Source organism: Myxocyprinus asiaticus, chromosome 9 (genome assembly GCF_019703515.2).
Source record: "Myxocyprinus asiaticus isolate MX2 ecotype Aquarium Trade chromosome 9, UBuf_Myxa_2, whole genome shotgun sequence".
Classification (NCBI taxonomy): Eukaryota; Metazoa; Chordata; class Actinopteri; order Cypriniformes; family Catostomidae; genus Myxocyprinus; species Myxocyprinus asiaticus.
In genome coordinates, this window is record NC_059352.1 from 16052167 (window position 1) to 16124255 (window position 72089).

General features: G+C 40.6%; 1 long non-coding RNA gene and 1 other non-coding gene across 2 annotated transcripts; both read left to right on the plus strand.

The window, feature by feature from the left end:
* The first annotated feature begins 7421 nt into the window (after positions 1-7421).
* trnaf-gaa (transfer RNA phenylalanine (anticodon GAA)) lies at positions 7422-7494 on the plus strand. Its single transcript has one exon. It is a non-coding gene; the product is annotated as a tRNA-Phe (tRNA).
* Positions 7495-7783: 289 nt separating this feature from the next.
* LOC127446157 (uncharacterized) lies at positions 7784-34261 on the plus strand. Its single transcript, XR_007898155.1, has 3 exons — positions 7784-7892; positions 8766-8798; positions 33401-34261. It is a non-coding gene; the product is annotated as an uncharacterized LOC127446157 (long non-coding RNA).
* The last annotated feature ends 37828 nt before the right edge of the window (positions 34262-72089 follow it).

Sequence of the window (72089 nt, forward strand, 5' to 3'; positions counted from 1 at the left end):
GATTGAGCCTCGTCACATTTGGCGGGTACTATGGTATATCACACCCTGGGTGCACATAAAAAATGTTCGTAAAATTGCCCATAGAAAATGCTCTTAACCGCTAAGATCAATAGTTATTGGCAAACGAGGCCCAGAACTCTATGCATGTGCGTGTCAAGCAGAAGCACTTTCATTGCACTCGTGAACAGAGGCCGGTTGCACCAGCTATAGTATGATACAACTTAGCCTAGTTGTGGCGTAAATGGGCACTAAGTCACAATTTACTACTAATTCCTTTTGACATGTATATGATTAGGTTGGCATTTACACTTGCTTACATTTATGAGACAGAAAAAATTATAAAAAAAACTTCTTCAGCATGAAACCGATCTAATGGTGCACTTTCCTGTGTACAGTGTCAAGTTTCAACATATAAGATATTAAAATGAATAAATGTCTATTTTTCCAGCCTGTCGTATAAGTAATTATTTATTTATTGTCCCTTATTCGTTTTAGATACAGTTATTGAATATTATTATTTACATAGGCTAAATATAGGCTACCATTAATGAAATCTTGTTTTATTATGTATCGTATTTTAATGGGGATATAATTTATGACAGCTGACAATTACGTGAGCAAACAAGGTTTCAACATCAACCGTAATGAGATAAAACTGAAATGCATGGTTTTTTAATGCTTCTGTGTACAAATTTGAAGGCTGCTTATTGGATCAATACAGGTAAACATCATATTATGCATTACGGAGAGCTTACGACCTACAGTGCATCCGGAAAGTATTCACAGCGCTTCACTTTTTCCACATTTTGTTATGTTACAGCCTTATTCCAAAATGGATTACATTCATTATTTTCCTCAAAATTCTACAAACAATACCCCATAATGACAATGTGAAAGAAGTTTGTTTGAAATCTTTGCAAATTTATTAAAAATAAAAAATGAAAAAAATCACATGTACATAAGTATTCACAGCCTTTGCCATGACACTCAAAATTGAGCTCAGGTGCATCCTGTTTCCACTGATCATCTTTGAGATGTTTCTACAACTTGATTGGAGTCCACCTGTGGTAAATTCAGTTGATTGGACATGATTTGGAAAGGCACACACCTGTCTATATAAGGTCCCACAGTTAACAGTGCATGTCAGAGTACAAACCAAGCCATGAAGTCCAAGGAATTGTCTGTAGACCTCCGAGACAGGATTGTATCGAGGCACAGATCTGGGGAAGGGTACAGAAAAATGTCTGTAGCATTGAAGGTCCCAATGAGCACAGTGGCCTCCATCATCCATAAATGGAAGAAGTTTGGAACCACCAGGACTCTTCCTAGAGCTGGCTGCCTGGCCAAACTGAGCGATCGGGGGAGAAGGGCCTTAGTCAGGGAGGTGACCAAGAACCTGATGGTCACTCTGACAGAGCTCCAGCATTTCTCTGTGGAGAGAGGAGAACCTTCCAGAAGAACAACCATCTCTGCAGCACTCCACCAATCAGGCCTGTATGGTAGAGTGGCCAGACGGAAGCCACTCCTCAGTAAAAGGCAGATGACATCCTGCCTGGAGTTTGCCAAAAGGCACCTGAAGGACTCTCAGACCATGAGAAACAAAGATTGAACTCTTTGGCCTGAATGGCAAGCATCATGTCTGGAGGAAACCAGGCAGCGCTCATCACCTGGCCAATACCATCCCTACAGTGAAGCATGGTGGTGGCAGCATCATGCTGTGGGGATGTTTTTCAGCGGCAGGAACTGGGAGACTAGTGAGGATCGAGAGAAAGATGAATGCAGCAATGTACAGAGACATCCTTGATGAAAACCTGCTCCAGAGTGCTCTGAACCTCAGACTGGGGCGAAGGTTCATCTTCCAACAGGACAACGACCCTAAGCACACAGCCAAGATAAAAAAAAAAAATAAATTTAAACAAAATCACATGTACATAATTATTCACAGCCTTTGCTCAATACTTTGTTGAAGCATCTTTGGCACCAATTACAGCCTCAAGTCTTTTTGAGTATGATGCTACAAGCTTGGCACACCTATTTTTGGACAGTTTTTCTCATTCTTCTTTGCAGGACCTCTCAAGCTCCATCAGGTTGGATGGGGAGCATCAGTGCACAGCCATTTTCAGATCTCTCCAGAGATGTTCAATCGGGTTCAAGTCTGGGCTCTGGCTGGGCCACTCAAGGACATTCACAGAGTTGTTCAGAGCCACTCCTTTGTTATCTTGGCTGTGTGCTTAGTGTCATTGTCCTGTTGGAAGATGAACCTTCGCCCCAGTCTGAGGTCCAGAGCGCTCTGGAGCAGGTTTTCATCAAGGATGTCTCTGTACATTGCTGCTTTCATCTTTCTCTCGATCCTCACTAGTCTCCCAGTTCCTGCCGCTGAAAAACATCCCCACAGCATGATGCTGCCACCACCATGCTTCACTGTAGGGATGGTATTGGCCAGGTGATGAGCGGTGCCTGGTTTCCTCCAGACATGACACTTGCCATTCAGGCCAAAGAGTTCAATCTTTGTTTCTCATGGTTTGAGAGTTCTTCAGGTGCCTTTTGGCAAACTCCGGGTTGGCTGTCATATGCCTTTTACTGAGGAGTGGCTTCCGTCTGGCCACTCTACCATACAGGCCTTATTGGTGGAGTGCTGCAGAGATGGTTGTTCTTCTGGAAGTTTCTCCTCTCTCCATAGAGAAATGCTGGAGCTCTGTCAGAGTGACCATCGGGTTCTTGGTCACCTCCCTGACTAAGGCCCTTCTCCCCTGATCGCTCAGTTTGGCCAGGCAGCCAGCTCTAGGAAGAGTCCTGGTGGTTCCAAACTTCTTCCAATTACGGATGATGGAGGCCACTGTGCTCACTGGGACCTTCAATGCTGCAGAAATTTTTCTGTACCCTTCCCCAGATCTGTGCCTCGATACAATCCTGTCTCGAAGGTCTACAGACAATTCCTTGGACTTCATGGCTTGGTTTGTGCTCTGACATGCACTGTTAACTGTGGGACCTTATATAGACAGGTGTGTGCCTTTCCAAATCATGTCCAATCAACTGAATTTACCACAGGTGGACTCCAATCAAGTTGTAGAAACATCTCAAGGATGATCAGTGGAAACAGGATGCACCTGAGCTCAATTTTGAGTGTCATGGCAAAGGCTGTGAATACTTATGTACATGTGATTTTTTTCATTTTTTATTTTTAATAAATTTGCAAAGATTTCAAACAAACTTCTTTCACATTGTCATTATGGGGTATTGTTTGTAGAATTTTGAGGAAAATAATGAATTTAATCCATTTTGGAATAAGGCTGTAACATAACAAAATGTGGAAAAAGTGAAGTGCTGTGAATACTTTCCGGATGAACTGTAATTTCAAATCTTGTTCACCTGGGTAGGGTTGTACCAGCTGTGCGTAAGGTCTCACGTAATTTGGGACGTAAAGTTTACACTGAGGGCTTAGTAACTACTAGCTACTAGTTAGTTGTAACTTACCAGCTATACGTATGTTACAACGTAGCCTAGTTGTAGTGTAAATGGGCACTAAGTCACAACTTACGCACTACTAAATATTTGAGCGTTGCACCATTAAACTTAGGTAGGACGTAACCCTACGTATAAATTAAATATTTAAGGAAGCCTCCGACCAGGAGTAACGGTTGGAATAAAAAAGCAGACTGATATTTTATGAAATCAATGAGCTCATGTTTTGCGTGACAGGCATCAATCATTTCGACATACATTATGATGTTGACATTTACACTCGTTTACATTTACGAGACAGAAAAAAAACGTACTTTTAAGCGGCTCTTCAGCATGAAAACCATTCTAACGGTGCATTTTTCAGGGTGTGTCGTCCGGTGCTTCAACACATTCAAAATATATAGGAGATTAAAATGAATAAATGTCTATTTTTCCAGCCTGTTGTATTAGTATTGATTTATCACCCCTTATTTATTTTAGATACCAGTTCCTATATATTGTTATTTACACAGGACAAATATACTATTTATCAAATCTACTTTTATTATGTATCGTATTTTAATGGGGATATAATTTATTACAGCTGACAGTTACGAGCAAATAAGATTTGAACATCAACCGTAACAAGATCAAACTTAAATTCACAGGTTTTTAATACTTCTGTGTACAAATTTGAAGGCTGTTAATTGGATCAGTAGGGGTAAATGTCATATTATGCAACTACGCATTACTTTACGGAGAGCTTACGAACTACTAGTTAAGTCTTGCATTAAGAACAGGTGGTGCAACCAAATTAAGCACTGATTTAGTTACAAACTAACTAGTAGTTACTAAGCCCTTAGTGTGAACTTTCCGTCCCAACTTAAGTGAGACCTTATGCACAGCTGGTGCAACCCTACCCAGGAGTAGGCTGTACCACACATTCGAGAGAAAGGAAATCAAAACAGTGTCTATGACTTTTAAGCTTTGCAATCGTACCCACACTTTCTGCAGGAAAATTATCTCTAGAAAGTTTTAAACGATCATGAGTTAGTGAATGGTGAGACACCTGGCGAGCCACTTGATTTTTAACAAAGAGCCACTTGTGGCTTGCGAGCCATAGGTTCCCGACCCCTGTCTTAATGGATGTGTAATGGTACTTTCTAGTATTAGGACCAGACAGGTCAATGCAGGTCAATAGTCATCTGTCTTCTACCTTTTCATTAATTTCCTTATCAAATTATAACTAATACACTAATACACGCTCTGTTTCTATTTGGTCAATCACAGCATTTTATGGTCAAATATGTTTGTATAATCACTGCTAAACTGGGACTGCGCAATGTGGTGATAGCTTCATGTCTCTTGTATCACTCCATGGTCTCTACCCACATAATAAAATTATTTCTCCTAAAATCAATATTTCGTGTACATTTATTTCGTTATCTGATAAGTAGCCATGTAATAAGTGGGATACTGTATAGCCATCCACACAACACTTAAAATATGGACATGTTTATTTGGTGAACATATGGTCTGATTTGCTTTGATATATAGATAAAAAAAATAAATACCAATTGAGTACTTTTTTTTACTCAGAATAGGGTCTCAACAAATACCCTTTCTAAATAAATCAAAATGGTATAATCTTATAAATTTACTAACTGAACTACAGGTGCATCTCAATAAATTAGAATGTCATGGAAAAGTTCATTTATTTCAGTAATTCAACTCAAATTGTGAAACTCGTGTATTAAATAAATTCAGTGCACACAGACTGAAGTAGTTTAAGTCTTTGGTTCTTTTAATTGTGATGATTTTGGCTCACATTTAACAAAAACCCACCAATTCACTATCTCAAAAAATTAGAATATGGTGACATGCCAATCAGCTAATCAACTCAAAACACCTGCAAAGGTTTCCTGAGCCTTCAAAATGGTCTCTCAGTTTGGTTCACTAGGCTACACAATCATGGGGAAGACTGCTGATCTGACAGTTGTCCAGAAGACAATCATTGACACCCTTCACAAGGAGGGTAAGCCACAAACATTCATTGCCAAAGAAGCTGGCTGTTCACAGAGTGCTGTATCCAAGCATGTTAACAGAAAGTTGAGTGGAAGGAAAAAGTGTGGAAGAAAAAGATGCACAACCAACCGAGAGAAACGCAGCCTTATGATTGTCAAGCAAAATCGATTCAAGAATTTGGTGAACTTCACAAGGAATGGACTGAGGCTTGGGTCAAGGCATCAAGAGCCACCACACACAGACATGTCAAGGAATTTGGCTACAGTTGTCGTATTCCTCTTGTTAAGTCACTCCTGAACCACAGACAACATCAGAGGCGTCTTACCTGGGCTAAGGAGAAGAAGAACTGGACTGTTGCCCAGTGGTCCAAAGTCCTCTTTTCAGATGAGAGCAAGTTTTGTATTTCATTTGGAAACCAAGGTCCTAGAGTCTGGAGGAAGGGTGGAGAAGCTCATAGCCCAAGTTGCTTGAAGTCCAGTGTTAAGTTTCCACAGTCTGTGATGATTTGGGGTGCAATGTCATCTGCTGGTGTTGGTCCATTGTGTTTTTTGAAAACCAAAGTCACTGCACCCGTTTACCAAGAAATTTTGGAGCACATCATGCTTCCTGCTGCTGACCAGCTTTTTAAAGATGCTGATTTCATTTTCCAGCAGGATTTGGCACCTGCCCACACTGCCAAAAGCACCAAAAGTTGGTTAAATGACCATGGTGTTGGTGTGCTTGACTGGCCAGCAAACTCACCAGACCTGAACCCCATAGAGAATCTATGGGGTATTGTCAAGAGGAAAATGAGAAACAAGAGACCAAAAAATGCAGATGAGCTGAAGGCCACTGTCAAAGAAACCTGGGCTTCCATACCACCTCAGCAGTGCCACAAACTGATCACCTCCATGCCACGCCGAATTGAGGCAGTAATTAAAGCAAAAGGAGCCCCTACCAAGTATTGAGTACATATACAGTAAATGAACATACTTTCCAGAAGGCCAACAATTCACTAAAAATGTTTTTTTTTATTGGTCTTATGATGTATTCTAATTTTTTGAGATAGTGAATTGGTGGGTTTTTGTTAAATGTGAGCCAAAATCATCACAATTAAAAGAACCAAAGACTTAAACTACTTCAGTCTGTGTGCATTGAATTTATTTAATACACGAGTTTCACAATTTGAGTTGAATTACTGAAATAAATGAACTTTTCCACGACATTCTAATTTATTGAGATGCACCTGTATATCTGAGTGATTCTATATCCTTTTGCTGACAAACAAATGTGAATGAGTAAATACATGCATACATTCGATAATGAATGGAAGCCATTATTATGGAAGCATTCAAATTATCAATGTAGAATTATTATTGAGTAAAAGTAATCTACTTTATTAATTAAATTAACATTTTACATATTAAGTAGTTTAATCTACATATTTCCTCATTTCCACCTCTACCTTTTCCTGTCTGACACTCTTGTATTTTAACTCAAGAATAATGATTAGTACAGAAGCTTTGTGTTTGTGTTTTTTTATGAGCAAGGTCACACATCTTTTTTTAAATCTAATCTGTTCCACTCACTGTCATAATTTTCCCTTGTTATCACAGTGCCTTTTTCTCCCTTTATTTTGTTCTCTCCTAGAGCTTCTCCAGAGCTTCTCCAGACTTGCATAAGAACAAAGAACAGCCTGTGCATTGGGAAAGTCACCTTGGAGGACAAGAAAAGAGAGAGAGAGAGAGAGAGAGAGAGAGAGAGAGAGAGAGAGAGAGAGAGAGAGAGAGAGAGAGAGCAAAGAGCAAAGAAGAGATTCGTGTAGGTGGAATACTTTGTTCTATGAAACAAAATTGTGTACATTACTTAATCTGAATATTGTTTTATTTAATATATAATTTCTGCATTCAAAATATAACCTAATAATTTTATATATTGTAAAAGTAGATTTGATACCCATACATTGAAAAAACCATGCCGAAATAGCTCAGTTGGGAGAGCGTTAGACTGAAGATCTAAAGGTCCCTGGTTCGATCCCGGGTTTCGGCAAGTGTTTTTGCGTAATTAAAGTGCCGAGAGCCTTGACATCAACTGCTAGCTTCTACAATAGTGTTACGCTAAGCACGAAAATAATAATAATAAAAAAAGATGTGCAATGTAGAATGCAGTGTGGCTCGTACCAAAATATGAAAACTGAGAGAATAAGTCCTGTGATGTCCCCTGCTTTTATTGTGTGCTATATATTTTGTAGCCGGACGATGTCGCTGTTGTTTCAATCCAACATCATGGCAAAGCCGCAGCTGCAATTTCACCCAATTCCGCCAGAGGGCGACATTGCCCAAAAAGTTGGTAGTCCAGTCCAACCGTCCAACACCACGTGGAAAAAGCGAGTCTGCCGACCAGAGCAGCATGGAACACACTGGAGTGCAGAATAACATTACTCTAAAGTACGTATATCGGCTTTCACCCAGTATACCATTTTTGATATATACAAATCTGCTGAACTATATGAGGCAACTGCTACAGTATTTCCTAAATATGTGATCTGTTACGTCATAGGCTACCCTAAAAGTTACACAATTTGGCCTTTTAAAAGAAAAAATTTCAACTGAAAGTGGTTAGGTGAGAAAATAAGAGAGGAGAACTACCAGCCTGGTCAAACGGACCTATTTTTGCGTGTTTTAGAGGGGTTTAGTGGTACTTGTTAGTTAGTCAGGCTGGGAAACCAACTGGCTGACCAGCTAAACCACCTAAACTAGATAGGCCAGCTAAATCTCCAGAGTACACAAACTACCTTTTAGGCCACGGGGTTTCAACCTTTGGGGACAGTGTTCATGTTGATGGGGATTTTGAATTCGTTCACCAAAAATATTCACTCACTCCTCCTCAAGTCACATTGTTTTTGTAGATTACATGTCCGCCTGCAGGTGGCAACAAATTGGAGTCTTGTATGTTTTATGAGTTAGTAAATGAATATTTTGAGTCAACTGAAGCAAAATTGAATAAAATATTAGACTTGTTTTCTTAGAATGTACTGTATCAGGAATATAAGTGTATTTTGTCTTGTTATTGGAAAATGTATTTATTTATTTTTTCGTAATTAATTTTTGTAACTACTTAAAGTGAGTCTGTCCCTCACAAAAATATATTATATGGCTTCAGAACACTTTCATATAATGCACAAGTCATGTGAACTACTTGTATGATACTTTTATGGTGCTTTTCCTTTATGTTGCTTGAAAACTAAAATTTTCCTTTACAATTGCATGGAATTTTTATTTTTATTTTTTTCTCACAAATTCTTATTTTTTGTTCCACAGAAGAAAGTGAGATGGGTTTAGAACGACACGAGGGTGAGTAAATGAAAGAATTTAAATTTTTGGTTGATCTAGTCCTTTAAAACGAATACCCTTTGATATTTTGTTATTTAATGTAATGAAATGTATACATTAAGTGTAGCTTAGTATCAAAATGCTGTTTGTGGCCACTGTATAAGGCTGGTCTTAACATTAGCAGATGTCAATTCTCTGCTCAACAATCTGCTCATCATTCTAGCGCACAAGTTTATTGGAAGTAAATAAACTTTGTAAACATGAAAGGAAGAGTTCTGATTCAGGATTTATAGTAGGCTAAGTAGTCTCAGTGTTCTTACTTTTTTATTAATTTGACCCACCTGTGCAACATGTGCTAGTATGGTGAGTCTATGAGCTCACATATAGCACACACACATGCACACAATAACATGTATTGCATAACTAAAAACTGGCATGCAGCCTAGTCCCCGAGCTACTGCTATATTTCTAGTAATTCACACACATACAGAACACACAGAAAAATTTGATCTTCTGTTGTTCATGTTAACGCAATCACATTCTTATCAGTCGACCTTTCATATTTGTGATTCCTGACTATATGCTTGTGCAGCTGCTTATTGTAGCCACTCCTTAAGTTATTTATACTGATTATCCCCGGAGGAGTCTGAACCCCACGAACTGTAAATTTTACACGTGAGATTGGTGTAGATGTTTTCTCCTCTCTAATGTCTCGTGCTGTAGAGGAAGTATTGGGTATCTGCATAAAACACAATGATTATACTGTATATAGGTTGACAAAAGAGTGTGGGATCAGAACGATTTTAGCTTATCAACTCTTGGACAGTGTGTTCTAGTTTATAAAATATCTCCTGTTTAATTGTCCAGGCCCCAACAAGTTTCTGATTAATAATTATTTTTTTTAGGTTCTTTATAACCATATGTGACATATGGACAGGTCAAAGTGGTATAAACAGTGTTAAAGTAGTGCATTCAAGCTATACACACATTGAGCACTTTATTAGGAACACCATGGTCCTAATAAAGTGCCCGACGTGGTCTTCTGCTGTTGTAGCTCATCTGCCTCAAGGTTCGACTTGTTGTGCATTCTGAGATGCTATTCTGCTCACTACAATTTTACAGAGTGGTTATCTGAGTTACCGTAGCATTTCAGTCAGCTCGAACCAGTCTGGCCATTCTCCGTTGACCTCTCTCATTAACAAGGCATTTCCGTCCGCAGAACTGCCGCTCACTGGGTGTTTTTTGTTTTTGGAACCATTCCGAGTAAACTCTAGAGACTGTTGTGCATGAAAATCCCAGGAGATCAGCAGTTACAGAAATACTCAAACCAGCCTGTCTGGCACCAACAATCATGCCACAGTCAAAATCACTGAGATTAATTTTTTTCCCATTCTGATGGTTGATATGAACATTAACTGAAGCTCCTGACCAGTATCTGCATGATTTTATGCATTGCACTGCTGCCACACGATTGGCTGATTAGATAATCACATGAATAAGTAGATGTACAGGTTTTCTTAATAAAGTGTTTAAGTTAGTGTACATTTGACAGTTTTTGCATTTCCTGGCAATCAAACTCATAACCTTAAAGTTGTTGCCATGCTCTACCTGCTGAGCTACAGGAACTAGTAGTTTTTACACACATGGAGCTGTGTTAGAGGCAGAAAACCATAATTTTTGTTGTATGTCAATGATCACGTTTACATGTACACCATGACGATGATTATGCTACTCCCAAAAATCAGCTTATTTAACAAAGCAAGAAAACCGTGTTTACCTGAGATTTGAAATGATCGCTTTATTCTCTGCTTTTGACGTCAAACCATGAAGAGACAACCGCTCAACATGTGTGCACATTGGATAAGCCGGTGACAACACCGGTAAAGGTGTTTACATGCCACGCGAAATCGCCGTATTGGGATGTAACCCGATCCTTCCGACGGGTGAATATCCGCAAAGCCGCGGGCCCAGACGGCATTCCGGGCCGCGTCATCAGAGCGTGCGCGAACCAGCTGGCTGGTGTTTTTACGGACATTTTCAACCTTTCCCTCTCTTTGTCTGTAGTCCCCACATGCTTTAAAACATCCACCATTGTGCCTGTTCCAAAACAATCAAAAATAACTTGTTTAAATGACTGACGTCCTGTTGCTCTGACCCCCATCATCAGCAAATGCTTTGAGAGACTAATCAGAGATTATATCTGCTCTGTGCTGCCTCTCTCTTGAGACCCACTGCAGTTTGCTTACCGCAACAACCGCTCCTCTGATGATGCCATTGCATCTACAATACACACTGCTCTCTCCCACCTGGAAAAAAAGAACACTTATGTGAGAATGCTGTTTGTAGACTACAGCTCAGCATTCAACACCATAGTGCCCTCCAAGCTAGATGAGAAACTCCGGGCTCTGGGCTTAAACAGCTCGCTGTGCAGCTGGATCCTGGACTTCCTGTCAAGCAGACGCCAGGTGGTTAGAATAGGCAGCAACATCTCCTCATCACTGACCCTCAACACTGGAGCCCCGCAGGGCTGTGTTCTCAGCCCACTCTTGTATTCCCTTACACACATGACTGTGTGGCAACACATAGCACAATTGCAGCCAAAAAATGCTTGTGCTGGTCCGGTTATGGACTGCGGTGTGTTTTGTGGAGTGATTTCGATCTGACCACCGTTTGCCATCATGAAGTTTGCTGATGACATGACGGTGGTAGGTCTGATCACTGACAATGATGAAACAGCCCACAGAAAGGAGGTGCACACTCTGACACACTGGTGTCAGGAGCACAACCTCTCCCTCAACGTCAGTAAGACAAAGGAGCTTGTGGTGGACTTCAGGAGAAAAGACAGAGAACACAGTCCCATCACCATCAATGGAGCACCAGTGGAGAGAGTCAGCAGCTTCAAGTTCCTGGGTGTCCACATCACTGAGGAACTCACATGGTCCATCCACACTGAAGTCGTTGTGAAGAAGGCTCATCAGCGCCTCTTCTTCCTGAGACGGCTGAGGAAGTTTGGAAAGAACCGCCACATCCTCACACGGTTCTACACCTGCACTGTAGAGAGCATCCTGACCGGCTGCATCTCCGCCTGGTACGGCAATAGCACCGCCCACAACCGCAAAGCACTGCAAAGGGTGGTGCGAACTGCCAGACACATCATCAGAGGTGAGCTTCCCTCCCTCCAGGAAATATATACAAGGCGGTGTGTGAAAAAAGCTCGGAGGATCATCAGAGACTCCAGCCACCCGAGCCATGGGCTGTTCTCACTGCTACCATCAGGTAGGCGGTATCGCAGCATCAGGACCCGCACCAGCCGACTTCATGATAGCTTCTTCCCCCAAGCAGTCAGACTTCTGAACTCTTGATCTCCCATGATCAAATACATCAGCACTGCACTTTATTACCCTTACTCTTATATCTCACACCGGACTGTCATAAATTATATTATTATTATATTATATTCTCTCTTAACAACTGACTATCAACCGACAGCTGAATGTCAATACAGTACAATACTGTACATTCTATATATACTATATATACTTTTTTATATATTTTTATTTTTTATTTTTATTGAATAATGTGTATCTATATAGTGCGTATTGTATACTGTACAGTGTATGTTATTATTTGTATATTGTTGAGTGTAATTATGTGTATAACATATGTTTAAATTGTGTTGTGTTAATTTGATGTTATTGTAAATTGGTACTGTCTCATCACTGTCACGACTGCTATGTTGATCGGAACTGCACCCAAGAATTTCACACACCATTGCACTTGTGTATATGGCTGTGTGACAATAAAGTGATTTGATTTGATTTGAGAAATCTACCTGTGTTGAGCGGTTTATTCTTATGCCGTTTATGATCTTACACCGATAAAGGAACACCGTTTATTGAGTTTAAATGACCACATGCATTGTCGGCTTATTAAACAATCGGTGTAAGAACGTGCATGTAAACACGCTCATTGTTAGAATTCAGATGCAAGAATAGAGGCTCATTGGTCCATTATTTTGAAACCATTAACTCTGATCCTGATGATAAAGTTTTGAAACTTATGCCATGTCAGTTGGATAAACTTTTATTATAACCTGTTGACTCAGCAGTCTGTGTGTGGTACTTGTTATTTGGCTGATGCTAAATAACCAGTACAGGGACAGCCTCATTGGAGAGACCTGGATTTAAGTGTCTTGCTCGCTTGTAGAGCGATTAAGGGATGTAGCTTTAAAGTACAAAGTTTATTTTTGCCACTTTATGACAGTATTACATTAGTATCAGGCATGCGTCATTGACTACTTATAAATGGTATTATTTCCGTGTTTTATCTGCTATGATTATCTGCTACTTGACTGTAGGTACAATTTAAATATCATATCAAACTCAATAAGGAAAACTTTCTTCTTCCTTTAACAGAAATTCTGGCATTTCTTCCTGCTTTATTGCATTGAGGCATTCCACTAATCTGTATGTAAGTGTGTTTGTGTGTGTGTTTTCTGTTACTCTTAACAACGCACACACTTGGGGGCTATAAAGAGTGGAGATTAAAATCACACAGCATCTTAAATTGATTAATTGCTGAAACTGTACCACACCTATATGGTGTGCTGGCCTTCCTTGATCTTATTGTATTCCTGCTTCAGGGAAATATTTGTCAGTTTTCATTGTTTATTTTTGTTCAAAAACACTCATGTCTCAATGAGTCAGAGAGAAGAGAGTGGGGGGAGTTGGTAATAGGTTCAAGGCCAAGATGTGTATTGTATTTGTTGCCTTGCCAGTAGAGTTAGGGTCTTGAGACTTCGCTAGACCACAAAATATGGCCTTGATCTGAGACTGGGTCTCATTACTTGGTGTCTTGGTCTCAAATTATGGTCTCAGACAAGAACGTGGTCTGTTTCTAATGTATTATAGGTGATACTACAGTATGGTGTTATATCTTCAACATTATAGAGAATTCACAAGAATTCCAGGGCTCTGAATGGCTACTGAGCAGCTAGATCCAACTGGATCTAGCTCGAGGAGTATAATCTTAGTCTGAGTTTGAGATTGGTCTTGGACGGTCTGGTCTTGACTACAGTTCTGGTTTCCAGTAGCATTGAAGCACCTCTTAAAAGTGATGTTTTCATGTTGTCTCAGCGGGGTGGGGAAATTGCTGTTGCTCCACTCCATTCTCAGTATCTGCTGTGTTTACAGTATTTAATCTTTAAAGGTCTAAGTTGACTGGCTTGGATCTAATTTGCTTTTTTATAGTCAGAGAAAGTCCTTACAAACCGAAATTGTGTTGACAAGTCTGACATGTTTTCAAGGATGGATAGCATGCCACTGAGACACTCAGACAGGGCATGCATAATGACACGTGAGAAAGATGCTGACAAGACTCCATGAGTCTGTGAAAGTATCTTCTAAATCACAGTCCTGTCCAGCAGCAAAATCATCCATTAATCTCTCATGTACAGTACAGTATATATTTATATAATGTCAACAAACTATAGTTAGTAGCTTAACCTTCTGTTTATCAGCATAATTATATTAAGATCACCTGTCACACCCTTATTTTTGTATTTTATTTGAGTGTGTGTGTCCTCTCTTATTTGATATCCTGTCTGAAGTATAATGGCTTCACAGGCAGTGATCCAGACTGGCTTCAGGGCCATCGGTTTTTGCATGTTCTACACACATTATGGAGGCTGTTAGAGAATGATGCCAAGATCTTGCGTGTCTGTGACTAATGGCTGTAGGTAAGAGTGCTAAAAAGTGTGTAGGAAACAGGGGCGTAGCAACCATTATAACTGGAAGGGACATGTTCCCACCCACACACTTTTAAAACTTTTTACGTTTGTCTACTCAATTTTAAAAAAATAATTAAAACATTATAAAAGTTTTAGTTTTCCTGGCTGTGAGCAAAGAAAAAAATTGTTGGCGGCCACACAAAACGACGTCTTTATAACCAAACAGAAGCCGTCAAAATGTTAATCGGCAGTAAACGTACATGCAACTGCTGGGTTACGTCATAAACGTTACTTCACCTGATTTATATTCATGAGCCAAGCTGATAAGATTTATAATGAGCTTGTTTAAATGCACAATCATACACTGATTTATGCTTAATCTGCCGACCATGAGTTTGGTCATGTAAACACCTGAAACGATTATCCTTTATTGGGGTAAGGTCATAAATGTTTTAAAAAAAAAATGACACAGGTAGATTTTTGCCCATATCTCTGATTTTGCATTGTCACGTTTTTAAATAAGCTGATTTTTGACAGTAATCAGTATATTGGTGTGTACCAATGTAACTCAGTGTAACCCCTCAAATTTTATTTTAGTGTGTGTGTCCTCTCTTATTTGATGTCCTGTCTGAAGTATAATGGCTTCACAGGCAGTGATCCAGACTAACTTCAGGGCAATCAGTTTTTGCATGTTCTACACATATCCAAACAAATGCATTCAGCACTCTGATGGCTGACCTCTGAAAAAGCAGGATTTGGGAAATTGCTGTAACAACTGCCATCAGGAACACAGCTTTATCTCGGAGCAGAGTTCATATTTAAGTTATAGTTCCCCCAAAATAAAAATTCTATAATTATTTACTAATTTTCATGTTGTTTCAAACCCATATGACTTTGTTTCTTTTGTGTTCCGTGGGTCTGTTGAATGGTTGATTCTGATTGGTTCATGGACGTTCTAAGGTGTGCAATTATTTTTCAAGGAAACACACTGCTGTAAAGTAGTTCCAGGTCTTGACCGCATAACGGTTCTATATCACTTTGCCAAATTATTTCATTGTTTTCAAAGAGCCCTACAGGCTACCACAACAAAATAAAAAAATTATAACAAAGCCATTGGTTAAAGTAAATCGGTTAAAAATGTCAAAACAACCAAAAAAAAACCCTCGCGCTCCCCCTCTCACGCACACACTCCCACAGTCGTGGACACACATTATACGCGTAACGCATACACTTAAGATCCAAACATACTCGTGAGAGAAAAACAGAGTCGTCATGTCAGCGCACTCCTGCATCTCAGTGTGGATGAAAAAAAAAGTTATTAAGGTTTACAACAGGAATACGTCGACACGCATCTTGGCGATTTTGAAGCGATGGTACTTCTGACGAGAGCTGCAACAAAAAAAGGTAATCCCAGAAGCGAGATATCTCATTTTCTTTCGATCCCTCAAATACAAACTCGCACACAAACTCACACACACACGCACTAACTTGCTACTCCAGTAAGTGCTCCAGTAAAGCAGCACGAGCCTCGCAATCCTCCATTGCTAGTTCTGAAGTGACGTTTTCAAATTAGCAACTAAGGCTCGGACTGTATTAAAGTAAATTTGTGGCGAAAGAAAGTAGTTCTCTCATAAAAGCGTTTTAGGAATGAAAACCAGAAAATGTCTTGAGAGAAAACCCGAACGATGTCTTAAGTTCTGGTAACCGTGGTATAAGCGGAATAATTGATTTACCTTGCATTATCACCTTGGGTGTGCATTATTTTTTAAACAATTCAACAGTCCGTCATCAATTATTCCTTACATGAAGATGAGGAAATGATAACAGTATTGTAATTTTTGGATGAACTGTCCCTTTTAAACTGTTAGTCTTTTAACTTTGGCTCAAGAAATGAAGGTTACAGAAGGCATAGTGTTTGTTTTCATCACTCTCCTTCCCTTCCAGCTCTCTCTCTCTCTCTGTCTGTTTGCATTTCAAGGAATCCTGAAAAACAGCTCACACGTGTTTGGCTTCTAGAGCCAGAGGTGCACTCTGAGATTTAGAAGAAAAACTCTTTCAGCCATGTGCACACAAGAACACTTTAAAGGGTCATGAAACCCCAAAACAAATTTTTCTTTGAGATGTGAACAGATATGCACAGGATGCACATCACTGAATACAATGATAGCACTCATTATGTTTATTGTTAAGGGGAAGTGGTTATTTTTTGTTTTATTGAGCAATTTCATTCTTCCGGATACAAAACGAAAGTTGAAGCAAAGTCACAAAAATTAGGTATATGCATAAACTCCCGAGTTATGATTGGTAGGACAGCACACATGTACGTCACTAGATGCTAGACCAGCAAACTGAGTTTAACTGAGTTTATCCACTAAAGAGTCAAAGAACGCGGGACTTTTACGAGCCATCCACCGCATCTCTGAGCGATAAACTAACAGCTGCTTTCTCTCCCACGGCTTTAGGGCCGTCACTTAATTCTCTCTCTCTCTCTCTCTCTCTCTCTCTCTCTCTCTCTCTCTCTCTCTCTCTCTCGTACTAACCACACACACACGCTCTCTCTCACACACACACACACACACACACACACACACACACACACACACACCCTCATGTGTTATAGGATTATTTTGATTAACATATCTAATCATATCAACGTTTAGTTTGTAGTTGTAAGTCGGAAGTTTATTGACTGCATTGTATTAATTATTAATTGATATTACTGCATAAATAAACTTTGTTTATATTACAAAGAGAAGTGTTTTGGTTTGTTTTGCATACGCCTGTGTCATGCTGACGGGATGTCAGTGCTCAGATTCAAGCCTTCATTCATTGTTTTTTTTTTTTCCCGAAAATCGATATTCTTCGGATGTCGATTTTCCTAAGAAAACAATCTAATTTTGAGACTGTTATACTATCTGGTTATTAGTCCCTGATTCCAGGGTGGTGCCTCGTCAATGTTAATCCTTATTAATATTCTGTTGATTTTTGATAATTGATAATTATCTTTGATGATTGTTGAATTTGAATGATCAATAAGCTAGTGTTAATTTTAATTAATGTTTCATCGATGTTAACAATTAACGAATATCTTTGATAATTGTTGATTTAAAGGATTAAAAAAAAAAAGCTAACATTGATTCTCATCAATGTTCTATTGATTTTAATAATTAATAATTATCTTTGATAATTATTAATTATTGCTAGTAACCAAACCCGCTCCTAAACATAGCGCACTAATGTTTTAAAGAGTTAGATTCAATTAATTAATTTAAATATTAATTAATAACTAATTAATTATTTCTGATAGTAACACTGATCTAAACAACCAGTAAAGCCCTACACTTAACATCAAGTTTCCGGGATGTATGCCTATTGTTTACCGCTGTTACGTCGTCATGACAATGGAGTTGAAATACTGGATAATTTTACACAAATCAGGTTAGTAAACTATTTTATCATGCTAGAGTCATGTGAAAATGTATTATGCTAAAAGGAATGTTCCAGGTTCAGTACAAGTTTAGTTCAATCGACAGCATTTGTGGCATAATGCTGACTACCACAAAAATGTATTTCGACTCGTTCCTCTTTACCTTTAAAGGTGCAATATGTAACATTTTTCATATAATATTCGCTTTTTTTTGCCAATGTGTGAACGGCTTGTAACGCAGCTTAAAAAATGAGCCCTTCCTGGACTTCCTAGGTTGCCTTTTAAAGCTTGTAGACTGATTTTCATGCGAAGGAAGCGGGTCGCTTTTGCTGGGAAATTCCAAAGGATGTGACGTTTATGCGTGCTTCCGAGAGCCTTGCCTCAGTGCCTCTCTTCCGCTATTCAACAGCGACAACAGACAGTCTGCAACACTAGGTAACGTTATCTTAGAAATGGAATCCAGCAAACGTCCGGCTCCCAGCACAAAGCAAAAATCGAGGTTACAGTGAGGCACTTACAATGAAAGAGAGTGGGGACAATGTCAGTGAATGTGGCCAATTTTTTGAGGGGTTAAACAAAGAAATGTGAAGCTTATAATTTTATAAAAGGACTTACATTAAATCTTCTGTTAAAAGTCATGTATCATTTGAGCTGTAAAGTTGTTTAAATTGTCATTTTTACAGTCGTTTTATGGTTTGTTGACATTACATAGTCATGGTAACAAACTTGCAAAATTGCCTATAACTTTACACAGAAAAGGTTTGTGAGTGATTTTATCACACTAAAATCATGTTTATACACATATCCTTTGTGTTGTGGCTATACTTTTTAAACAGTGAGTATTTCAACGTTCAAAAATTGGCCCCATTCACTTCCATTGTTAGTGCCTCATTGTATCCCAGATTCCCTATCTGTCACTCACTCGACGTTGTGTCGATGTAGTGACACTAAGGGTCACTTTTGGGAGCCTGAGACACCTCTGGTCTTTGATAAAAGGCCAATGTAAATTGGCGAGTGGTATTTGCATGCCACTCCCCCGGACATACGGGTATAAAAGGAGCTGGTATGCAACCACTCATTCATATTTTCTCTTCGGAGCCGAATGGTCATGCTCACTGAGCTGAATTCCCACGACCGTTCATTCACCTCTGCTGGATCTGACGGCGCATATCAGCGGCTTCTGCCCCCCTCTGCACTGGTGCAATGCAGAGAATGCCCCTGGGTGCTTCGGCAGAAATAAAAGAGTATATTTTTTAAAGACGCGTCTTTCTAAAGACACGTCTTTCTAAAGATACTTTTCCGATTGTGTGTTATTCCTGGTTGCACTCGTTATCTCTCGCCTTCTGACGGTCACGATCACTGTCTTTCATGTCTGGGCACTGCTCACGCGGAGACAACATTTGTGGATGGTCATGTTCTCATTGCAAGGACATGTCCATGGCAACGATAGTCGCGGCTCGCCTTCGTAAGAAAGCAAGCCACCCCAGAGGCTCCCCGCCTCGGTCCTTTTACCCACGGGTATGAGGACAGTGCAGCTAACACTGGGGGCGATTTGGGGACCCCAATGGGACCGCCTCCGCCGGGTATCCCCCGCGGACCTCCCATTCCCCAGCACGCTCGTCTGCCCCGATCGGGCTTCCCGTCGGGAAGACCCCCAGAGATGCGCAGTCGGATCAGTGCTTTCCTTCCTGCAGGAGAGGTTGGACCCTTCCACCTTGAAGGTGTACGTTGCCGCCATAGCAGCACACCATGACGCAGTCGACGGTAAGTCCTTAGGGAAGCACGACCTGATCATCAGGTTCCTAAGAGGTGCCAGGAGGCTGAATCCCTCCAGACTGTGCCTCGTTCCCTCATCGGACCTCTCTGTAGTTCTTCAGGGTCTACAGAGAGCCCCCTTTGAGCCTTTGCAGTCAGCCGAGCTTAAGGCACTCTCCTTGAAGACTGCCCTCCTGACTGCGCTCACTTCCATCTAGAGGGTAGGTGACCTGCAAGCGTTCTCTGTCAGCGAAACGTGCCTGGAGTTCGGTCCGGGTTACTCTCACGTGATCCTGAGACCCCCGACTGGGCTATGTGCCCAAGGTTCCCACCACCCCTTTTAGGGACCAGGTGGTGAACCTACAAGCGCTGTCCCAGGAGGAGGCAGACACAGCCCTGTCGTCGCTGTGTCCGGTGTGCGCTTTACGCATATATTTGGATCGCACGCAGAGCTTTAGAATCTCTGAGCAGCTCTTTGTCTGCTTTGGTGTACAGCGGAAAGGAAGCGCTGTCTCCAAGCAGAGGATCGCCCACTGGCTCATTGATGCCATAACTATGGCATATGTCGCCAAGGACATGCCACCCCCGGTAGGGCTACGAGCCCATTCTACCAGGGGTGTACAGCTCCCTGGGCCCTGGCCAGGGGTGCCTCTCTAACAGACATTTGCAGAGCAGCGGGCTGGGCAACACCCAACACCTGTGCAAGGTTCTACAATCTCCGGGTGGAACTGGTTTCGTCCCAGGTAGTGGCACGCAACGCAAGTGGATAAGCCCGGGATAGCCGGCCGGATGTATCGCTTGCGCATAGCGCCTTCCACCTCCTTTTGAGCTGAAGACGTGCGCCATTAATTCCCAGTAGTGTTCACAAGTTTGTTCCCTGGTTGACTTCCTCCGAGCCCTGTGGCAGTCGAGTTTTCGGAGAGATTCGCTGCCGGCCCAGTACATGCGCTAAGAGCCCTGTTCTGGGGTAGGTGCTCTGCATGTGGCGGTTCCTTGTAAGGCTAACCCCATGCGATACATATCTTCCGCTAATTCGTTTCCCTGTTGGCAAACTGCGTCTTCCTTGGGCAGAGCCCCTCTGCCACAGTCTCCATGTTTGTAGTAACTACTCCCCCATTGGGCAGGATCTACATTGAAGACTCTCCACATGGCTGGAAAGACCATGTGATGTATTTTTCCACTTAAATATCCCCCCCTCTCTTTGGGCGAGATGTGGTCTCCGCTGTGTCTTCCCCTTGGGAGGGACACCCCCCGACTAGACCTGGCGGCCCAGTCGGATAATCTCCCTTCTTTTTTAGAAAGTGGAAAAAAGAAGGGGAAAAGAGGCCACGACTGGGTTAAGCCTGTCTCTATCTTTTGGGTAGTCAACTTGTCCCCAAAATGGGCCGTTCGACACTCATAACTATGTTTGGGGAGGTTACGTGTCGACCTGGTGTGCTGGCTATGAGGCACACAGTAGTCTGCCCACCACACACCGCCAGTTCACGTAACGCAGTTCAGCCAATTGTGGCGTTTCGTATAGGGACCCCTAGTGTCACTACATCGACACAACGTCGAGTGAGTGACAGATAGGGAACGTCATGGTTACTTGTGTAACCTCAGTTCCCTGATGGAGGGAACGAGATGTTGTGTCCCTCCTGCCACAACGCTGAACTACCCGCTGAAATGGCCGGACCTTATATCGGCTCCGCAGCATAAAACCTGAATGAGTGGTTGCATACCAGCTCCTTTTATACCCTTATGTCCGGGGAGTGGCATGCAAATACCACTCGCCAGTTTTCATTGGCCTTTTATCAAAGACCAGAGGTGTCTCGGGCTCCCAAGAGTGACCCCTAGTGTCACTACATCGACACAACATCTCGTTCCCTCCATCAGGGAACGGAGGTTACACAAGTAACCATGACGTTTTTTTAATGAAAAGGAGGAATGTGTCAACATAAATTTTTGTGGTAATCAACATTATACCACAAATCTGTCGATTGAATTTAACTTGTACTGAACCCGGAACATTCCTTTAAGTATTGTGGCTATACGTTTAAAAACAGTGTATATGTTTTGTGTATCGGACACGCTTTCATTGTATGTGCCTTACTGCACGTGATTTTTTCTTTAGAAAAAGGGATAAGTTGAAATTATTTTCTGTGGTAATTAACATGACACAAATACTGTCAATAGAGTTTAACTTGTATTAAACAAGTAAGTCATTAGTTTTATTCCTAAAATATTCATATTTAATTAATTCATTTAAAAAAAACAGACTACATGTCAGCTGTCAATTCTACTTGAAAATAGTCTAAATAGACAACAAATGATGATAAAAATCTGATGTTGCATAAATAACACATCTTTCCACAGCATAGTCTACTTGGTATAGAATCTGGCACGGTTGCTGTTTTTAATATAATTCAAACACATTTTAGGCATTGAGAAAAATCCTGCTTTAAATTGAGCCTTCATTTAAAATTCAAAATATTCCCTGAAGGCAGCCAAACTCAGTTTACTGTAACTGTTTTTTGAGCAGCATTCATAAAACCACTGAGAGGTGGCAAAAGCTGAGAATCACTCTTTTTAATGGCACTCTCAGGCAATAATGAGTAAACCATAAAATGCCAAGCAGAGTTGTTGACTCACCAAGAACCGGCATAAATATTTTAACGGCCTGTAAAAAAGGGAACTTCCGCTCGTTCTGGAAGTGCCTCAAATAGAGGCCTTTTTAGTCCCTTTTCCTGAAAGTGTTGCTAAATGAGTCAGCTATTTCGGCACAGCATCTAACAAAACAACAGCCCTCTTATCCGGTTGCATCTGTCCTTCTGAGTTCAAAATGAATAAAGCCAGAGTGCAGCCCTCACCAAGTGTATATCACACACCATAACAATATCACACCAACCAGAGTTTCCATGCTGTCTTTCATATACTGCCACTACTATTAATAATATAGTAGGAATAGCAAAAATAATACAGCTAATAATAATACTATCTTTCACACTCTCCATCTATCAATCTGTGTATATGTGTTTGTACTCAGTGACTTTTGTGTCATTGTGCTGTTCTTTTCTATCTTGTCAGTTATATGCCAGTAATGTGATGCTGTAGGCTGGATTTACTGTGTGTGCGAGGGAGATCTACTGCATATGATATAAAGCACTGCCAGCAGCCTGACCTGAACCCATATGTGTTTTTGCCAGAAGTATTTGAGCATCTGACTCTGCACGTGTCATACAGACAAAGTCAGTCTTGTTTGTGCATAACTCTGGGCTCTGGTGTGAGTCTGTTTATTGGGTGAGTGTAAGTGTTTGATACTGTTCTGAGTAAGTTGACACTATTCTGTGTCTGTTAAAGGGATAGTTACCCAAAAAGGAAAATTTTGTGATCATTTACACACCCTCATGTTGTTCCAAACCTGTATGACTTTCTCTCCTCCGTGGAAGACATGAGATGTTAGGCACAATGTTAGCCTGAGTCACCATTCACTTTCATTGGATCTTTAGTTTTTTTCCATTCAATGAAAGTGAGTTTTGTTATTATTACTCTGTATATGACATTATCATAATCAGAATAAGCTTTGTTGTCAAGTGTTCTTACGTACACAAGGAATGTTTTTGGCGATAGGTGAAACAAGTGCACACAGAATGTTACAGTGAGACACAGAATATAAAACAAGGTAAGAGTATAAATAGATATACAAATAATAGGACATATAACATAGAATGGCGTATGTACATGTGCAAGTGGTAATCTGTGCAAGGTAGGGGTATGTACAGTTATTGAATTAAATATGAGTGAATTTACATACAGTTGTGCTCAAAAGTTTGCATACCCTTGGAGAATTGGTAATATATGTACCATTTTTAAAGAAAACATGAGTGAGCAGGCAAAACACATTTCTTTTATTTCTTATAATTCATATTCAACTGTAGGTTATAACAGAATGGCACAATCATAAAACAAAACATGGCAACAATGAAAGAAATGAAATGACCCCTGTTCAAAAGTCTGCATACCCTTAGTTCTTAATACTGTGTATTACCCCCTTTAGCATCAATGACAGCGTGCAGTCTTTTGTAATAGTTGTCTCCTGGTCATGCAAAGTCTTTGGTTGTCTTGCATGAACCACACGTTTGAAATCTCCCCAGAGTGGCTCGATGATATTAAGGTCAGGAGACTGTGATGGCCACTCTGTAACCTTCACCTTTTTCTGCTGTAACCACTGGAGGGTCAACTTGTCCTTGTGCTTAGGGTCATTGTCGTGCTGGAAAGTCCAAGAGCGTCCCATGCGCAGCTTTCATGCAGAACAATGCAAATTGTCTGCCAGTATTTTCTGATAACATGCTGCATTCATCTTGCCATCCATTTTCACAAGATTCCCCGTGCCTTTAGAGCTCACACACCCCCAAAACATCAGTGAGCCACCACCATGCTTCACAGTGGGGATGGTATTCTTTTCACTATAGGCCTTGTTGTCCCCTCTCCAAACATAGCGCTTATGGTTGTGATCATAAAGCTCTATTTTGGTCTCGTCACTCCAAATTACAGTGTGCCAGAAGCTGTGAGGCGTGTCAAGGTGTTGTCGGGCATATTGTAACCGGGCTTTTTTGTGGCATTGGCAGCTCGACCATGCAGCTCATTTTTGTTCAAGTATCGTCGTATTGTGCTCCTTGAAACAACAACACCGTCTTTTCCCAGAGCAGCCTGTATTTCTCCTGAGGTTACCTGTGGGTTTTTCTTTGTATCCCGTTTTTCTTTGTTATTCTTCTGGCAGTTGTGGCTGAAATCTTTCTTGGTCTACCTGACCGTGGCTTGGTATCAAGAGATCCCCAAATTTTCCCAATTGGAAAACTGATGGCTTGGTCCATAATAATTATGAAAATTTACAATAGTCCTTCCATAATATCCATAGTTTTAACAATGATATTTGAAATAAATTCATGGTAACCATAGGTAAAACCATGCATGGCTCCTCACTACCATAATTAGTAACTATGGTTTCTATATAAATAACTATGGCATTTTTGTTATTTTGTCTAAAATACATTTAGAAAAATGTTCTGCAATAAATACCTTGGTTAATCCATTGTACATTTTTGTAAGTGTTGTGATTTGAGGTTTGAAAAGCCTTCTAATTTACGTTTTCTCCTGTTTTCTTTGTCAGTGCTGTTTAGAATGTGTGGGCTGTTTATTTTAAACTAGTTTAATCACAGAGACATAAGAGTTTTGCAACAGACAATACTGTGCAGCGCTCAAACGGGTTTTGCGATCCCCGCCGCGCATCTCACTGGTTCACAAGTGCATTTAAAATAGTGTGTGCGGTTGAGACCAGTCCACAAATTACCGTACCTGCTCTGCGCTTGTGCTGCTTCATCCATGATTGAGCCATGTTAATAATTTATCCATGTAGCGCTGTTTCATTACGATTTTGAAGTGAGCAAAACGCGTTCCAAAACATACAGATGACAGGAGAAGGCTCATTAATATTCACGAGGACAGCGCTAACTGATTGTTCAGTGAAACCACTATCCCCTGCCATCCTTCGTTTCAGAAATGAGCTTGCGGGCCATTTGAAATTAAGGAAGTTTGATGCTTATGCGGTGACGTCACTGTGAGTGTGTGCGTGTGTGTGTGTGTGTGTGTGTGTGTGTGTGGTGGGGTCTCTTTCGCAGTGTACAAAATGCAGAGCTGACTGGGGCTGGCAAATGTTATGTTGCGTCAAAAATATTAAATGAACCATGTGAAATCCCAGCCCCGCTGCAAAATGCATATAGGGGAAACACTGGTGCACCTTTCTGTGTAATACTTCATACATTTAGTGCAATTCACAAATTATGTTTCAAACCAAGGGTAATTTAAGCATGTGTAACAGGTAAAGGATGGGCAAGGAGGCGGCTGGAACCGGCTGAACAGTCAACATAAAGTTTAATGTAAAACTCAACTTAAAACAACATAAAACACACATAGACACATGCAGCACGGCCGCATGCGTCTCTTTCTCTCTCGAACTGGTGTCTCCAGTCTGCCTTTATCTCGCTTTCCCACTGATCGTCTGATTCAGCGCCGACCGTGCACCCTCACGGCTGGGCCACGCCCTCTTCCTCGTCACACTCCTGACCTGCCCGATTCTGTCAGGGGCTCCCCCGGACTGACCTACACAATCTCTGGAGGGGAGATGCTGCCCTTAAGGCCGTTCCGTCGGCCGGTGGCTCCTGGGAACCTGGGGGAGAGATGAGGCATGGGGAGAGGGAAAGGGCGAGCGGGAGACACACAGAGCGAGAGAGAGTAGAGAGAGAGAAAAACTTGCTCATCGGTTCCCGGACACGCTGTCACCCATTCCTCAACCGCTCCTCTGGCCTCTGGCGGACGACAGCTCGCTCCACCCCCAGCGGACGGCAGGGAGCCCTCCGACCCCTGGCGGACGGAACTGCTCCACCCCTTCTTGGCGGACGGCAGCAGTTCCTCTGGCTCTCGGTGGCCGGCAGCGACCCCTCCGTCCCCAGGCAGACGGCCGCGGCTGCTCCTCTGGTGGACGTCAAGGACTCCGCGACAGCGCATCCCTCCTCCCTCCTCCCTCCCGGGTTTCGGCACCACTGTAACAGGTAAAGGATGGGCAAGGAGGCGGCCGGAACAGACTGAACAGTCAACATAAAGTTTAATGTAAAACTCAACTTAAAACAACATAAAACAAACATAGACACATGCAGCGCGCTGCGTGCGTCTCTTCTCTCTCTCTTGATCTGGCGTCTCCGGCCCCCCTTTATCTTGCTCTCCCACTGATCATCTGATTCACACCGGCCGTGCACCCTCCCGACTACGCCCTCCTCCTCGTCACAGCATGTAATTATGACGAATCTTAAGTGTGCGATTAAAAATCACACAGGTTCTGCACTGACTGTTCACACTGAAGTCATTTTTTCATCCAGTTTATGTCCACATATGAAAGTGGACCAGATTGGAATTAAAAATGGCAGATTAATTGTGATTTTTGCCTTTTACAGTATAATAAAAAAAATGATCTCTGTCATGTGATGGGTAAAAAATCAGATTTGGGCCACATTCAACTGCGGTGTGAACTTACCTTTAGTCTGTGGTAATAGTAATAATAGCTTATGTGTTTCAGAACATGACTTATTTTTCAAAGATTATGTTACTGGACTGCAACTGTTGTCATGGAGACGGTGCATTCACTAAAGCAAATTAAGTATCAGGTGGTTCCCTTATAGCTTAGCCTAATGTCTGAAGAATGTTTGTGCATCTGTTAGTCTGTGGACTTTCCAAGGCACTTCTGCATGCCAGGCTCTGCTTGGTTAATTTTAGGTCAACTTGTGGTCTCCCACCACCCATGATAGCTGTCCACTTAAGTGTCATTGCTCTTCTTACTGATCTTCTTAAATGGAGCCTCATAATCTTTCATTAAAGCTAAATTAAATTGTCTTTTACAGATGTCAGCATTAGAATTGGGGTTGCTTTTAAACACGACATAAGAGCCCTTAAGTTTATTATTTGTTTTGAAAATGTGCTGCTTAAATATTTTAAAGGAGAATTTTAATTTTTGGATGAGAAGTACATTATAACCATAGATGGATCCAGACACAGAGCACATTTATAGAGTGTGTCATCTGATCTGTCTGCACTATGAGCCTATTATGTAGGGAAAAGAGACCAATTAGATTAGAGTTACCCCTGACCCGTGTGTACTTTTGAGTGTGTGTTTGCATGCTTTGTATTATATAAGTGAGTTACTCTGTCTCTTGGCAGCAGGAACCGTGGCAGCACAACTCTATTGTCATGACAAAAATGCTGATGAGGATTAGTAGCCTCATCACTCTCTCACACACACACACACACACACACACACCTCAGTCCCACTAATAATGTAAAGATGTCAATATGTCTATCTCCATAGATCTTACTTAATTGCAATTGTGTGTGTGTGTGTGTGTGTGTGTGTGTGTGTGTGTGTGTTGGAAAGTCTTGGCAGAGGGCTAATGTATAATTTGATTCCAATTCTGTGAAACGTCATCCTTTTTCAGTCACCATTCCCAGCACCTACGCACACATACATTCATACACAAACACTCAGTACACACAGTCAGTCTATTGGGATTCTTAAATGATGTCATACAGAATAGTGATGTCTATTAAACCCCTGATCTTGCATGGCAACACACACTCACCTCTGCTAATTATACAGTCTGCATTCAGATGGGCGAGAGACCTATAATAGCAAGCATAATCATTATTTTTCTATCTGATATTTTTAGAAGCACATTGATTTGCATGGTGTCCAGAGACTTGATCTACTTATATTTGAAGGTTTCTGTGCCCTGCATTAAATTTTGTGTGAGTTTGAGAGAGAGAGAGAGAGAGAGAGAGAGAGAGAGAGAGAGAGAGAGAGGAGAATTTCTGGGCCGCTGGCTATATACTAATGAGGTACAGTGCAAACTAATAGGGTTTGCAACCGCACCATATGTTAATGGATTCACTTTTAGGTTAAGGTTGTTACTGAGTCATAAACTTAACCCCAATAGTGGGAATTTTACTGGCCCAGACTAAAGTGATTTCCTTATGTAAGTGCCAGTACCAAACCTGGTCTCATAGGTTCACGTTACTGTACCTAAATTTTTGCAGAATTATTTTGCCGCAAGTTGTTGTACATATCGTGCCAGTTTCCTGGTGAAATGAAGGCTATGGCAATGACTTTTATTTACTTTCACACAAATTAAGAGTAAAATGGCTGATTATCAATCCTTAAACGCGTACTTTTCACCCTCACATAATGCTATTTTATGACATCTACAAACTTTTACTATAGTGCAGGTCTTGTAAGGCGATTCATTTTAAAGTTTGCATTTCATTACCAACTACATTTACAAATTTGTTAGAGTGTGATCAAATTGCGCAGTAGCTCAACCAGGGGGTCAGGAATTGGCTGGTTAGCAGGTCCCTGTTAGCCCCTGCTGGTAGATGCTGGAACAACACCACCAAATGGCAAAAAGCATGTTTCTCCATAGACAGCCATTCAAATGCACCCGGTTTTATGACGAAATATGTTTTTCCAAGAAACATTTCAATCTAATTTTTTTTATTACATTATAGTCCATCTTCATCTGGTGACGGATTGTTTTTGAAGGTCTCTTAACAGTGTGAAAATGATTTATATTTTCCCCTAACTATTCACATTGATGAGTGATCAGTCACGTGACACCCAATCCCGGAACTGAGCGCCCATGAGCAAAGATGGCAGCCTCCATTTCGCAAGTTTGCTGGGAACCCTGCGCTAGCTGAGCGCAGCCATAGAGATGAATGGGGATGCTAACAGATGGCTCTCTCCAGGTATTTTAGAGCTCCATGAGCTCAACTGATAGAGCATTTCCATGTTACATTTGCTTTTAATGACACTATCGGCTAGGTGAAGGTTTGGGTTACGGAGGTCAGATTTGTTTATTTAAAACTTGAGAAAGCGTTAACCCTAGAAACCTGTCTGTTTGGGAGAAAATGCAACTCTCTTTTAACGCCACACTGTGGACATTTCACCTTTGAACTGTTGTGATACATGTAAGGAAACATGTAATATAATTTTGCAAAAATGTCACATAAATTTCATATTCCTTTGCTTGTCGTGGTTGTGGCTAGTTAGGACAAAAACTTTTTTTATCAACACTATTATCGCATGTCTCTTTATAGTGACGTGTCAGTGCTGGGTGGATTACTTGTGAATTGTAATCAGGTACTGAGTACAAATTACATGACAAAAAAACACAATCAGTAACAATCTCATAGATTACATTTTTGGAGTAATCCAATCCGATTACTTTTGGATTACTTTCAACCTAATTCTATTTTATTTCATGTCACATGCATTTAAGTAGGATAATCATTTTAACATGAAAGTACAAAGAGGAAGAAAATAAATTCCATTCTTTATTACTAACAAACAGAGCCTCAAAAAATGAGTTCTTTATGACATTTTTAAAAAGTGCATTAAACATTACATGAACGAAATAAACATAAAATCTAATGACAGTGCTTGGCCAAACTTTATAGCTCAAAACACTGAGAAATCAAGTTCATTTTAAGTGCATAAAACAATAGCAGCATTACGAACATTAATGACCATAAAATCAACATAAAATGAACGTAAATTAATAACCATAAAATCAGCAGCAACAGTGTTGCCTAGGTCAAAGCTTTCATCTAAAATCACTGAAACTCTGATAGTCCATTGCCTATTCTGAAGCTGAGGTGCAAGATATTATCTTTTGAACAGAAAGAATATTCTAAAAGGGCAGAGATCCACTGAGTCACACAAGGAACAGTTGTGTCAAGTTTCATGCAGTGGACTCCACTGCATCAGTAGCAACAGTAGAGTGACTTTGTTCCATTTTGCTGCACATTTTGCAGTTGAACTTGTGTACCCTGCAGGCAGGACCCTTGGAGATAGCATCCACTAGATCCTTTGAAGCAATTAAGTTCAGTGTGTGAGCTGCACACCATTGGTGAGGAATTAAGAAAAGTAAGTGTTACTAAAAAGAAACAGCTGGAGGAACATGTTGCAACTAAATTGGTTAATTGGCAACAGGTCAGTAACATGATTGGGTATAAATAGAGTATCTTAGAGAGGCAGAGTCTCTCAGAAGTAAAGATGGGCAGAGGTTCACTAATCTGTGAAAAACTGTGTCTACAAATTGTGGAACAATTTCAGAATAATGTTCCTCAACGTAAAATTGCGAAGACTTTGAATATCTCATCATCTACAGTACATAATATCATCAAAAGATTCCTAGAATCTGGAGAAATCTCTGTGCGCAAGGGACAAGGGCGAAAATCAATATTGGATGCCCGTGATCTTCAGGCCCTCAGGCGGCACTGCATTAAAAACTGTAATGGAAATCACTGCATGGGCTCAGAAACACCACCAGAACTCATTGTCTGTGAACACAATTCGCCGTGCCATCCACAAATGCAGGTTAAAGATCTATCATGCAAAGAAGAAGCCATATGTGAACATGATCCAGAAACGCCGCCATCTTCTCAGGGCTAAAGCTCATTTAAAATGGACTGAGGCAAAGTGGAAAACTGTTCTGTGGTCAGACGAATCGAAATTTGAAATTCTTTTTGGAAACCATGGACGCCGCGTCCTCCGGATTAAAGAGGAGAGGGACCATCCGGCTTGTTATCAGCGCTCAGTTCAAAAGCAAGCATCTCTGATGGTATGGGGGTGCATTAGTGCCTATGGAATGGGCAGCTTGCACATCTGGAAAGGCACCATCAATGTTGAAAGGTATATACAGGTTTTAGAGCAACATATGCTTCCATCCAGACAACGTCTTTTTCAGGGAAGGCCTTGCATATTTCAGCAAGACAATGCTAAACTGCATACTGCATCTATTACAACAGCATGGCTTCGTAGTAGAAGAGTCCAGGTGCTGAACTGGCCTGCCTGCAGTCCAGATCTTTCACCAATTGAAAACATTTGGCGCATCATGAAACGAAAAATACGACAAAGAAGATCCAGGACCGTTGAGCAGCTAGAATCCTGTATGAGACACGAATGGGACAACATTCCTCTCCCAAAACTCCAGCAACTGGTCTCCTCAGTTCCCAGACGTATACGGACTGTTGTTAAAAGGAGAGGGGATGCTATACAGTGGTAAACATGTCCCTGTCCCAACTTTTTTGAGACGTGTTGCTGCCATCATATTCTAAATTAACTTATTTTTTCCTTAAAATGGTACATTTCCTCAGTTTAAACATTTGATATATTTTCTATGTTCTATTGTGAATAAAATATGGATTTTTAAAAAACATATCTAGTTCATTTTAAGTGCATAAAACAATAGAAACTTTACATGAACAAACAATAATGGATCAACAGCAGTGACATTGCTAGGTCAAAGCTAACAGCTCAAAACTCTGACACACTTTTAACCCATACTACTTAGTAATAGTCCATCACCTATTCCTTAGCTGAGGTGCATATCTTACTGTTGTAACGTAAAAGGAGCACATGCTCAGACTATTGAGACTATTGCACTTGAGGGTAAGAATATGATATTGATATGAAAATGAGCAATAAATTATTAACAATTTACTGCCCTTGCCTTGTTAATATATAATCTTGTAATCTATAAAACAAATAACAGTAGTTGGATTACAAGTATTTTAAAATGTAATTTAATCCAATTACAAGTACTTTTTGTAATCTGATTATGTAATCCATATTACTGACTACTGTTTATTGACACGCTGTAACACACTGTTTTTGCTATGGAAAAGAATGATACCTAAAATCGTGCTGCTTGTTGACAAGAGGTGTGCTAATACTTCTTTAAGCAATCTGGCATGATTTTCAACTGCTGGACCATAAAACAGATGAAAAATCCCAAATCCATATCTTTGGATCACATTATAGCAATTTGAGGGTAGGCTTTTTTGACTTAGGTGAATAAGTAGCTACCTAGCAACCACCCAGATCACCATAGCAACAGCATAGCAATGCTCTGGCAATCACCCACAACACCCTAGCACAGGGGTGTCAAACTCGGTTCCTGGAGGGCCACAGTCCAGCAGAGTTTTAACCCTACCCTAACCCAACCCTAATTAAACACACCTGAAGCAGCTAATCAAGGTCTCTTCAGGAGTGCTTGAAGATTACAAGGAGGCATTTTGGAGCAGGGCTGGAACTAAACTCTGCAGGGCTGCGGCCCTCCAGGAACTGAGTTTGACACCCCTGCGCATCATGACGGCAAGTTATGCACATGCAAACACCTGTCACATTTTCTGCAGAATCACAAATTTTTAGTGATCTAATGGCAAATATAAATTTTATTTCTAGTATTCATGCAGATCATCAGCTAGTGTCCATCTTTTCTCCCTGCCTTTCATTCCCTATCTTGTGCATTTTTTGCCCTCTGTCCTTCTTTTGTTGTTGCTCTGTCTCTTAGGTGGTTTTCATACTGGGCACGTTTGCATCATCAACTTGCATCATCACAAACGTGCACATGATGGAGAACACAACGCGGGTTGCTATATTTGTGTGTTTTTTTTTTATTATTTTTAATTTGGTTTCATTATGCACACCAGACTGAGCAACACTTGCACCTCTGTGCGTCGCATGCCATAATTCAGCAGATATGCATGTTCAGGAAAAGGCGACTATATCTGATGCTTGCAAACAGTCTTTTTTGAGGAGATAGCTGGCTACGAACAGTATTTTCTTTGCTGTTTATGCTCCCCTGTCACTCACGGTGCATGTGTGTATGCAACTGATAATGTCATCATGCTTAAATCGGCAAAAAAAAAGCATGTGCAAGTTATTTACTTCCTGAACAAGCGTGGACCCGAGTACAGGTTGCTTTCTCACTCATGCCTACCGTGCCACAGTTCCATTGCAACCGAGCTCAGACCACATGCTACAGAGAGTTTCGGGTTCTGTACCGCAGTCCGCAAAACTGCTTTCATATTACCAATTTTTCATGTGAACCGTGCTCTGTTTCGGACTAAAGTGCCAGTGTGCCCTTAATCTGTGCCCTTAGTGAGTCACTGCTGAGTGTAATGCAGCACTGACTGTGATCATACAAACGCACACACAATAACATACACTCTCTTAACCCTAAAACCTGGACACACCACCTGAGGGTTATATAGTACAGCTTTTGTGTGTTTTGTATGCATGAAGTGTGTAATTGTGTCCTGAAAAATTATTATGTCCTTGTTTTACAGGACTGGGCAAACATAAGACGTGAAAGAATAATGCAGAGGATGAATGATGTGCAGATGGAGAAATGGAATAAAGAAAGGATTTAGGGAAGAATGAAAAAGCTTTGGCAACATAGCTTAATAATATCATCACCCTGCTCACTCAGCTGTCCAGTTTATAACAATACACACACACTAGAAAAGAGACATAGACCATTAACCCTTAAATGCATAGGTGTTTCACTAAGCATTATTACATACTCTGGTCTTTAGAGATACGGCACGTATATCTATCACAAATTGATCTACAATATGCCCAAATAGTGTCAAATTTTCAATAAATTTTCAAGTTAAAAAATAAAACAATATAATGCATTCTGATATATTTTGATGTTTTATTTCTCATATATCAAAGAGATGATTTAACAAATGTAGAAAAGGATTCATTACTTTCATATTGAAATTTCATGAGATGCAGCTGGCTGTCATACACACTGAGCTACACATAACACATAAGCTACACATAAGTTACACATGTATTTTCTCAGGCACTTTTTGAGTCTGAATAGATTATTTAACTTACATAATTTCAGTATTACACCCAAATGAGAATAGCCAAATCATATTGTTCACGTGTTTTACACTTGCTATAGTTTACTTTCATGTTGCTTCTTCATCAAAGAGCAATGTCAAATGTAAATCAAGTCAATCACTGACATATCAGCACCACCTTGAGTAAGAAATAGCATGTATTATATGTATGTGTACACTCATATTGAATACTGATAATTCACCATTGTCTCACAGAAAATCAATGTGATATACTGTAGTAGTCATTTGTATAAATATTGAACTCATTTGTTTTTTAATAAACAAAGAAATATATATCCTTGTAACACAACTCACAAACAGAAGGGAAGGAGAACACAGGCAAGCAGGTTTTTCCAGGCTCAGGTAGGACTTTTAATTGGCCACTTCAATGCTTTACAACTTCACAAACTCATCAGCTTCACAGGCATGTAGTAACTTAAACACATCAGCTTCACAAACATAACAGATTAACCGTAGCAGCTTCAGGAGCACCGTGGCCTTTCTTGTGCCAGACTCTCTCTCTCTCTCTCTCTGCTGGTGGCATGGCTGCTTATATGCCGCTCTCCCCATGCTCACTGGAATTAGAAACAGGTGTGAAACATAATCTAGCTCAGGTGCAAGTGCCCTTCCCACTTTTTCTCCAGACGGACGCTTGACCACGCCCCCGCTGCCACATATCCCCACCGCTCGACTCAGGACGGGGAGACATCCAGCCTGTCTACCCCCCCCCCCCCCCCACCCCCATTTCTGGAAAGGAAGTCGGCGACAGCCATCTGCGTTTCCGGTCTGTGGACCACCTTGAACTTAAATGGCTGAAGAGCCAGATACCAACGGGTGATCCACGCGTTGGTATCCTTCATGCGGTGGAGCCATTGGAGTGGGGCGTGATCCGAGCAGAGGGTGAAGGCCAGCCCCTACAGGTAGTACTGGAGAGTAAGGACCGCCCACTTGATGGCAAGACACTCCTTTTCTACGGTGCTGTACTTAGTCTCCCTCAGCGAGAGTTTGCGGCTAATGTACAGCACCGGGCGCTCCTCCCCCTCCACTGCCTGTGAGAGCATGGCTCCTAGCTCTCTGTCTGAAGCATCCATCTGCAAGACAAAAGGGAGAGAGAAATCGGGTGAATGTAAAAGCGGCCCCCCACAAAGTGCGGCTTTAACCTGCATGAACGCCTGTTGACACGCTCCATCCACTGGACCGGGTCTGGAGCTCCCTTTTTAGTGAGATCAGTCAGCGGGCTGGTGACATCCGAATAATTAGGCACGAATCTCCTATAATAGCCAGCCAGCCCCAGGAACTGTCTCGCCCCCTTTTTGGTCTTGGGCCTCGAGCAGGTCACAATCGCTGCAGTCTTGTCAATTTGGGGACGCACCTGCCCATGGCCCAAGTGGAACCCCAGATACCGTACCTCCACCCGCCCAATCGTGCACTTCTTGGGGTTTGCTGTGAGTCCCGCTCTTCTCAGCGATCTCAGATGCTGCATGTGCCGCTGCCAATCATTGCCATAAATGATGATGTCATCTAAGTAGGCAGTGGCATAAGCCGAATGCGGTCTGAGGATTCGGTCCATGAGACGCTGAAACGTAGCCGGGGCTCCAAACAAACCGATCGGAAGCGTCATGAATTGGTGTAATCCAAACGGTGTGGAGAAGGCTGTTTTTCATGGGAAATTGGTGTCTAGGGGATCTGCCAATAACCCTTTGACAAATCCAGTGTTGAATAAAATCGAGCAGTGCCCAACCGATCGAGCAACTCATCAACGTGAGGCATTGGGTATGCGTCAAATTTAGACACCGTGTTGACTTCTGTAATCCACACAGAACCATACAGACCCGTCGCTCTTAGGAACTAGAACAACTGGGCTGGACCAATCGCTGTGGGATTCCTCTATTACCCCCATATCGAGCATTGCATCCAATTCTTCCCGGACAATTTTCTTTTTGTGCTCGGGCAGTCAGTAGGGACAGCTACGTACCATCACCCCTGGCTCGGTCTCGATGTGGTGCTGGATGTGGTTCATACGACCCGGTAGAGGGGAAAACATGTCTGCAAACTCCTTTTGCAACTTGGCAACCTCTGCGAATTGATACGGTGAGAGGTGGTCTCCGCAAGTGACTGGGGTGAAATTATTGTGTTTTGTATTCACCTCCGACCCAAGCTCCACCTTGTCCGGGACTACCATAGCCAACACTCACAGGGACTGCCTCCCTCCACAATTTTAGGAGGTTGAGGTGATATATTTGATGTGCACCCCCTCTATTGGTTTGCTTTATCTCATAATTGAGATCCCCCACTCGTCATGTGACCTCAAAGGGTCCTTGCCACTTGCCGAGTAATTTGGAGCTCGATGTGGGAAGTATTATGAGTACCTTATCTCCCGGTGGAAATTCCCGCAGCCGAGTTACCCTGTCATACTGTCGGCTCTGTCGTTCTTGAGCTTGGAGCAAATTCTCCTGTTAGTTGCCCCAAAGTGTGGAGTTTTGCTCTAAGATCAAGGACGTATTGAATTTCATTCTTACTGTTTGAAGGTCCTTCCTCCCAAGCTTCGCGTATAACATCAAGCACACCTTGCGGGTGCCACCCATTCAGCAGCTCGAATGGGGAAAACCCAGTGGAGGCTTGCGGTACCTCTCATACTGAAAATAATGGGATCGAGTCATTTGTCCCAGTTTCTAGCATCCTCGTGCACGAATTTACGAATCATATTTTTAAGGGTTTTATTAAATCGCTCCACCAGGCCATCTGTTTGCGGATGGTAAACACTAGTGCGGATTGATTTAATGCTCAATAATTCATAAAGCTCGCGTAGTGTCCGTGACATAAAAGTTGTGCCCTGATCGGTGAGGATTTCTTTCGGAATCCCCACTCGGGAGATTATTTTGAAGAGTGCCTCCACAACACTGCATGCCGAGATGTTGTGCAGACGCACTGCTTCCAGATATTGTGTTGCATAGTCCACTAGGACCAATACAAAGCGATGTCCGCATGCTGACCGCTCTAATGGCCCGACAAGGTCCATTCAAATTCTCTTAAGGGGACCTCGATCAGCGGAAGAGGGCGCAATGGCGCTTTTGGGTGGCTTGTGGATTCACCAGCTGGCATTCGTGGCATGCCGCACACCACCTGCAGACATCGCCGCCAATGCCAGGCCAATAAAAACGGGCTATTAGGCGGTTCAGTGTTTTTCTTTCCCCTAGATGACCCGCCATGGGATTATAATGAACTGCCTGGAACACCATTTCCCAATGGCTCCACGGTATTAAGAGCTGGGTTGTATCTTCCTTCGTTTGAGCATCCTGTGTCACTCTATATAACCGCTCATTTATAATTGTGAAATAAGGATATGAAAAGGCGACACCCGGCTGGAGTTGTTGACCATCGATCACTCTCACTTGGTCAAAGGCATGCTTGAGGGTTTCGTCTTGCGACTGCTCCAAAGGGAAATCCCCTTCAGGAAATCCCCTGAGGATGGGAGGGGCTGCAGCCTCTCCCCCCATCATGTCATCCTGATGTGGATCAGACGAAGATGGCCCTGGCTCCACCTCCCCTGCCACATTTCACATCTCATCGCTTTAGTGCAGGACCCATCCGCGCATATTCCCTTTAATACATTTCTAAATTCAGGCCAATTAGTCCCCAAAATCAGCGGATGGGTGAGGCGGGATCTAACCGCGGTAGTTGTGAATATCCCCATGCACACACTTCACCCTTACCATTTTAGCTGTGCCCAAAGCCTCGTGTTGAACCAAGCATTGGTGGATAGTGGTTTGATTACAATCTGTGTCCACCAATGCTTGGTGAGTACCCCCCTTGACTCTTACCAGTATCCGGTACGCTCCGGCCCAATCGGGGGCAGCCTGCGGAGTGTCAGGGATCCGGACCACCATTACCAGCTCCATCACAGGGCATTGATCCTGGAAGTGTCCCGGATCCCCGCAACTCCAGCAGACCGGCTCAGGCGGACACTTCCACCTGAGGGGGAGAGAGGCGGGGCACTGTCGCTGCTGTGCGCGATGCAAAACCCCGCGCACGGGGAACTGGCTTCGGTGGCAGAACTCCTCACCTCCGCTGGGCAGGAACGGGCTCTGGGGAGAGAGAAGAGGGGAGGTGGAAGAGAACGGGGAAAACGGGGAGGGGAGAGAGAGTGGGAGGGCTCTTTCACCCTCGGGTTCGCCGCCATATGGTCCTCCGCCAATCGAACAGCCTCCTCCAGCGATGCTGGGTGGTGGCACTGGACCCATTCCGCCTTTCCTCGTGGTAGCCAATGGACGAGCTGCTCCAGTACCACTTGATCGATTACTCCCTCGACGTTGCGATCCCCCGACAGCAGCCGTCTCCGGCAGGCGTCTCGGAGCCGTTGGGTGAAAGCAAACGGGCGGCCAGTCGTCTCCAACTTCACTGACCGGAAGAGCTGGCGATGCTGCTCCGTACTGCGGCCAACCCACTTCAGGATGGTCTTTTTCAGGTCCTCATAAGCCAGGAGGTTCGCCGCCAGCAGTTGTTGTGCTGCGAGCTGGGCCTCCCCGGGCAGCAACGGGAGGAGCCTGGCCACCCACTGATCACGCGGCCAACTCCATATCTCAGCAGTCCGCTCAAATAAGTTGAGGAAAGCTTCCGAGTTGTCCTCGGCCCCATCTTCAGAAGTGTGGGCAGGGGCATGGCAATGTGGTTGTCCGGGGAGGCGGCCGAGGCTCTCTCCTGGCTGAGAAGGCTCTGGATCGCATGCCGGTCCTCTGCTTGAGCCCAAAGGATCTCAAAGAACCGGCGATCTTGATCTTGCCGGAGCTCAAGCAGGGATTGTTGGTGGGACTGGTGTAAGCCAGCGAGGGATTTGAGGATCTCTGCCAACTGGGAGGATTCCATGGGGCATACTTCAAGAGCCCAGGTTTTGGCACCAGTGTAACACAACTCACAAACAGTAGGGAAGGAGAACACAGGGAAGCAGATTTTTCCAGGCTCAGGTAGGAGTTTTAATCGGCCACTTCAATGCTTTACAACTTCACAAGCTCGTCAGCTTCACAGGCACATAGTAACTTAAACACATCAGCTTCACAAATATAACAGATTAACTGTAGCAGCTTCAGGAGCACTGTGGCCTTTCTTGTGCCAGAGTCTCTCTCTCTCTCTCTCTCTCTCTCTCTCTGCTGGTGGCGTGGCTGCTTATATGCTGCTCTCCCCATGCTCACTGGAATTAGAAACAGGTGTTAAACATAATCTAGCTCAGGTGCATGCGTACTTACCACTTTCTCTCTCTCTCCGGATGGACGCTTGACCATGCCCCCGCTGCCACAATCCTGTGATAGTAAACTTATATAGCTATGAAACAATACTAAAAATATGATTTATGGAAGTGCAAAAAAAAAACTAAACAAAACGACACTATTACATATCTAGGGTCTTTAATGACCCTATACACTTTTGGTAATCAAGCAGTTAGACATTTTTGTTTATTTTTTTGCAATTTTGCCTTTTTTTTTTGTTTTGTTTTTTTGTTACACAATTCAGAAGAGAAAGGTTGAGGAATACTAAAGAGGTGTGGGCATAACTCCAAAAAAAGGATGAGGTACAGAGGGTGGAATGAGGTCCCGGGTCAATTTAGACCCAATGTATACATACCTCATCCATTTTTTGGAGTTATGCCCACACCTCTTTAGTATTCCTCAACCTTTCTCTTCTGAATAGTGTAACAAAAAAACAAACAAAAAAAGTGATGCTGAGGTGTCTGAAATACTTTTAGGGGCCACTGTAAACACCTCAGCATCACTTAAAATGTCTGAATGTCATTGTATGTGTATGCTTCTGCTATCTTTCTCTAAAATAAATGTCACTTAGTTTGATATTATGTTAAACAATACAATGACATTCATACATTTTTAAGTATGGTGAAAGTGTCCAAATACTTCTGCAGTCACTGTAAGAGCAGACATGCTGTGACTCAGGTGTGTGTGTTTGTGTGTGTGGGAGCTCAGGTCAGATGTGTTAGACTGCAGCTCAGTGTTGTCGCATTGCTGTCCGTGCACACTACATTCTCTTCTTATTTGTCCTCATTCTTTTCCAGAAAGCCTGCTGAGGCTGAATCATCCCTACACACTCTTAGCTGAAACTGCGTCAGTTCACACAGACGTCACAAACCCCAGTTGTCCATCAGGTGCAATGTCATCCCAATCACAGACACGCCCGCACAATTACACTGCCTAATCTGAGCAATAAGCTGTTAAATCTGCAACGTCAGCACTGCCTGACACACTACACTGGCACATATAATTTGTGATCTCAGAATGGATTTCAGAAAATGACCGGCCCTTTTGTGTGAAGCCAGTGAGAAAATGCTGACTTGAAATGGTGTGATGCTTAAAGCAATTCTGTTTTAGGCACTTTTATAAAGTCATACAGTACAATGGATTAGTCAAAGGTGTAAAGTAAGTAACAATGTAGAAATACTTTTTTACTGAAGTAGATTTTTTAAATATTACTACTTTAAATGTTTCACTTATTACATATTATCTTCAACAAATGTCTTCATTTCCAGGGCTATAGTCAGCTTGTTCTATTATTTATGGCATTTGTACTTTTGATACTTAAAGCTGCACTACGTAATTTTGTGTTCTCAAGCAACATCTTGGTAGGACCATGACATCACCGGAGGGCGCACGCTAGCAACTCTGCAATAACCCACCGCCAGACATGTGCACCCACTCAAATCATGAACACGAAACACAAGACAGACAGGGGACAATGATGTCATGGTCCTCATCATACAAAGCCCAACCTGACCAGTTGACAGGACCATGACATCACCAGAGAGTGCACGGCAGTAATGCGCATGGCAATAACCCACCACCGGATATATGTGCCCACACAAAGCATGAACACGAAACACAAGACAGACAGGAGACGATGATGTCATGATCCTCGTCATACAAAGCCCAACCTGACCAGTTGACAGGACCATGACATCACTGGAGAGTGCATGGCAGTCCCAGACAACCAGACCTGTGTGCTCACACAAAAGGGGTGACACAAACCACTAAGGCAGGCCGATACTGCCACGGTCCCATCAGGCAGAACCCCAACCTGTCACGGTGACCGGACCGTGACCGTGAAATGTCAGAATAATAGTAGAGAGAATTATTTATTTAAACTTTTATTTATTTCATCACATTCCCAGTGGGTCAGAAGTTTACATACACTTTGTTTGTATTTGGTAACATTGCCTTTAAATTGTATAACTTGGGTCAAACATTTTGGGTAGTCTTCCACAAGCTTCTCACAATAAGTTTCTGGAATTTTGGCCCATTCCTCCAGACAGAACTGGTGTAACCGAATTAGGTTTGTAGACCTCCTTGCTCACACACGTTTTTCAGTTCTGCCCACAAATTTACTATCGGATTGCGGTCTGGGCTTTGTGATGGCCACTCTAATAGCTTGACTTTGTTGTCCTTAAGCCATTTTGCCACAACTTTGGAGGTATGCTTGGTGTCGTTGTCCATTTGGAAGACCCATTTGCGACCGAGCTTTAACTTCCTGGCTGATGTCTTGAGATGTTGCTTCAATATATCCACTTAATATTCCTTCCTATGATGCCATCTATTTTGTGAAGTGCACCAGTCCCTCCTGCAGCAAAGCACCCCCACAACATGATGCTGCCACCCCCATGCTTCACGGTTGGGATACTGTTCTTTGGCTTGCAAGCCTCACCCTTTTTCCTCCAAATATAATGTCATTATGGCCAAACAATTCAATTTAGTCTGGCTTTTTTATGGCAGTTTTGGAGCAGTGGCTTTCAGGTTATATTGATATAGCACTTGTTTTACTGTGGATATAGATACTTGTCTGCCTGTTTCCTCCAGCATCTTCACAAGGTCCTTTGCTGTTGTTCTGGGATTTATTTGCACTTTTCGCACCAAACTATGTTCATCTCTTGGAGACAGAATGCGTCTCCTTCCTGAGTGGTATGATGGCTATGTACTATTGCGTACTATTGTTTGTACAGATGAACGTGGTACCTTCAAGCGTTTGGAAATTGCTCCCAAGGATGAACCACACTTATGGAGGTCCATAATTTCTTGGCTGATTTCTTTTGATTTTCCCATGATGTCAAGCAAAGAGACACTGAGTTTGAAGGTAGGCCTTAAAATACATCCACAGGTACACCTCCAATTAACATCATTTTCTGGAATTTTCCATGCTGCTTAAAGGCACAGTTAACTTAGTGTATGTAAACTTCTGACCCGCTGGAATTGTGATATAGTCAATTAAAATTGAAAAAATCTGTCTAAAAAATTGTTGGAAAAATTACTCATGACTTGCTAATATGAAATCTGGAGTGGTTAAAAAATTAGTTTTAATGACTTCAACCTAAGTGTATGTAAACTTCTGACTTCAACTATACATATTAAACATGTCACAGTAACTTCACTGGACAACATAGATACATCGCGATTGGTTAACACACAAGTAATGTTTGATTCATAAAAGCATGACAAGCAATATAAGCTTCAACAACCCTACCAGAAAAACATATCCAAGCATTATAGCAGGTAAACGACTTCACCAAATGGATAACAGTTAAACATCCATCTAGACTGCAACGATGCTGTCCTAAACTGTGTGTTACTGGACTGAACAGCGTAGTTAGTTTCTCCAGCCAGAACATGAGACAGCCGGTACTACTTTCCTGTGTGTGGACATGCAGTAGTGATGCAAGGATGAACATCATAAGACAGTGATTTCGCACCAAATCAAATGCGACATCTCAAAATACAAATCATTTTATAGGCTAACCGTAGTAAATCAGGGTAAGGTAAGGACTTTGTTTTGAACACTGATTGTTTATGTACTCAATCAGTAATGGCAATTTGTTCATTTTTAACCAAAAAAATCTTACATTGTGCAGCTTATTTATAAGCTTTAAGTACATGCAATATCAGTCTTTAGCTATAGATGAAGTCACTTTCTATAAAGGTACCATTGCTTATTCTCAGTAGTTCCTGACTCTTGGGTACTTTATACAAAACTGGTATTTAGACTTGCTGGCATTCCTGCCTTCCTTCTCAGACTCATTTAAAGTTAGTGAAAACACTATTATACATCACAGTATAGTGAGATTGTGCCTTAGGCACTTCTATAAAAATATTTTCCTCATTCTCTCATACACCTACACTGACCTCTAAACAATCTCACTCTCTCTGACTGATGCAGATAGGTTTATAGCTCTTATCACTACACCAAAAATAACCACCAGAAAGCATACAGAACGTTAGGAGAATATGCTTATCTGGGAAACTTTAATGCACTTAAACACCAATATTTTTATGTGTGTCGGGGTTTGCCATCCATCTGTAACTGTCCCTAATTTTCCAATTTGTGATGAAAACTAAACTGCGTATTTTATCATTGTCCTTTTTGGCCCTGTAATTTTTGGGCATGTCCACCTATAACATTTTAAACATAATAGTTGTCTCGTTTTGAAGGCTGTGTGTTTCGTAGGTCACATTTGTTGGCCGCATGTGTTACAGAGGTGTGATGAAATGTGTCTCATTTCAGAAAAGCAAGTAGGACACTCCGAAATCAGACTTCGAACACGACCTTCTTTCATAGGAATTCGGAGGATGCAGGAGGTGTATCCTTCGTTGACCCTTATAACCCACAATTCTTTGCATCAACAGAAATTTACATGATTTCCCCAGAAAAATGACACAGATTTACCGGAAACTATGATGTTCAAATGCAAGTAATTCCCAAGTTGAAGTATCTCGGTAGACGGGCGTGAAATACACTCACTGAGCACTTTATTAGAAACAATATGGTCTTAATAAAGTACCCAACGTGGTCTTCTGCTGTTGTAGCCCATCCGCCTCAAGGTTTGACATATTGTGCATTCTGAGATGCTATTCTGCTCACTGCAATTATACAGAATGGTTAGATGAGTTACCGTAACCTTTCTGTCAGCTCGAAGCAGTCTGGCCATTCTCCGTTGACCTCTCTCATCAACAAGGTGTTTTCATCCACAGAACTGCCACTTTCTGGATGTTTTTGGCACCATTCTTAGTATACTCTAGAGACTGTTGTGCGTGAAAATCCCAGGAGTTATGCTTGCAACAATAATCCCTGTTACGTGTGCAATTTAGGGAATTTAAAGGTGGAGTCCATAATTTCTGTGCCTCTATTGCCCTGCCCCCTGTCTAACTTCAGACAAATTGGTAGCCCTCAGTCTCATGTCTTTGGTTAAGACAGAAGTTGACACATCAGATTGCTCAAACAAACAATGTTTTGAAAAGGCGTCACTGAGCCGCAATAGTTGTTCTCTTTTGGACATCAACATACGAATGGCTTACTTAGTTATCTTTGCACATTAAACTGGGATAGGAGAAAGTTATTAACAACAAAATTCACATTTAAGACACTACATACAGTAGAACGTTTCCTTCATCTTAACAAAACTCCTCTTTTCAAGAATCAATTTTTACATTAAGGTGAGATGGGGTCAGATTTTAATGTGATACATATAAATGCTGTGGTTCTATTTTAGACAAACATGTAAAGAGGCCTGACTTTGAAGAGAAACGTTGTGGTTGGCCGTAAATGTGAGTGAACTTGTTGTGCGTATGTACTGTGTGAAATGTGCTATCTGTACCTCCTGTTCTATTGTGGTGTTGTGTTGACATTTGAGTATTTATGTGTTTGTGTGTGTCTCAGTATTAGCTCAGTTTATTTTTCCACTCCTGTGTCCTTTTTGTTCCCGACTGGGCTCTTTTATCAGGTAACTGGTCACACATATACTGCTTCTTTCTGCTTGGAGAATTCCATGCTGCATCTGAGAAGAGGAGAGTGAGTGGGCAGGAGGGAGTGAAGATGAGAGAAGTGATGGAGAGAGTGTTCGAGAAAATTAGATGGAGAGGAGTATGATGAGATGAGATCAGGCCTTTGTGTGAAGTGAAAGATATCGACGCTTTAAACAGCTAATCCACGCAATGTGGATGGAAATGTCTAGACACAAGAATAGGGCTGCAAAGACAATCAGAATGAATGTCACAATAGGGAAAATATCTCCTTAAAATGTTCATTAGAGTTTTCAGACTTAAAAGCATGTTGTTTTCTTTAGCAAAATTATTAAAAAAAAATAAAAAATCTTAATGATTGCTTCCAGGAAAAAGACAGTATTACTGATGAAAATTTCTTCTACTAATGAAACTTAATATTTTTCACACCATCCTGTATTTTTTTGACCTTACTTACATGCCATGATGGCTTTTAAATTTGGTCTATTATGGTTTCCCATGGAATCTTAAAAAATGATGTTGGGTTTACTAAACAGATAAATGTTGGCTTCTCTAAAAAATTATTTGTTTTTCCTTATTATTATGAGTGCAGCATAAATGCAGTATCTTATGTCACAAATATAGTCAAATAAAGTTTAAAACATAACTTAAAATAAAATCTGTTTTTTTCACTAGGCAGATATATATATTTTTTTCAGTACATGTAAAGGAGGTAAGTTTATCTTTACAAAGACATTGGTAAATTATTATGAATGTTTATATTGCCTGTTTTTGTACTTTTCACATTGGTTAACATCTTTGTAAGTAATTTTCAGTCTGCCACTTTGACAGGGCAGTCCAAGATTAACTGTTAAATATCCAGGAGGCAAGAACCAAATATTCACTGAATAAAGTGAAGAGAGCTGTTTCAATATTTATAAATTTTTTAATTACAATGTGTGATTTAATGAATCATCTGTTACCATTGTTCCCTCATAATTGAAACATTCCCAATAAATATCTGTTTAAACGTTCTGCCACATTTGTAACAATTTTGTTTGTAGTCAGGGTGATCTACATTTGTGCAACCAACAACACATTTCAGTGACCAACAGCAGATTTGCTCTTTGATTTGAGAATACTGCTCTTTTTAATAATAGCTTGGAATAATACTATTTGTTTTCCCCCTTATAAAATCAACCATGCAGGTCTGATTTTAAAACTAATGGTTAAATAACAAGAAAAGTGGTAGTTCTTGAACAAATTTGAAACAGGGTTAGGTCTGTTATGTGAAAGAGTGATTATTGCACTCAACAGGCTCTTGTTCTTTTTTAATTGTTTGTTGATATTTTGTAAGTTGAATTTGTTGTTGATGTATTTGGTGTGACTAATCATGATAGATCGATATATTAGCAAGGCTCAATGATAATATAATGATAAAAATAATTTTGCCAATCATGCCTGCCTATCCGATAAAAGTGTCAGCTCCCCTTGTGTTAGTTCCAATAACTACCAACAGCCTTGTCAATGGATAGAGCAAATGTGCTGTTTTGTTGAAGTTAAAATAAATATTGTTGTAAAATAAGTTTTTATTCAAATTCAGCAATTTATAAGTCTCTTTTGTTATCATAAAATTGTATAATCAAAATATAGCGACCATTTTTCACCTTGCGCTCTAGATATTAGCATCAGTACACTGACAAAATGGGAAAATGCAGGTTGTGCGAATTACTAAATCGTATTATTTGTTATCTACACAACAAAATTATGTTTCTTTGATTTGATTTCGATTCATGTAATTCTCTAAAATGTGCACTCTACTGGATTACATTATGTAGGGTGAATGTGAACCAATCAAGTATCTTCAACAACAGTACAAATATTATTTTTGCTGCTTGTTAAATTTACTCAATTAAAATGAACTAATGCTCATGCAATTCTTGAATATTTTGTCACAAATTGCATTCAATCTAAATAGAATTCATTTGTTAGGACATTTATTTTATTTTTTGAAAAACGGTCAACTACTGTTTAGGATTTTCAAAGTTTGGTCATTGGAGACATTATGGATTCATTTTATACAACTAGATTTTGTTAGGTAGCAGGAAACTCCACATGCAAAGTGTTCAGAGGTGGATGAGGGAATGGAAGTGCAGAGAGGGAGTTACAGACTGTAGATAGACGGATCATAGAAAAGCAGATGGATTGAGAAGATAAGGAGAGGATAGAAGGGGACTGCTACTTTTTGTACCAGATGTATGTTTGTGTGTGTGTGGGTGCTGCAGAAACACGTGCCGCTCTGTTCACATGCAGCAGTGATTACTAAAATTCTGCAGTACCCCTCCAGAACTAATACTGACTCACTCATCCTCCAGTGTTAACCCATATCCAACCATATTCTTAGAGACACAGAGTGCCTCCCGGATTGTCATTTTCTGCACCATTTTGTGAGTGTGGCTGGGTAGCATTTTACCAGAGAATTCTGCAAATGGTCTTTATACTGCAAAGGCATAAAAAAGCTACATCTGAAGCAGCAAAAACCATGAAAAGGTGCATAGACTGTATATTGCTGCATGCACAGAGGCAGCATAAAAGCATTTACACAGAGGAATTACAATGAAAGTAATAATGTAAAGAAGATGTGTGGAATGTTGTATCTATAGAAACATGAAAGGACAAATATACAATTCTAAGTAAACATATTAAATGATAGAATATATACTCTGACAACAAAGTTTAAACTGCATTTATTTTACTGTATACACAGATTTTTCATGGAAAATCTGGAAATATCAGGGAGTTTTAAAATTGTTTTCAAGACCTGGAAAAGTCATGGAAATGAATAAAATAGTAAAGACATGGAATTTATGTAGTTTTTTTTGTTAAAATATCTTATCGGCTAGATATTGTTCTTTTGTTGTGAAAAACGTTCTTGCAAACCATAGTAATGCCCGATATGTGAGCAAATCATTCCTTTAAATCGATTCTTTTCAATGAATCTTTCAAAGTGGCTTACAGATTGGTCTGAATGATAAAGCGAAACGGTCTGAATCAAAATGATTTTTAAAAATCCTTTATACTGCATAAGTAGTATCAGAGGCATCTCTGATGCTAGGGGCTGAGATGTGTCAGAACTGTAATATTTTAGTATGGCTTTTTTGCAGCATTGTGTCTTTACACAGAATTTGGAGGCTACACAGAGCTTCCTAAAAGCACCCTTAAAGGGATAGTTCACCCAAAAATGAAAATTATGTCATCATTTACTTCATGTCATTTCAAACCCGACTTTTTTCCTTGCATTTATCAGGAGTGTTCTCGCAGAATGTCCTGATCTGTCCCATTCACTTGCATTGTCATTCTTTTCTAAACAGTGATGCTGTATTTTCATTTTTGGGTGCATTATCCCATTAAGCTGTGTAAAGACTCCTTAAGTCTTAAGACAACACAAACATTTAAAGGCTCTGTAGTCACTGTTAATAAGTGAGAGAGAGACAGAGTGTGTGAGTGAGAGAGAGCTGCTTGTGAGTAACAGTATCTGTAGAGATGCTATTGGAGTTTTCCAGAAGTGTCCAGGCCTACAGTTGGATGTCTAGTCTGGCCAGATTTACTAGCTAACTTTTGTTCTGTCATTCACTCTGTATCTTTTATTTTCTCATAGTTCTTATATAATAATGTACTGTTAATAACTGTATAAAATAATGAAATAAAATTGAAATCTCTTAATAATATCACAATAATAGTAATAATGTGCAGGGCTGTATTAAGGTACCACAAGGCCCTGGGGCTCACTGTTCTGCAGGGTCCTTGCCAGTCATCTCCGTGTTTGTCACCATCTCCTACTGAATGATTTCAAGCTCGATTACACGTCCTAGTGCTTGACGCATGTTCAGCTCGCTAGATGGCGCTAGGAAGTGTAATCGAGCTTAAAATCATGATCGCCAAGGAGACTGCTGATGTCAAGATTTATAGTAAAAAAGGAGTTTGTTCTCACCCAAAACCGATTAGATGGCTTCAGAAGACATGGATTAAACACTGTAATCTTAGACATTTATGCTGCCTTTGTGTTTTTTTAGAGCTTGAAAATTTGTTCACCATTCACTTGAATTGTATGCACCTACAGAGCAAAGTTATTCTTCTAAGAAATTTTGTTTGTGTACTGCAGAAGAAAGAAAGTCATACACACCTGAGATCAGGTAGTAACGCACAGGCTGGGGGCCCCTAACTCCAGGAGGGTGGGCCCGGTCATGGCATCCGCCACCGTATTGTGCCCCATCTGTTCACGGGAGGACACGCATGTAAACACGTCCAGCAGGAGATGCTGATGTAAACACAGAGATGCTGCGCAACGGCTAAATCTGTCCGTGTAGCGCATTGTCTTAGAGTGTCAACGTTCCACCTCAAATCCCCTCTGCTACAGAAGATCGTATCACCGAAGTGGCCTAAGACAAGCTGGCCAGATAGAAAAATCCACTCTATGCATTGTACTTTTACTTCATCAAAAAAATAATACTTCATTGCTACCGCATTTCCGACATCGCACACTTGTCTAGACAGCTTTATTAGTTATAATGGGAGCGGTCGTGTCGCTTTCAGTGTAGAAATTCAATACGTCTTTTATAGAATACTGTTATAAATAGGAAGGAGCTGTCTGATTCAGCCAAAGTCAGTCTACCTGTTTGTTTAAACTAATTAGCCATTAGACTAATCACTTTAAAAACAAAGTACCATGGTATTACCAGTTTTTGGACATGTAGGCTACCATGTTAACCATTCAGAACCATTTTGTTGTTATCTTGATACCATCATTACCATGATTGTCCAGTTATTTCTGTAAGGTCCTAAATATTAATGCCAGAATATAGTAAAATAGCACTGTATTAATATAAAAGAGAAAGTACTATAGGTTTTATAAAGAGGATGATAAGGTCAGAGTGAAAGCAGCAGAGATGACAGGATGAAGTTAGGGAGCAGAGATGTTAGAGTGATGAGAAAAAAAAAGAGGCCTAACAAAAAAGCACTGTGGCCTTACCATGGTAATACCATCATACTGAATGATTAATATTTCATTCAATTTCCATAGTACTCCAAGGTCAATTAAACAACATAGTTTTACAATGGCACATGTCAAAAACATGTCATTACCATCAGTGTTGGGGAGTAACAGAATACATGTAATGGGATTACGTATTTAAAATACAAAATATAAGTAACTGTATTCCACTACAGTTTCAATTTAAATTATTTGTAATTAAAATAGTTACATTCAAAAAGTATTTTGATTACTGAAGAGATTACTTTGCATTTTATTGTCATTTGTGTCATTTAATATTTAGTCCTTTCAGATGGAAAACATTTATACATATAAATTATGTGACCCAAAGTGCATTTGAACAGCGGTGAAACACTTTCTTATAATGTTACTGTAAGGGGGTTCGAGGGAAAGGAGGCGGCAAGAACCGGCTTAAGAATATAAATAATAATTTAATAATAAACTTAAACAAAAACACACGACCATAAACACACACAGTACAGCTGCCTGCAATTCTCTCTCTCTCGAACTGTCGTCCCCGGCCGCCTTTATCCCTCGCCCGCCCCATCAGGCTGATTGGGTACCGGGCGTGCGTCATTCCAGCCCGGCCCCGCCCTCCTCGGCTCTACACTCCTCCCGGCGCTGCCTCAGGCCGGGGAGCCCCCGGCATGACGTACATCCCCCCTTCCTCTCTGGGGTGCGTGCCTTGCACCCCGACTGCCGGCGGGTCATCCCCGCCTTCCTCGACCTGGGAGGAGACAGGAGGGGAAAAACAACAACAACAAAATAGGCAAGGGGAAAGGCCAACATGGAGCGACAGAGAGAGAGAGAGGAGAGAGAGAAAAAGAAACTCACCGGTTCTCTGATGCGCCGTCGCGTGGTCCTCGATCACTCCTCCACCCTCTCAGGCGGACGGCAGCCGCTCCTCCCCGGGCGGACCGGAGTCAGACCTCCGACCCCCAGCGGACAGAACGCCCCTCCGCGTTCCCGGTGTCCCGTGGGGACACTCCTCCGCCCCTGGCAGCGGCCCTACCGCTCCATGCGGTAGGGGAGTCGCTTCCCTCCTCCCCCCTTGGACGGCGGTCTTCTCTCGACCCCTCTGCATTCCCGGAGGACAGCAGGGCACTCCTCCGCCCCCGGCAGCAGCTCCCTCGCTCCAGGCGGTCGGAGAGTCCAGTCCCCACTCGCCTCGCGGACGGCGGCCGTTCCCGGCGTCCGGGTGGTCGGGCTACATCCGTCCCCCGTCGGATGGCAGCGGCGCTCCCCTGGGTCGACAGCAGTGTCAAGGACTCTGCGACGGGCATCCCTCCTCCTTCCCGGGTTTCGGCACCAGTGTAAGGGGGTTCGAGGGAAAGGAGGCGGCGAGAACCGGCTTAAGAATATAAATAATAATTTAATAATAAACTTAAACAAAAACACATGACCATAAACACACACAGTACAGCTGCCTGCAATTCTCTCTCTCTCGAACTGTTGTCCCCGGCCGCCTTTATCCCTCGCACGCCCCATCAGGCTGATTGGGGACCGGGCATGTGTCATTCCAACCCGCCCTCCTCGGTTCTACAGTTACATTCATACGAGCAGACACAGAAGTAAGTTTGAAGTAAGTTTGGAGCAGAAGAAATAGAAATAAACCTTGTGTAAATTGACAGCTTTACGCTAAGCTAAAATGCTATTTCTAGCCATTTTACATGCACATGTTACCAGGCACGATCATATATTTTCATCAAGATAATTCATGTTGGGATCATAATTTCTTTTTTTTCTAGTAAGACCTTTGATATTAGGGCAAAAATCGTATTCTTGATAATAATTTTTGTATTGTTTTCCTGTAAAAATATCAAAAAATCCTTAAAACAAGATCAATTAGATTGATCTTGTTTTAGAAACAACACTGCATAAGATATTTAGGTTTTTCAGAGAATGTATTTTTAATATATGTATTTTGTCTTACTGTACTGGCAGAGTTTTTATAGTCAAAACAAGTGAAAAAATCTACCAGTGCTGAAGAAATAATCCAAAGTATTTAGAATGCGTTACTGATCTTGTGTAATCTAATGGAATATGTTACAAATTACATTTTACAGCATGTATTCTGTAATCTGTAGTGGAATACATTTCAAAAGTAACCGTCCCAACCCTGATTACCATGGATTATGTCTAAAAAATATTGTAATACTATGGTACTTTTTGTTAGAAAGATAACAGAATAGGTTATTTGTGATAAAGGAAATAATGTAAAATATATATTGTAAAAGCAAAGAAATTATTTAAGTATGTATAAATTCTACTCATTAAAATATATACAGTATATGCATATATGTATCAGTGCCTCTTTTTTCTTTACCCCTGCCTCTGCTGAGGTCTGTGCACACTACTGAATGAGAGTAATGTAGGTCTGCAGAGCACTTATGTGGGTCACCGGATACTAGGAATGGAGGATATGAAGTTTCTGTCAGATACTCCTACTGGGTAAAAGCTGCAACATGCCAGAGAGTTCTCTAATACACCATAGTCTAATGCCAGCTCACATTAATTCTGATTCATTATGTAGTCCTCCAAAGCAATTAGATGGATTCACTCTTTATAGATCCCGAGGGGATATTTCATGCAGTTGTGTTTGTCATAAGGTATTAGTTAACAGTTCAATTTACCACAAAAATTAGGTCAAAAATACAAATTGCATGGTAACCATAGTTTCCACCAAAATACCCTAGTTACTACAGTTAATGTTACTGCAGTGAAACAGTGGCTACTTGGCATTAGTCACCACATTGAAAAATGAATTAAAAACATGGAAATATATTAAAAGCTTCTTACACTGTTTGAAAAACATTAATTAATTATGGTTTCATGCTAGTCACAATAACGGTAGTAACTATGATAGTTTGGGGACTGGTTACCATGGTGTATTTATGTAAGGATAATAATGGGAAAGTGTTGTGTCTGCATTTTTGCATTAAATTGAACTATTAACTAATACCTTATAACAAAAACATTGTGTTTAGGACTAAGTTAGATTGACATAGTATGTGAAATGTGAATTTAGAGAGCTCTAAAATGATTTCTAATTTTATGTTTTATTGACTACTTAAAATCCCACTTGATTTGTAGCCCTTTAAAGTTGTTGCACTGTGATGTGGCTAAAAACAGGACTTTTCTAGGTCATTGGTGAACGTTGGTTCTGGTGTTTGTCTTGGCAAGTCTGTTGTGTTCTTTGATCTGTTGATGAACAGAGGTCAATGTTTGGCCACTTTTTTTCTTGAACTTGACTGAAACAAGTGTTTTTTGTTAGAGACATTGGTGGTGGAGGGACAGAATAACCAAGAGTGGGTGATAGATATATTTTCTGAAAGAGAGGCAGAGCTGTGGGGTGACTGAAGTTTAAGCTATTTTCGTATCCCTATTTACCCGCTGAGCACTCGTTTGAATGGCGTGCATGAGCATGTGTTTGCTGACTCAACACCCCTGCCTCCTCCTTTATATTTCTTTCGTATTATTGTTTGGCAGTCTTCAGTTGTGGAATCGATGGAATGTGGCAGGGATGGCATGTGCTAAGAAAACTTCTGGCTCAGACAGTGTGAAAACTCCTTTTGGGTGTCAAAGATTCTCATCTTGTCTCTTTCTGTAAAACACTAACTGTATATCCTTAACATCATTGTGATGTGGTTTAAAATAATACCTGTGTACCTAAATGTCAGGGGATCTTTGGTAATTGTCGACTATAGTTTGTTAATAGTAATATCATGGGTTCCACTTAATACTATTGGGTGTCTTTAACCTACATAAAATGTAAGTTATTGATACAATGTACTTATTGAGTACAGATATGCTGTTTGCAAAACAACTGCAAGATTCACATTTGCTACCAATATTAGGGGTAGGATATAATAAACACATATGAAATGTGAATCTCACAAGACTTGTTGCAGAAAAAGGGTTATTATCTAGCCACCCACCCTAAATATAAGTACACTGTAACAACACAGTACACAAAGCACACTGTGTACACAGGAAGTACATACTCCTGTAGAATCTAATGACATCTACTCTAATATAAGGTTGGGACCCTATCATGAAAATCTGCACAGACTATGAATGTTTGTTAGGATTGCCAGCCATTAGTTTCAAGATTTTTAAATGAAACATTTACCAGTGCATCGCCAAGGTAGCCAATTCTCTAGATTTTCAGTATTCATAACTGTAAGGGGGTTCAGTGGAAAGGAGGCGGCAAGAACCGGCTTGACAACTTAAATAATAATTTAATAAACAACTTAAACAAAAACACACAACCATAAACACACAGTACAGCTGCCTGTAATTCTCTCTCTCGAACTGTTGTCCCCGGACACCTTTATCCCTTGTGCGCCCCATCAGGCTGATTGGGGACCGGGCGTGCATCATTCCAGCCCGGCCCCGCCCTCCTCGGCTCTACAATAACTTATTGATCCATTTGCTGGTTTTGTAATAATTCTTCTGATTTCTAAATGATGGCAACATGATAATCAACAAAGGGTTAGTTGACATGACGGGTCTTTTCCAAAACCTAGTGAGCTGCCTCCAGAAGCAGCGCTTTAGACATCATAGGCGTGCTTCCGACACGAAAAGCTTTTCCAACAGGTAGGTACCTAAATTATGCTGCCTCCTAAGATATCTCATTTTGGCCAAATTCTAGTGAAGGATATAGCTGCAGCCATTGCTCCAAAAAGGGGCGGGAGTTCCAAACCGCCATTAAAGATATAGGGAGCCCCTTACCTAACCCTTTTCCTAACCTTAACCATGAGTGGAAGTGATGCCCCCTTTTGGAGTAACCCTACCCTCTTTTGGAGATTGCGCCTTCATTTGGAGGTCTCCGGCCTGCAGCTATCCACCTTATTTTTCAGCGTTACTAGGGCGCCGCCATTACAACCTAGAATTTGGACCACTTCTGGTATAAGCCACTTCCAGCTATTTTAGCGATAAAAAATTATGCTGCTTTATATTACAGGCTGGCAATATATGTTGCCATATAATTATCATTAATTACTATTTTCATAAACACATTGGATTGGAGCACATACAGTTTTACCGGTTATTGCATTTTGCCATTGTTTCATACACTGTTGCACAGGCAGAATTAGTGAAATCAGGGCAGGTGCTGACACAGACAGTTCTCCGTGCTGTCTGACACACCTCCACAAACTTTACGCAACCGACACAGAGCAGAAAGCCGCTGGTAAAATGCTGCTTCAACTTTCTTTGCATCTTGTTTCATCTTGACAAAATAATAAACGCATTATACTCTCCGTTCTTTTCAGAGAGTATTCTCTCTTTGTCCGTCAGGCACAAGAACAGTTTTTTCTCTCAGGCTATCCAGCTCATGAACAGTTAAAACTATACTATAATTCCTTGCAATTCACAGCCTAGTCAATCATATTATTTAACGTATCCTACCTCTTGTGCATTACATTCCCTTGCAATGTATATAACAGATTTGTATTTGTACATACTGTATGTATATTTTTGTCCAATTTTTGTATTTCTATATATACTTATATTTCTATTCACTCTTTATTTTTATTCTTTTTTATTATTATTATTATCTCTGTCTTGTTGTTGTACTGTTTGTGCACTGGAAGCGTCTGTCACCAAAAAAAATTCCTTGTGTGTGGAAGCATACTTGGCAATAAAGCTCATTCTGCTTCTGCTCGAGTCTCTCTTGCGCTGCGCGTGAGGAACGCAATTTGAATGACGTGTGGAGTTGCTACCTATGAAGAGTGTTCCAAATTGGTTCCTCATGAGGCTCCATTATACTGCAATAGTAGACAGCTGCCTATGTAGGCAGGAGACAGCGATGTAGCTCACTAAGTTTTGGAACAGTCCCTACATATCAAACGGTGACAGCGGTGTCCTGATGTGTGAAATGCTCAACAATTTTGAACAGCATTTTGTATACTGCATTTTGTACAATGATTATAGACTGTATGCTGTTTAACATCATATTAGACTACATGGAGTATTTGTAATTTGACAAATTACTAATTTTAATTGACATTAATTTAATTTAACATTTACTAATACATTTTTTTAATTAAAAGTTGTATATGTTAACATTAGTTAATGCAATAATAACAAACATGAACTAAAAATAAACCATTTTTATCAATTAACTTTAACCAAGATTTATTAATGCTGTTTCAAAATATGTTTAATTGTGTGTTCATGATACCTAATGCATTAACTAATGTTAACAAATGGAACCTTACTATAAAGTGTTACCAAAAAATTTAATGACAGTGTTATTTGTCAACTTCCACAAGCTATTATTTAATTATAGGTATTATTTTCAGTGAGTTATCCAATTTTTAAACAGATTTATAATGATTTACTATGTTTGGCAACTGTTTATTTGGCCTATGAGATCCTATCACACACTGATTCCTCTTACATTGAGGTTGCTGCTATTGTAAACCTCTTTTGGGATTTGGGACTCTCCTGTTTTTGCATATTTAGAAAGCAACTCCCAGTTGTTAGAGTCTTTCCTGATCTGAACTCCCTCTGCCTTTGTGCTGTAATCCAAAGCCAGAGTCGCTGAGTCTATCTTTGCCCCACTGGGACCAGGCCAGACTCTCCAAACATGGCCATGCTTGCCTTCCAAGTAAATGGTTTCTGGTTGTCAATAAAAGGCCCTGAAATTTCAAAATGTACCCTATGCAGTATGCATCTATTATATGTTTCCCAATAAGTAAAGGCAGGTAAGTCCATGCCAGCCAGGGGTCTCTAACTCTATACTGCGATCTTAAATACCAAGGCAAAATGACTTGGTAATAGTCACTGGCCTGCTGTATGTGGTTATGACTCATACCTACATAACAGGTTTCTCTTTTCCATAAAAAGTCCCTAAAAGTGTAAAAGGTACTCTATAGGTGCATCTCAATAAATTAGAATGTCGTGGAAAAGTTCATTTATTTCAGTAATTCAACTCAAATTGTGAAACTCATGTATTAAATAAATTCAATGCACACAGACTGAAGTAGTTTAAGTCTTTGGTTCTTTTAATTGTGATGATTTTGGCTCACATTTAACAAAAACCCACCAACTCACTATCTCAACAAATTAGAATACATCATAAGACCAATAAAAAACATTTTTAGTGAATTGTTGGCCTTCTGGAAAGTATGTTCATTTACTGTATATGTACTCAATACTTGGTAAGGGCTCCTTTTGCTTTAATTACTGCCTCAATTCGGCGTGGCATGAAGGTGATCAGTTTGTGGCACTGCAGAGGTGGTATGGAAGCCCAGGTTTCTTTGACAGTGGCCTTCAGCTCATCTGTATTTTTTGGTCTCTTGTTTCTCATTTTCCTCTTGACAATACCCCATAGATTCTCTATGGGGTTCAGGTCTGGTGAGTTTGCTGGCCAGTCAAGCACACCAACACCATGGTCATTTAACCAACTTTTGGTGCTTTTGGCAGTGTGGGCAGGTGCCAAATCCTGCTGGAAAATGAAATCAGCATCTTTAAAAAGCTGGTCAGCAGAAGGAAGCATGAAGTGCTCCAAAATTTCTTGGTAAATGGGTGCAGTGAATTTGGTTTTCAAAAAACACAATGGACCAACACCAGCAGATGACATTGCACCCCAAATCATCACAGACTGTGGAAACTTAACACTGGACTTCAAGCAACTTGGGCTATGAGCTTCTCCACCCTTCCTCCAGACTCTAGGACCTTGGTTTCCAAATGAAATACAAAACTTGCTCTCATCTGAAAAGAGGACTTTGGACCACTGGGCTACAGTCCAGTTCTTCTTCTCCTTAGCCCAGGTAAGACGCCTCTGATGTTGTCTGTGGTTCAGGAATGGCTTAACAAGAGGAATACGACAACTGTAGCCAAATTCCTTGACACGTCTGTGTGTGGTGGCTCTTGATGCCTTGACCCCAGCCTCAGTCCATTCCTTGTGAAGTTCACCCAAATTCTTGAATCGATTTTGCTTGACAATCCTCATAAGGCTGCGGTTCTCTCGGTTGGTTGTGCATCTTTTTCTTCCACACTTTTTCCTTCCACTCAACTTTCTGTTAACATGCTTGGATACAGCACTCTGTGAACAGCCAGCTTCTTTGGCAATGAATGTTTGTGGCTTACCCTCCTTGTGAAGGGTGTCAATGATTGTCTTCTGGACATCTGTCAGATCAGCAGTCTTCCCCATGATTGTGTAGCCTAGTGAACCAAACTGAGAGACCATTTTGAAGGCTCAGGAAACCTTTGCAGGTGTTTTGAGTTGATTAGCTGATCGGCATGTCACCATACTCTAATTTGTTGAGATAGTGAATTGGTGGGTTTTTGTTAAATGTGAGCCAAAATCATCACAATTAAAAGAACCAAAGACTTAAACTACTTCAGTCTGTGTGCATTGAATTTATTTAATACACGAGTTTCACAATTTGAGTTGAATTACTGAAATAAATGAACTTTTCCACGACATTCTAATTTATTGAGATGCACCTGTATATATTCTGCATGTACACTGAAAAATGTGAACCTCAAACATCAGTTAATCAACCCGAATACATTAGGCTACACTAACAAAACTAATTGTAAGGGTTAGATCAGGTAGAAATAGTTCCTTAAAGCTTGGGTGTGTAATCCAGAGAGGCTAGCGGTTAGCAAGCTAGCTTTGAAAGTATAGAGCCCGCCCTCGCTTCAGAGGTGTCTCCAAAGCCACGCCTTCCCTATCACACATGAACACACAGAGCAGAGTTAATTCTGCTTTTAGCATGCACTTGAGCCAGACGTTTTTCGTTATAGAAGCTTCTAACACGATCTTTCTTTTCTTGTTTCCTTTTACTGGCAGTTCAGGAGGAACATAAGGTAGCTGCGGTTCACCTTCCATTCTCGCGCTCGCTCTGCACAGCATCAAGGAACCCGCGCTGATGACGTGCGATTGTCTGCACGAACAAGTTGCGCGGCGGTATGCAAATATAGTTTGACAGACAGGAAGGACATCCTATCATTACACTCGGACCGAATGCAATGATTGGTCGATCATTTATTTAGTCCTGTTCCTTCCACAGAAGATATATATATATATATATATATATACCACTTAAATTATTGATTGCTATCAGGATGTGAAGAGACTTTCAACCAGTATAACAAAAAAATATTTCTGGAAAAGATTGCACACCCTAGCTCTAAGGTAACAATTGCAGGATACCACTTTTACAGTCTATTATTTGTCCCAAATAAGCCGACCAGCTCTTTCAATACTGAAATCAGATACTTAAACCTGCAGTGTGTAATTTCTTAATGGAATTGCAAAAATGATGACTGTTTCCAAACAGGTTTCCTAAATATTCTCCCCACAAACATAGCCCGACCCAAACTCACACCATGCTATGTCTGGCCGCTCAAACAAATAGAGCAATGTTTTGAAAGCACCACAGGCTTTTGGTCAACTTAACCAACTTATATACGGATTTAGGTAGTAATATTGTATTAGTAAAATAAAAAGTGCTAGCAGCACATTTAAGCAGGTATGTGAAAAATTATTTTAAAACCCAAAAATTAGACAGAGCAAAAGGTTATTGCAAATTAAAACAGTTTTCCTGCTGAATTGAAGTATTGAAATTGAATCTCTGTGTGACTGTGCATATGCAAAGTTTATCAGCCAATTTAAACCTGAAAATAAAGTTTTCAGATTTTGATGTCATGATGTATAATGAAAATATTTAACATTCTGCACTATTTCTAGGTCACTAATCTAATGTAAGCAAATTAGACATTGACCATGTTAACTCCTTTGTACAAAAGGTCAGATTTCCTTGCTTGTATTGAAACACACAAGTTACTCTTTGTAACATTTTAAAATCATGCTGGAATAACATGGATCATCAGGTTTTTCACAAACCTCTGGAGTCCATGCCAGCCTGAGTGCATGCTGTCATTAGAGCAAAAGCAGGGACAAACCAAATACTAAAGAATTCTAAAAAAATTTTTTTTATATATTTTTTTTTAATGAAACTTAAATTGTTATGTTGGCATTATAATTTGTAATTAAAGAGTTTGTGTTAAATTAGAAAATGCCTAATTTATCCCTAGCCTAATGACGTCAACAAATGCTTAGAGTCAGGAGTTGGCAAACCTGGCATCCAATTAATGAAACTAGATTGGAGGTGTGGGTTAGAGCTGCTTTGACTTAAAAAAGCACTCAAACATTTTGAGTTTGCTATTCACAAGAAACATCTGCTGACGTGGACCATCCCTTGCAAAAAAGAGATTTCAGAAGACCTACAATCAAGAATTTTTGCTTTGCATAAAGCTGGAAAGGGTTACAAAGTTATCTCGAAGAGCTTAGATATTCATCTATCCACAGTTAGATAAATTGTCTATAAATGGAGATTTAGTACTCAAAGGGCACAATTCAGAATACTCAATGAGGTAAACAAAAAAAGAAAAGAAAGAACCAAAGCTAAAGACTTGAAGGAATCATTGAAACTGCTTAACATCTCTCTTCATGAGTCTACTATATGGAAAGCATTTAACAGGCATGGTGTCCATAGCAGGACATCACGAAGGAAATTGCTGCTTTCCAGCAAATACATTGCTGCATGCCTGAAGTTTTCAAAAGACCACCTTGACACTCCACAATGCTACTGGAAAAAAAATGTGTGGACTGATGAATCTAAGGTTGAATTGTTAGGGAAGAACGTGCAGCACTACGTATGGTGTAAAAAGGGCACCGCATACCAACATGAAAACATCATCCCAACAGTAAAGTACAATGGAGGGAGCATCATTGGGCCTGCTTTGCTGCTTCTGGGCCTAGACCGCTTACCATCATCGAGGGAAATAGTAATTCCAAAGTTTATCAAGATATCCTACAGGATAATGTCAGGGTGTCTGTAGCCAGCTGAAGCTTAGTAGAAGTTGGGTGATGCAGCAGGACAATTACCCTAAACATCAAAGTAAATCCACTACAGAATGGCTTAAAAAAAAGAAAATCCACCTTTTGGAGTGGCCCAGTCAGAGTCCAGACCTTAACCCAATAGAGATGCTGTGGAATGACCACAAGAGAGCCGTTCACACCAGATATCCTAAGAATATGGCTGAGCTGAAGCAGTTCTGACAGGAGGAATGGTCCAAAAAATCCTATTGAACGTTGTGCAGGTCTAATCTGCAGCTACTGGAAATGCTTACTTGAGGTTATTGCTGCCAATGGAGGATCGACCAGTTATTAAATCCAAGAGTTTACTTACTACTTCCACAGCACTGTGAATATTTAATGGCATGTGTTCAATAAAGGCATGAAAGTTTATAACTGTTTGTGTGTTATTCGCTTAAGCACATTGTGTTTGTCTATACTTGTGACTTTGATGAAGATGAGATCACATTTTATGACCAATTAATGCAGAAAATTCCAAAGGGTTCACTTTTTCTTTTTCTTTTTCTTTTTTTGTCACTGTATCTGCGGCTGATGACCTTTGGTCTTGAATTTTTTGGACTCCCTGATCCCATGTTGTTGGATGTGAACTCTGCCTTTTTTTCTTTTGAGGTAAATTACATAACATGGAAACACCCACATAAATAATGTCTCATGACATTTGCAGCTGCAAAGATGTGCACAACTATATATGTACACACAAACCCCAAGTTTAAACATGCCTTTATCTTGTTAACTCCAAGAAGTTCAGGAACACTGAGAACCTCAAACATCTGCTGACAATGCACTTGCTGGACTCTTAGCCAATCAGAGTTTATGTGTGGATGTGTCTGTGTGTGTTTGTAAACTTTGGCTCACTCCTTCTTGTTCTCCAGGACTGATTTGTTTTTTTTTGTAAGTTTTTTTTGTAAGTTTTTTTTTCCCCTTCATTTAGTCAAAATAGATTGTGAAGTGCTTTTTTTTTTTTTATTTTCTTCCAGAGAATCTTTTTTTTTAAAGTTCTTTAAAGGGTCATGAAACACTACAACACATTTTTTGAGAAGTTAACAGGTATATACTGTATGTCTTACAAGGGCAGAGAATGTCAACATTCGTTATTTTTAATTTCAAGAGGAAAAAGGTTAATTTAAGGATTTTTCAGGCTATTCTCGTCTTCCGGGTTTGAAATGAATATCGAGTCAACGTCACAGATCATAACGTGGTTTAGGCTTTACATTAAATTTCAGCAAATCTACATCACGGGGGTTCTCGTTATTATTCCTGACAAGGCATGGCATTTACCCTTTCATAAGCGAGTCGTTGCTATGCACGTGACCATCTCTTCAAACTCAAGCGGCATCAGTCAGTAGACCTTTTTCACAGTGATGACGCGTTTCCGCCTTATTTTGCAGCGTAATCTAGCAAACTTTTTTATATGATAATTTTTTTAAATATTGAGTTTAAGTTTATAACATTATGCTTTGTTATATTACCCTGGAATTAGTTTTAAAAACTGAATTACCACAGCTGCGAGGGGGTTTCGATTACAGCTACTGAGAGAGTGACAGTAAATTTGGCATCTTCTCCCATCTGACTGTCTTAATCCACCGCTCTCTATTTTTTTTCTTCTGAAATGTAATTCACATGTAATAGTGGGTTTTTTCGTTTGCTCTTGGAGCAAATGGGTAAGTGAAAATAATATTTGCTGTGGTCTCCTATTCACTCACATTCACCAGTGTCAATGTTTACGCTGCAGCCTTTTACTTCCGCGTTCCAAAACCTGGAGTGTGAAAAAGGTCTATTGTGAGAGTTGATAGTACTGTGACAATACAGACAACCTTTTTAATGTTGCGCAGCATGCATTTATTAACGTTAGTGTTTTGAGATATGCGGTGATGTCTGGTGTCTCTGACTGGGATGCGTCAGAGATGCGGTTATACATTGATTGTACCAGACACAAACGCCATCCATCCATCCATCCAGTGTGTTAACCAATCTAAGCACTTATAGTTGTAAGTCATCATCTTGGAATAAGTCTCAAAAGTTATTAAAGGTGCAATATGTAATATATTTACTGTACTAAAGCATAAAGTTATCATAATATGTTATCAGAGATTTAGGAAACATGCTAAACTGAAATACTGGCTTCTCCGAAAAGAATGCTACAGCCAGTATATTCTACTTTGAAATGTCCGTTCTGGGACAGAATTTCTGTTTGTGTTTTGGCCTGTGTGATCCCGCCCACTGCCCATTTCCCAATAGTATTTTGACACCCCGGGTTGCCAGATTTGAAACAAGGTAGCGGGCAAACACAGCACGCTGCAGCCATGGAAGCCAGCAATACATCTAGCTAACATTGACAGAGTTATAAAAAATCCTCATGAGCTGGTTTATAATTTGCAAACAATAAAAACATTGCAAACGTATACATTAGTTGATCAACTTATAGTGTAAGGCTCGCCGCTTGCCATTGTCAGTTTGCTCGTTCCTGTTGTGTGTCCTCAGCCTGGCAACCCGCGTGAGCTTGGAGTCTGGGGAGGAGGGGGCAGGGGAGACAGCTTTCTCCAATATTTTGAATTTGGACTGCAGAACCCATTTGAAATGCTTGATATCAGTGTTACATATTGCTCCTTTAAAAATGTGGTGAGAGCTCAACTGTGCTGAAACGGGGTTGTTGCGACCCTTTAAAGAGTATGAGAGTACAAGGAGAATTTATATGGCATGATTTTTTTATGTGCCCATGGTGTCATACAAAGATACTATCCCCTTATTTCCCCACAGAAGATCCCCCTTATGTGTATAGTAATAAAATGACTCAACATATCTCCAGCAATTCTCAAGTAATTCACAAGTACATGCAAAAAATTAACACCATCCCTAAGCAAAGGAAGAGAACTTGAAAGAGTTTTAATATTTTCTGTATTTATGTACATTTAGACCAGATATTGCTTTTCTGTTAAGTTATCTTTCGATAATAAATCCTGGATTCTTTAATCTGTTTTGGATTTAGTTTTTGGATGATATATACATGTCTCAATCTGTTATTACTGTGAATGTGATTGTGTGAGTGCTTGTATGTGTGTGTGTTAGTGTCTGTGAATGTGCTCTGGGTTTTGGCAGGCCGGAATAAGCTGCAGAGGGTCCACGTGAGCCCTACTGATCCACGTGCTTCACTTCGTACCTTCAGGCCGTATGGATTCAATTAAAGTACAGTTCCACAGAGAGAGAAAGTGTGGGAGGGTTATATGGCCAGCGGGAAAGTTTTGGGGACATTAGTGAAACGGATACAGTAGTCTGAAAATGTTACAGAGTGAACACGAGAAAACAGATTGTGAACTTGAACTTTAAAACAAGAGTGCATCAGTATAGAGCCAGTTTGTTGCAGAGAAGTAGAGAGAGTGAAGTGTCCACTTTAAAGGGATAGTTCACCCAAAAATGAAAATTCTCTCATAATTTACTCACTCTCGTGCCATCTAAGATGTGTTATCTTTCTTTCTTCTGCTGAACACAAACGAAGATTTTTAAAGCAATATCACAGTTCTGTAGGTCCATACAATGCAAATGAAAGGTGATCAGATTTGCAAGATCTCATGGCCCATCAACTTTAAAAAAACAAATGTTTATATATTCTTAAAAATGTGGGCCCTAAAGCCTAGACAAGGCCCCTTCATTAGGGCCCCCAGCTGAATGTTGAGCCACTCTTTAACAGCGCTCGTATCACATTTGATGCATGATTTTCTATAGCCTCTACATTATCAACATGATCAAAACTTTGCTGAAAAACCTGTTGTTTGCAATTTACTAGATGTCTGCTGACTCCTGGTGAAATTTTGCTTGCGCTTCTGGAAGTAGAAGACCTTGTAATTTCATTTCCAAAATGTCTGCCTTCGTGTTGTGATGCACTAATCTTTTTGATGTTAAATATTTTCTGATTTTGATAGAGTAAAAGTAACAATAATGTTTATATTGCTACTGATATTTCAAATAGAGTATTTACTGAATTAAAGCGACATGTGCTAACTTTGTACATTATTTAATAGAAAAATCGTGTTGAAAATGTGTGTATAAAATGGGTTACAACAGGGTTTTGAGTAGGGATGTGCGCTACGACTAATTTGACTGTTGTTTAAATGGAAGTTTTGTAACCGACTAGTCTAAAGAGAAACCAACCTTCAGAAAACAGTAAAAATAAAAAAATAAATTATGCGACCCATTTAAAATACTTAATCTATTCCAAATCCGATGCTAAATTCCACTGAAAAGGGGCATTTATCTGCGACGTGCTTGCCTTGAATTATAATCATTGTACATTAAATATAGAACAAGACACGCATTCACTGAATCAACATTAGCGAATATTTAATAGACATATTTATTGAAAACAACTGAATGAATAATGCAGGATTAATGGAACAACCCTAAAAGCCTGTTCTAAATGGAAATCACCAAGTAAAAGTTACTTAACATACACTATATTGCCAAAAGTATTCGCTCACCCATCCAAATAATTGAATTCAGGTGTTCCAATCACTTCCATGGCCACAGGTGTATAAAATGAAGCAACTATTCATGCAGACTGCTTCTACAAACATTTGTGAAAGAATGGGCCGCTCTCAGGAGCTCAGTGAATTCCAGCGTGGTACTGTGATAGGATGCCACCTGTGCAACAAGTCCAGTCGTGAAATTTCCTCGCTACTAAATATTCCACAGTCAACTGTCAGTGGTATTATAACAAAGTGGAAGCGATTGGGAATGACAGCAACTCAGCCACGAAGTGGTAGGCCACGTAAAATGACAGAGCGGGGTCAGCGGATGCTGAGGCGCATAGTGCGCAGAGGTCGCCAACTTTCTGCAGAGTCAATCGCTACAGACCTCCAAAGTTCATGTGGCCTTCAGATTAGCTCAAGAACAGTGCGTAGAGAGCTTCATGGAATGGGTTTCCATGGCCGAGCAGCTGCATCCAAGCCATACATCACCAAGTGCAATGCAAAGCGTCAGATGCAGTGGTGTAAAGCACGCCGCCACTGGACTCTAGAGCAGTGGAGACGCGTTCTCTGGAGTGACGAATCACACTTCTCCATCTGGCAATCTGATGGACGAGTCTGGGTTTGGCGGTTGCCAGGAGAACGGTACTTGTCTGACTGCATTGTGCCAACTGTGAAGTTTGGTGGAGGGGGGATTATGGTGTGGGGTTGTTTTTCAGGAGCTGGGCTTGGCCCCTTAGTTCGAGTGAAAGGAACTCTGAATGCTTCAGCATACTAAGAGATTTTGGACAATTCCATGCTCCCAACTTTGTGGGAACAGTTTGGGGATGGCCCCTTCCTGTTCCAACATGACTGCGCACCAGTGCACAAAGCGAGGTCCATAGAGACATGGATGAGTGAGTTTGGTGTGGAAGAACTTGACTGGCCTGCACAGAGTCCTGACCTCAACCCGATAGAGCACCTTTGGGATGAATTTGAGCGAAGACTGTGAGCCAGGCCTTCTCGTCCAACATCAGTGTCTGACCTCACAAATGCGCTTCTGGAAGAATGGTCAAAAATTCCCATAAACACACTCCTAAACCTTGTGGAAAGCCTTCCCAGAATAGTTGAAGCTGTTATAGCTGCAAAGGGTGGGCCGACGTCATATTAAACCCTATGGATTAAGAATGGGATGTCACTTAAGTTCATATGCGTCTAAAGGCAGGTGAGCGAATACTTTTGGCAATATAGTGTATTTAAACAGTCAGGACATTGTTGAAAATAATTAACAGGTAGACTAAGCCAAATCTATGAGAGAGAAAAAAATGCACTGAAAAGTCACACGTATTTCACGACGTGCAGTCGTGCATTAACCATTGATCTAATATGACAGCTGTTCGGTAAAGAACGTTAACCAATAACAGTTACGATGTAAAAAAAAAAAATATATAAAAAAAAGTAGCCATAGGATAGAAAAAATATGCCTGTGATGTTGCCTACAATAAACCTAATGTATTCTAAACATGACGTGCGTACAGAATAAAAGATAGTTTAACACTGTTAAGCAGTCGGCACCTCGTTGAAAACAGCCTTCTTAATCAACAGATTAAAAAAATGGCATACCTAGTCTAAAACAGTTATTTTCTAAGCTACTTACTCAAAAGCATAAATTTTTTGATGAGTAAAATTAATCCGTCGACATGGTCCGGTGAAAGACGAGACTTGACTCACCTGAGGTGGCTATCCTGCACTTGAAAAAGCCCGCTCAGCGGAAAAATAACATCCAAGCATGCACAGATGTAAAGAAGACTCAAATGTGAAAACATCCTTAGGGACTTTCAAACATTTGGAAAGCCGATTCCCACACCATCGAAGTGATTTCATTACTACTTTGCTGAGTTTGCTTATCTAGTGAGAGGACATTTTCCTGCGCGCGCCGCGAGTGAGAGAGGGAAGAAGCACGTGCAGCCTGAGGTGAAATTAAACTATGTTTCTGCTCCAGATATCCTCTTTTTTAAATAATATTTGTATTATTAATTCTATTTAAAATATGTAACATTAATATGACAGTAATTTAAGTGCAGCCTCTGTAAAAATATAAAGCCAAACGTAAATGTGTAAAAATTTTACAGTTTAATGGGGGGAAATATTAACCGACTAGTATTCCAGTGTCGACTAGCAGCATCAGAACCGTTTAGTCGACTAGTCTCGCACATCCCTAGTTTTGAGGTATATCTCTTAATCATTATTATATTACATCAATGACAATAAAAAACAAAAAAATACTGACATAAAATGTTATAAGATTTATTTAAAGTGTGAACAGCTAGTTATTTTACATATGAGCTTGCTGTGATATTATAAATGTCTCATGGTTTTATATTACTATTACTAAGCTATTTTGATGCCATTTTACTATAACCTGAGACCGCAAACATCAATATAGTGTTTGGTGTATAAAAAACATAATAATTGATTTTATTAAAAAAACATGATGTTATATTTGATGTGCTGAATTGTAATGTCATACATATCTATAGAGCAAGGAGAGGAAGTTATCATGGCCAGACTCACTAATATTTGGTTTCACTGAAAATCCCAGGGTGTTCTTTAAACATGCTATATCTGCATGTTTGCCCTACATTACAGACAAATAAATTTGCTTAGGTGGTTGGAGAAAAGAAAATATTGATATTTTATTTTCACACAAAAGTGTGTGGGGAAAGCATTGATTAAACCAGATACATAAAGTTTGTCGAGACAAGCTATAATCTTGGTTTGACAAAACCTTAAAATCTTTAGGTCTTACAGTCAGAAAAAAGCATGAGGATTCCCAAACAAACTCAACTCATTTGAACATTATGTCAATGTTTTGTAGTCTTGGGGATTTGTGGCCACTTTGAAAGCAAAAATGATGCCTTCGCTGGGCACTTGGTTGGAAGCAATAATAATGGTAGCCAAGCTTTAGGGTCATTCCAAACACAATTTTTGAGCCCCACACCTTTCAGCCCTCCAAAGCTCTCACATTTGAGGGTGAAGTCTTTGAAGGGAATATTGTATAGGGATGATCACTTCTAAATAGAGTGCTTTTTAAAAGTTATTAACGTTTTATTTATCGATTTATTTTTTACACAAACTTATCGATTTGCTTCAGAAGACTTTCATTGATCGACTGAAGTCGTGTGGATTACTTTTATGCTGACTAAATTTGACTTTTGGACCGTCAAAGTGCTGGTACCTGTGTACTTCTATTATAAGGACCTGACAGAGCTCTGTCTTCTTCTAAAAATCTTAATTTGTGTTCTGCTGAAGAAAAACAGTCATACACATCTGGGGATGGCATCAGGGTAAGTGAATAATGAGAGAATTTCCATTTTTGGGTGAACTATAAGTAGTCCAGATTCCATTAAGCAATGATTCTATGTAGTTAAGCATCAAAGACTTGTACTGCTGAAGCTTAAGTATTTAACAAGTTTGAGTAATGCCATCATCCCAACCACAATAGTTTTGTAGTCAGTCTCCAGTCTAGCATAAGCAGCTTACACTCAGTGCTGGAATAAAGGTCCAATAAATTTAACATTTACTGTCAATGCCTCTAAAACAACTTTGCACTAGTGCTGAAAAGTTTCCAAGGAGACAGCACAAGAAGTTTCCACTAGTTTCTTGTGGATTGAAGGGACTGTGTAAATCACAGACACATACACGTCAGCACTACGTCAGTGTGCATTACACACCCTGAGTGGGAGGGGTTGCGGGGGGGGGGGGGGCTCAGTGGAATCTCCACTGTAACTGAAACTAAGGCCTTAACATTTATAACTTCAGAGGAAAGTGGGGCAGTAAGGTGGGGGTGTGTGTGTGTTAAGCCCAAAGTATACTTCGGTTAGACGCGAACACTAGGCATCTGCATAAAGGACGCGTGACGCAAATTTTGTCATCAGCAGAGTGGTTGAGCACTGAACGCATGTGACACGATTTTTCTAACCGCGCTACTCTGAACGTGCAGTATGCACACGCGCCTGGAATTATTTGCACTAATTTGTGGGTCCACAAGGTGGCAACACTCACAATTAAGCTGTTGCTTTCACAAAGAAGTGAAAGCAAAAGATGTAATTGCCTGTAAACAACAGAAGATGAAGGTGGAAACAACAATGGATGTGCACATCAAGAGTGCATGTGTGAGGAGGTCAGGAGATACCTGCATTTGTTTAACTCAAGTTTGAAGGACTATAAAGACATCTTTATGGGACTTAACTCCTCAAGAGAAAAAGTCCAGGATCTCATTCATAGTGGCCATGTGCCAACCACGTGCAAGGTCAAATAGAGTATACTTCGAAAGGCTGGGTGTTCGGCTGTACACATACACTTATCGTTCGCGTCAAAACGGAAGTATATTTTGGGCTTTTGGGTGTTGATGGATGAAGTACAGCATTAAAGGTATCAGAGGTGCATCGTGTTGTATCTTCTACTTTTCCAACTCTGAATTTTAGAGTTGAATTGCAGTTTATTGAGCAATTATTCAGGTTCCTTCTTTGGATTCTAGATTAGTGTGTGTGTGTGTGTGTGCTGTGTTTGTGAGTGTCTGATATTATGCAGAGCAAGTTGGTGGGTTTGTTTGTGTATATGTGTGTGGGAAACTATGTCAGCAGTGTCCAGGAGACACATAAGGGGTGGGGCGTATATTTATAGATCCTTGTATGAAATGTCATCACAGAGCAATGACTTTGCACCATTTTCCCACAGTTCTACCCACCACACAGTCACATTTGTTGTTCTATCATGGTGGGGAGTTTCCATTTGACTTCAGTTGTTTTAATGCACTCAAGGATCTATTTCTACTTGGTCTAATCTATAAAAATTACTTTTGTTGGTGTAACCTAATTTTTCAGGTATATTTAGTCAGATTAAATAACCTTTGTTGAATTTAATCAATTTTAAATTCAAAACCAGCTCATTAAGATGAGACCTCATGAAGCAAATTCTTTAGGTTACCTGACTGTTTTGTTTTACAGTGAGCTAACTATATTTTAATCCTCTACATCTAACCCTCAGAGAAACCTTTTTGCATTTTCATCAAGACATTATTTAGAATGTTTATAAAGCCATTTTTATTTGTGGAGATCATTGACTGGTCCCCACAATGTATCCTTGTGAGGACATTTGGTCCCTGCAATGACAATGAAACCTGACCCATACACAGCCATCCTCATACTTCATGCACTCCTCCTGTGGACTTATTGACTTAGAATTAGCAATTAAGCAAAAAGCATGAATGCAGCAGAACAGAAAGCAAAATGTTTCAGAATGCAGAAACAATAACAAACACTCTCACTGGGCTTTTAAATGTGATCAATAACACTGTGTCGCTCAACATATTCAAATGAGCACTCAGGCTCTCATGTTCACAATTGGTGGAAAAATCTAAGTCATCCTGTTATTCATCAGATTTTTTCAGTGTAGTCTTTTCAGATTAGATTTGAGCCACTTTCATATGGTTTTAAATGCAATACATGACTGATCCACGACCATGAAACCCCAGTGTGAATTATTACATAAAATATGTTACTGCATTCTTACTTTATGGATGAGTCAGGTCAAAAAAGCTGATAATGTTCTTGCAAACTTAATGCAGTTATGTTATTATTCTTGCAACACTTGCAAATCCTCTCCAGGCCGCAGTGTGTTCAAACTGATTACTGTTACTGGTCAAATACAAACAGAAAAAGCAAACAATGTATTGGACACAAAAAAAAGTATTGTTGTGTTGTATAGTAGTGATAGTATTAGAAGGTAATAACATGGTACTAGAATATATATAAAAGTAATGAATGATTACCGTATTCACATATGATAGTATATTCATACTCCATGGTACGTTAAATTTACATTAAAATATATTAATTTAGCAGATGCTTTTATTCTAAATGACTGAAATTTTTGAAATATATTTGCAAAGCAACATTAGTGCCAAATTTCAAGAGAAAAAAGTACTTCAAAGAATTCCATGGTACAAGTCCAAAAACACTAAACAAAACAGAACCTGGTGGTACCATGCTGAGCAGAGTGAGATAAACCGAGAGAGAGAAACTTACTCTGGTGCAGCTCTGTCTTTTTTTGGTCATCAAAACAAAGTGTAATGATTCAACTTTGTATAGAAGAGACTTTTTAATGAACACACACTTCTGGGGCTGGGTAGTAAAAGATGCTGACTACCACCCCTAGAGTCACGAGTTCGAATCCAGGGCATGCTGAGTGACTCTAGCCAGGTCTCCTAAGCAACCAAATTTGTCCGGTTTGTAGGGAGGGTAAAGTCACATGGGGTAACCTCCTCGTGGTCGCTATAATGTGGTTTGCTCTTGGTGGGGCACGTGGTGAGTTGTGCGTGGATGCTGCAGAGAATAGCATGAAGCCTCCACATGCGCTGTGTCTCCACGGTAACGCGCTCAACAAGCCATGTGAAAAGATGCGTGGGTTGACGGTCTCAGACATGGAGGCAACTGGGATTCGTCCTCCACCTCCTGGATTGAGGTGAGTCACTACACCACCACGAGGAACTTGGAGCGCATTGGGAATTGGGCATTCCAAATTGGGGAGAAAAAGGGGAGGAAAAAAAAAAATCTATTGGCATGGATGCTATATTACACAAAAGCATTCTAATTTAATAAATGTATTCCTCAACCGACAGTGTCCAATAATAAGGAGGTAACTTAGAGAAAGTGATTAATATTTGGCTGGTCTTGTAATCTCAATATGCAGAATAAAGCAATGTTTTTGTACTCCACTGATATGACTATAGTCTTTATTTCACATGGAAACACTTGTAACACTTTGGCAATCTTATTATTGGGGAGGGGATGGCAGTTTTCTCAAGCCTGGTATTACAACAGCAGTTTAAAGCAGTTTTTGTTTTTTGTTTGTTTTTTATTTGTGTGTAACAGTGTAAGCTATAGATAACAAATGTGTTTCCTGTTCTATT